The 71,590-nt window shown below is 38.4% G+C and overlaps 4 protein-coding genes across 5 annotated transcripts; 1 reads left to right on the top strand and 3 right to left on the bottom strand.

Moving 5' to 3' along the window:
* The first annotated feature begins 16,130 nt into the window (after window positions 1-16,130).
* LOC103435133 (uncharacterized) lies at window positions 16,131-28,024 on the top strand. 2 transcript variants are annotated; one of them, XM_029103080.2, is made up of 11 exons: window positions 16,131-16,303; window positions 16,728-16,880; window positions 16,984-17,042; window positions 17,193-17,258; window positions 17,390-17,497; window positions 25,776-25,842; window positions 26,246-26,330; window positions 26,495-26,655; window positions 26,898-26,999; window positions 27,303-27,525; window positions 27,631-28,024. In XM_029103080.2, exons 1-11 carry the CDS (start codon window positions 16,265-16,267, stop codon window positions 27,762-27,764), a joined length of 1,197 nt encoding a protein of 398 aa, XP_028958913.1. In that variant the 5' UTR covers window positions 16,131-16,264; the 3' UTR covers window positions 27,765-28,024. The 2 variants fall into 2 exon arrangements, with proteins under 2 accessions (XP_028958913.1, XP_008371745.3); XM_008373523.4 differs by having other exon boundaries at window positions 16,143-16,303; window positions 16,701-16,880.
* A 771-nt stretch (window positions 28,025-28,795) lies between these two features.
* On the bottom strand, window positions 28,796-30,822 carry LOC103435000 (uncharacterized). The gene is made up of 5 exons (XM_008373387.3): window positions 30,535-30,822; window positions 29,735-29,866; window positions 29,371-29,610; window positions 29,161-29,220; window positions 28,796-29,065 (listed from the first exon to the last, which is right to left on the bottom strand). The coding sequence occupies exons 1-5, from the start codon at window positions 30,646-30,648 to the stop codon at window positions 28,982-28,984; spliced, it is 630 nt and encodes a 209-aa protein (XP_008371609.2). The 5' UTR covers window positions 30,649-30,822; the 3' UTR covers window positions 28,796-28,981.
* Window positions 30,823-31,777: 955 nt separating this feature from the next.
* On the bottom strand, window positions 31,778-33,370 carry LOC103434999 (MATH domain and coiled-coil domain-containing protein At2g42475). Its single transcript, XM_008373386.4, has 4 exons — window positions 33,243-33,370; window positions 32,910-33,097; window positions 32,642-32,804; window positions 31,778-32,114 (listed from the first exon to the last, which is right to left on the bottom strand). The coding sequence occupies exons 1-4, from the start codon at window positions 33,318-33,320 to the stop codon at window positions 31,902-31,904; spliced, it is 642 nt and encodes a 213-aa protein (XP_008371608.2). The 5' UTR covers window positions 33,321-33,370; the 3' UTR covers window positions 31,778-31,901.
* Window positions 33,371-58,807: 25,437 nt separating this feature from the next.
* LOC103435152 (glucan endo-1,3-beta-glucosidase 11) lies at window positions 58,808-61,241 on the bottom strand. The gene is made up of 3 exons (XM_008373541.4): window positions 60,867-61,241; window positions 59,668-60,767; window positions 58,808-59,221 (listed from the first exon to the last, which is right to left on the bottom strand). The coding sequence occupies exons 1-3, from the start codon at window positions 60,931-60,933 to the stop codon at window positions 59,132-59,134; spliced, it is 1,257 nt and encodes a 418-aa protein (XP_008371763.2). The 5' UTR covers window positions 60,934-61,241; the 3' UTR covers window positions 58,808-59,131.
* Window positions 61,242-71,590: the final 10,349 nt, after the last annotated feature.

Here is a 71,590-nt window from a genome sequence, read left to right as displayed (position 1 = left end):
CAGGTTTACATATTAAGGCAGTCTTATCAGATTTTAGGCAAAAGTGTGAGTCGTCATGTGGTAGGTTTAGATAACTATCAGTACTATAATAAAACTCATCATTTAAGCAAGTGTAAAATTGTAATATCTGATTACTAAAAAAAGGGCATGATGCTAAAGGCCTTAGTTAATGAGAAGTTTGTAAATGAAATTCATGAAGCGAGAGGAGAGATGTAGAAGATCATAGTAATTAAAAAAAGTTTGAAATGGTGTGAGACACATTCCATATGGCCCTTGAAAGATGCCTCATTTGCATTATCCTTAAAGCCATTTTTTCATAAGCTAATTAAAAAAAAACAGACAACTAATTGACAGGAAAAAACAACTATTACTCCAAAATCAAAGAAATGACACTTCTTTTGCTAAAAAATCAGTTGGGTTCCCACATTATAAGGTCCCATGGATTCAAGGAGGCAAAGGTTCATATGCATTATTGGCTGATTATGTTGGTCTTTGTTGGGATTGATCATGATTTGAAATTGATAGAACCGTTTCACCACTTTCTGCTTTTGTAGATTAATTTTGTATTTTTGTTATCCATGAGTTACTTTTACATGTTTAAAATATTTGTAGTTCTACATTTACGTGTAGTGTTTGTTGATTAAAGTTGATGAATTAGATCGATCGTTTTAATTTTTGGTACTATTCATGACTTTGGCAGTGAGAGGTCCAAATACCCACACATATCATCCGGATTGGTTCGTTTGTGGAGCAAAGATTGGATGAGATGCAAAACTGGGGAATATAAGCAAGGTTATATTTCAAAATACTTATTTATTAGACTCTGCTTTGCAGATCCTCTAAGGTTTTTAGCATTTGCTATCTTTCTTAGAAATTAATGTCATAACATCGAGATTTATCTCACTGCATTTGACCTAAGCTAAATGATTGTCCAAACTTTTATTGTTTTGTACATCTTGTTTGCTAGTAATGATGGTTTAGCTGCTCATTTAAGTTGCATGTTTTGTTCGTTGTTATTTAGTATAACAAAGTAGCAATGCGTTAGTGCTTGTGAGTTCTCAATGCCGATTGAAAGTTTTGGTCCTTGAACAACACTGAAAATAGGTCCTTAACAATTTATTTTCATTTTCCCTTAGGTTTGGATTTCAAGAAGATGATTGCATTATCCACCAAGTTGGAAAAAAGAGGTGAAATCAGTTTTGCCTGGCTATATATAGAGATGCATGGATTGCTTAAGTTCTGTTGGATATATCAATTTTGCCTGGCTAAAGTACACGTTTTTTTTATGAGGAAATACTTGTATACTTTCATTAATGATATTCAACTTTAACTGTTTGGTTCATTCTAGCAGCTGAAGCCGTTGGTTTTCATTTTATGAAATTTTTAATCTTTTGTTTTGCTTAAATTTCAGTTTGTAGCCTGTTTTGATTTTTCAAATTTTTTTATTTTTTTAAATACAGCTTTTTAGGCACAATTTAAAAAAAGTGCCCGTCAGGTGGATGTTAGATTGTCTGACAAACTGTCAGAATGTGAGCACAAAAAGACATCTATTTGTGCTGAACTGTTTGAGCACTAAAAGTCATATTGTGCCCATTCATCAATGGTGACGCCCATAGAGGGCACATACAATATAATAGTAGCTGCATTGTTGCCATTGGTCTATAGGCACATATGTTGGTGCCCTTTGGCCTCAAAGGGCACAAATAATTTATTGTGTGCAGTGCCCATTTTTGTTGTAGTGACTCTAGTAGTTCACTTTCTGATATATGAATAACGTATGTTGCCCTTCAACTATTTTGTGGGAATCATGCGAGAAAGGTTTCTTTGACTTTTATTAAAAAATGAAGGGGGTTTTTGAACTTTAATTCTTGAAGAATATTAAAATTTAATAAAAATATGGTGTTAGATTGGATATTGGTTTTACTCATCTAATGTGTACTTAATTCAAATTTATATTATATTTTTATTTTAATAATTAATAGATATCTTATTTAATGTCATTACATTAAAATTTAAATTATTTATTATTATACACATTTTAATTCATTATATTTATTTTACTTCCTCTAATTAGTGTACCTAAACGTTCGTATAATAATATATTTTACTAAATTAGTGTACCGAAATATCCGTACCTAAATATATTGTAGTGAATTAGTAGCACATAAGAAAATATGCAAAAACATGTGTACCAAAAAATTTCATATCTAAATATATGATACTAAACTAGTATACCGAAATATCGGTACCTAAATATATTATAATAAACTATTGTACCTTAATGTTCGTACCTAAACATATTATACTAACTTAGTATACCGAAATGTTCATACCTAAATATATTGTAATGAATTAGTGGCACATAAGAAAATATGCAAAAACATGTGTTCGAATCTTTAAGAAAATATTTTCTTATATAAGATACTTACTGTAATGAGAATTAAAATTTATAATATTTTCATAAAATTTAATTTATGAACACCATAAAATTATAAACAAAAAAGAGAGACATTTAATATGCTAGCATTAAATAGAGTTTAGGTACTAAAATCAATTTTTAATCTTATATAAGACATGTTTCTAGACTTCATCTTATTTAAGGATTAAAATCTTGTTTTCTAAAAATAAAATTGAGAGAGAACTTTATTCTTCGTTTGAAAAAGAAAATAAATAAAAAAGTAGAAAAATATTAGAGAGAGCAACACTTGATCATATAGCACAAGTCGTTTAGCCAACAACTAGTTAACAAGTCGTTTAGTCAACAACTAGTTATTCAAATAAATTGAGGGTTTTTATGTCTATTTAAATGAAATTTTGGATATATTTGAAAGTTTTTATAAAAACTGATATTTTTGAAATTAAAGAGTAATTTTTTGCTATATTTGATAATTTCTCTTGAAAATGGGTGTCCAAAAAACTGGATGTCTAAAGACTACGGACTTGTTTGGATGTACTTTTAAAATGATTGAAAGCGCTTTTAAAGAAAATATTTTTGGATTCGAAAAGCACTTTATGTGATTTCTCCAAGAAGTATCAGTTATGTGCTTCTTTCAGGAAGCACTTTAACTGCTTTTCCAGGATTTACTAAGGATTGTTTCTAAAAATATTTTCACCAAAAGCGCTTTAAATCATTTTAAAAGCACATCAAAACGAACTCTATTATTAGGTGTAAATAGAATTTTTTGAAAAGGAATACCAATTCCTTATATAAAAAAATAAAAAAAAAGGTGAAACGATTATACTGAGTCCAAGTACCTAGTCTTGGGTTGGGCTAGTAAAGAGTATAATAAAAGTGAAATGAGTCATTAGTTTTGAGCCCAAGACCATAACGTATTACGAATTCCACTCTAGCCCATCATTGTTTATTGGACGAGGCCATCACTATTTTTACCTCACGATTTTCTGCCACTCTTTTTCTACCCAAAAGAAAAAGAAAAAAAAAAGTTGGTTTTACTTATCTTCTCGTTAAAACGATTAGATAATTTACAGTAATTCATCAATGAAAGGGTTTGGGTTCGAGATGTAGTGAGTTCGAGAAGAAGGTCTTATCCACCAATTAAGTTATCTTGTTATTTCAAATCCTTTAATTTTGTGTAATAATAAGTTAGTTAATGAGTTTGTTTGTCGATTTCTCCTTTTCCGAACTTGTAAGGAGCTGTCAATTTTTGTCATGAACTCTAATTTTGGACAATTATCTTTTTGAACTTTTATAATTGACCAATTTTCTCCATAAATTTTAATTTTAGCCTAAGACCCCTCCTAAACTTTTATAATTGGTTTTCTTCTTTGAACTTTTGTTTATAATTGCAAAAAGGTAATTTATCTCTAATGTGGACAACATATTGTTTTTTTGCTTTTTCTTCTCATCCGCTAGTTCACTCCATACACTTTTGTTTGAATAGTAGGGTTCAGGGGGATATCAAAGTTCATTGAAGAAATTGGTTAATTATAAAAGTTTAGGGGGTGATCAACTAAAATTAAAATTTATGGAAGAAATTGACTAATTATAAAAGTTCAGAGACCAAATTAAAATTTAAGGGTTGAGAAAGCAAACTCGTATGGTGATGTAGATTGATATATAGTATCTGTTGTTGAAATTTGCAATAAACATTAGAAGGGAACAAAATCATGGTTACAATGGGATAAAAACCAAACAAGAATCAAGTAGGAGATAAAATTGGTAAACTAATCATAACGGCAGGGAAAAAAAAAAACTATACTTACAAAAAATATTGATGATTGATTTTTTTTATTTTTAATAAACAATATTATCTACACTAAAGAAGGGGGTGAGCTGAGAACTTCACAATGGGCTATTAATAATGTGGTTTAAATTCACCTTTGGCGAGAATCGAATATAAGACATCTCACTTACAAATGAAAAGAAATATCACTAAACCGTAGTACTAAGGGGTGGTGTAATCAATTAGGATTTTAAGAGAGTTTCAGGGAAATTGAGAGAGTTTGAGAGAAAAAAATTGAATTCTCAGAGATTTTGAGTGAATTAATTATAACTTCATGAGAATTCGCATGAATTGTGAAAGAATTATTTACATGGGCTTTAGAGAATTTTAGAGAATTTGATCAACAATTTCCTTCCCTTTACAAGCCAAAATCAGTTTTGTTGATGCACAAAATCAGCGAAGACTTTGGTACAACAGAAAGTGTCAGGTTTTGTGACCTTCGCTTGGTTGCTTCGGTCACTAGTGAGGATAAGTACGTAAATGAATAGAGACAGAGAAGCAAACACAGGATGTACGTGGTTCACCCAGATTGGCTACGTCCACGGAGTAGAGGAGTTCTTATTAGTAGTGAAGGGCTTACACAAGTACAAAGGATCAAGCTCTCAATTTAGTGAGTTCTTGTGAATGATTTAACACAAATGGCATTAGGCAATATTGTGGGGGAATGACCCCTATTTATAGAAAAACTTGTAGCTTTGTCACATTGACATGTGTCATGTTATGATTGGTTCTTGATGTCGACACGTGCTGCGCTCTGATTGGCTTCTAATCTTGACACGTGTCGAGTAGTGATTGGCCTCCTGGTCGGAGGGGAACTCTTCTGGGTCCTTGACAGTATAGCGTTGGCCGGTGCTCGGTAGTTTCGGGATTGGTCAAGTATGGTACAAACAGTGCTCCCCTAAGTTCCCGAGTGAGGGAAACTCCTCGGTTGGGGACTTGCAAGATCCAATCCCTTGAGTAATCACGAAACTTCTAAGTACCGAAGTGTGGTCTGATCTTCATCTGCCCTTCTCTGGAAGTACCTTTCCTCCATCCGGGAATGGTGTATTTAGCTGATGTTGACGCACAAGGTAATGTATCAATTTCACTTGAAGCTTAGTTGTAGTTTCGGGCTTAGTCAAGTGTGATACAAACCCTATAGTAGGAGTCCCCCAAGTCGCCGAGCTAGGAGATCTGCCGAAAGAGGTGACAGACAAGATAAGCAGTCAAACTTCCAAGTAAGCAACCCAGGATCAGAGGTTTGACTTCGGCTTCCGGTTGATTGTTCTCCTTCTCTTTGTCTCTCATTCAACTGCCAGGATAAGGAGAAGCAAATGGATAAGAGATGATATGAGATACTTTTGCTTTTGAAGAAGTAACTTTCCACAGGCTTATTCTTGAACTGTGCTGGAGGGTTTTCTGGTGCCCTTCAGAGTATAAGGCCGACTCAAAAATTTGAGGGTCAAAACAAGTCCATCAAATCTAGAGTACGTTCGACCTTGATGATATGGGATACTTTTGCTGTTGACGGAATAATGAATGTGGTATGGAAAGGTGTCGTGCTGTAGTGATCTGTTTCAGCTCACCGTTGAACCTTCTGCTTCAATCTTTTGCATGGCAGAAGTGGTGTGCAACCTTTGCATTTAAATGGTCATTCAGAACATTCCTTCATAGTGACTCATCCATGCTTGGCAGCTTCAGTGTAAAGAGCCAATATCTGATCAACTGTCATGAGGTATTTGCCGGTGGAATTCGTGACCTTGACAGCAGTTGAGGATGAGTACTCGAGAGCAATGCTAAGTAAGCAACCAGGCAAAGGCTCCAGGCAGTCAGTTCCAAATTGGAGGTTTGATTTCAGGTTCCGACTGACTGCTCTCTTTCTCCTTGTCCTGCAGGTGTGGACAAGGACAAAGACAAAGATAGGGAGAAAGCATGATATGGGATACTCTTGCTTTCGACCCTGATGATATGAGATACTCTTGTTCTTGGTGTGGCTTATTTGCTGAGGTATTATCGGGGGGAAATAAAGCTGAGTATTTCGAGAGTTTATGTTGAGGGTGCCTTTTCGAATGCGAGAAAGAGTTGAGCATTTTTGCAGGTTTGCCTGTCCGTTGAGGAGGGAGGTCAATGTATATAGGGATTTCCCAATAACAAGTAGTAATGCTATTCCTTTACCCTTCTTGGTCACAGCAATGTAGTGGGAGTTGCCAGCTTCACGTGTTTTAATTTTGTCAGAGCACTTTGAAAAAGTGGTATGTGGTATCTGGAAAGCTGATATTACGTGTGAAGATTACAGACAAGCTTTATCTAAGGAAATCTGGCTCTCGAAGTTCTGAGAGTTGTGCCTCTTCGGTTTTCGAACAAGCAATCCCGTCGAGGATCTGAATCTCGAGATTCGGAAAGTGGTGCTACTCCGGTTTTTGAGAAAGTAATTATGTTGGGAGTCTTTTCTCGAATGTGAGTAAAGGTTGGACGTTCTTGCCAACCTGTCTTGCCGCAAAACACGGAGGTCGACACACATAGGGACTTTCCAGTTGTCAAGCAGTGGTGCTGTTCCTTTACCCTTATGGGTAATAGTAGGGTAGCTGGAACTTCGAAATTCTCGTGCCTAAACTTTGTCAGAGATCTTTGATAAAGTTATATGTGGTACCCGAGGAGTTGATGGTGCATATGGAGAGCGGTGATTGAACAGTAAGATTCACGTGCTTTCTACTTCACCAGAAATCTTCGACAGATTGCCCGTAATTTCCGCAAAGCTGAGTGTGCATGTGACAGGTGCTGACGAGGCTGAAAAAGCAGGTGCTTCTTCGATTTCTGAGATCGGCCCTCGTGGTCTCTAAGCAGCCCAGCTTTTGAGAAAGCAAACGCCTCTTCGATTTCTGAAGCTCCGTCGAGTGCAGATTTTTATAGAGGCTGGCATTAAGTTCCACAGCACACTTGAATCTCTACCAGTAGAAGCTCATTTCTTGCACTTCTAAGATCTTGATTTGTCTGACCTCTTCCCTCTTCAACACATTTGAAAATGTCTGGACCCTCCGACCGTCGTTTTGACCTGAACCTTGGAGAAGAGACAGCCACGCCTTCTCCAGACAACATATGGCGCCCATCCTTCATATCCCCTACTGGTCCTCTTACCGTTGGGGATTCTGTGATGAAGAATGATATGACCGCTGCAGTGGTGGCCAGGAACCTTCTCACTCCCAAAGATAACAGACTACTTTCCAAATGGTCTGATGAGTTGGCTGTTAAGGACTCTCTGGCTCTTAGTGTTCAGTGTGCAGGTTCTGTGTCTAATATGGCCCAACGCCTATTTGCTAGAACCCGCCAAGTTGAATCATTGGTTGCTGAAGTGATGAGTCTCAAACAGGAGATTAGAGGGCTCAAGCATGAGAATAAGCAGTTGCACCGGCTCGCCCATGACTATGCTACAAACATGAAGAGGAAGCTTGACCAGATGAAGGAATCTGATGGTAAGGTTTTACTTGATCATCAGCGGTTTGTGGGTTTGTTCCAAAGGCATTTATTGCCTTCGTCCTCTGGGGCTGTACCTGGTAATGAAGCTTCAAATGATGAAACTCCAATGCCTCCTCCTTCTGGGGTTTTGTCAAGTACTGAGGCTCCGGATAACCACCCTCCGGTGCTTTATCGTTCTGGGGCTCTACCAACTGCTGAGACTTCCCCTAAGAAACCTTTGTGAAGGCTCCCTTTTGTTTGTTTATTTTGACTCATGTATATGTACATATTTGTGGCTTATCGAAAATATTAATAAATAAGCTTTGCTTCATTTCAATATATTGTGTTAAATACACCAAAGCCTTCTTCATAAAGTTCTTTGAATTTTTGCTTTTGTTGAAACCTGTATTGTTGAAGCTTGAGGTAGTGTTCCCTTAATTTCCCGAGTGAGGAAAACTTCTCGGTTGGAGACTTGAAAAATCCAAGTCACTGAGTGGTTGTGAGACTGCCGAGTATTAAGGTGCAGTAGCATATGGTGGGAGTCCCCCAAGTCTTCAGGCGAAGAGAGTTGCCGAATGAGGTGTCTCGCTTGTTACTAATTTGTCAAAGTAACGAATCCTTGTTTCGATGTCACACATTCGCATATGCCTTATCTAAAAATATTTCCAACTTTTGTGTGTTTGATGCTGCATGCTATTGACTAGACAAGATCAAGTGCAATTAGTAGCTTTTCTCTCTTTTTCATCTTTTCTTTGGTGGAATTGCTTTTCGTTTCCACTAATCAGCCTGAGTGGATGCAAGATAACACCATTCTCTATAGCTCAGATCGCAAAGTCGTCTTCATGAAAGTTGTTCCTTATCTTGTGAACTACAACATCTCCAAATTTGAGATCCATCGGAGTAGTAAAACTCCAGAAATTCAGGTATGATGAGTAACTGTTCATCAATTTTCTGTTAACCCGTCAGACTTGTTGTGAGCTTCTAAACTCCATTTTTTCTTGTTCATCTCAACATACTTTCTTCATCGAAGTTGTTCCTCACCTTGTCAGCTACAACATATCCAAATTTGAGATCCATCGGAGCAGTACAAATCCAGAAATTCAGGTATGATGAGTGACTGTTCATCATTTTTCTGTCAACCTGTCAGACTTGTTGTGAGCTTCGAAACTCCATTTTCTCTTGTTCAGATCAACATACTTTCTTCATCGAAGTTGTTCCTTATCATCTCTTTCATGACATATCAAAAATTCAGAATGAACTAACGGTTAAATATTTCCAGATCTTCGAAACATCAAAGCAGTCTTTAAATTTGCGGGAATCCGACTGTTGTGTTTGGAGCCTCAACACTTTAATTTCCGTCGCTCAAACAGAAACGATTCCTTCTTGAAAGTTGTTCATCTGCTCAATAACTATAGGGTGTCCAAAATTCAGCTCCACTGGAGAAGAGCAAAGGTTGCAGAAATTTGATAGATGAAAGGAGGCGGAAGAGGAAGAGAGTGAAAGAGGTTGCTTGGGTTGGATTTCTAGTTAAACTTGGGATTTTGGCTTGTTGTTTGATTTATTATAATATGTTTGGGAACATATATAAGTGAATAAATAAGAAGGAAGATTTTGGGCCCTTGTGGGTGTAAAACAAAAAATGTTTATGTTTACCCAAGTGTTTTTGTACAAGTTCAAGGGCATCTTGGGTTTTGTGAACAAAATTTGGTTATTTGGAGCAAGGTTTTGTGTTGAAGCTTTCTAGGTGAAGCTTTGATGGTGAAGCTTTGATGGTGAAAGTATGTAGAGGGAGCTTTCTAGGTGAAGCTTTTTTAGGTGAAGCTGTGTAGGTGAAGCTTTTTAGGTGAAGCTTTTCGGGTGAAGTTTTTTGGGTGAAGCTTTGTGGGTGAAGCTTTTTAGGTGAAGCTTTGTGGGTGAAGCTTTTTTAGGTGAAGCTGTTTGGGTGAAGCTTTTTGGAGGTGAAGTTTTTTTTTTTTTTTTTTGGGTGAAGCTTTTTTAGGTGAAGCTTTTTGGGTGAAACTTTTTGGATGAAGCTTTTTGGGTGAAGTTTTGGAGGTGAAGCTTTTTGGGTGAAGCTTTGTGGGTGAAGCTTTTTAGGTGAAGCTTTGATGGGTGAAGCTTTTTTAGGTGAAACTGTTTGGGTGAAGCTTTTTGGAGGTGAAGTTTTTTTTTTTGGGTGAAGCTTTTTTAGGTGAAGCTTTTTGGGTGAAACTTTTTGGATGAAGCTTTTTGGGTGAAGTTTTGGAGGTGAAGCTTTTCGGGTGAAGCTTTTTGGATGAAGCTGTTTTTTTTTTTTTTTTTTTTTTTTTTTTGGCGCAAGTGTTCAGCTACACTGAGTGCCCTGAAAGCTTCAGCAAACATGATATTGACCGAAGCCCCTGTGTCTACGAGGATTCGTCGAACATCAAAGTTGGCTATGTGAGCCTCCACGATCAATGGGTCGTTATGAGGGTAGATGATGCCTCTTTCTTCCTCAGGGTAGAAACATATCGGATCCCAGTTAGGCTTTTGATACTTCCCTCCCCTGATGTCTTCCACGTGAAACACTTGGTGACCAGGCCTCAGAATTCGTTCACTGTTTTTCATGGCCCTATTGGAAGATTCAGATATGGGTGTGCCGCCGCTTATGGAATATATGACATTCACCTGGCGTTGGTTACGGTTATCCCTTTGAGGGTGAAGGAGGAATTGATCAATTTTTCCTTCTCGTGCCAAAGCTTCAATACGATCACGGAGGATGATACATTTCTCGCTATCATGGCCGTTATGCTCATGGTAGCAACACAACATGCCCGCGTTATTCGGGGGCGTGTAATCTGGGTGCCTCGGCTTTGGCTTTGGTATCAGGTGAGCTATGCTGGGGTAAATGGCCGCGCATGTGGCATTCAAGGGCGTGTATGTCTCATACCTTGGGGTAGGGGGTATCTTGACGCGGGTTTGACCCACTGCATTGACTGCCTGGGGGCGAGCGTTATTGTGGCGATACCCTTGGTTATCGGGATAGTGTCCCTTACTCTTTTTACTGGAAGGAGAGTGGTGAGGATGGAAATCCTTCCTCTTGCCTTGAAATTGATATGTCTGTTGATTCGGTGAAGCATTATGCAAGGCATGGGGAGGTGCCACTGCTGTTTGGAAAGTCGAGGTCTTCTCATTTAGGTGAGTCTGGCTTCCACCTCCCACTTGTTGATAAAGGATGGTTGTAGGGGTTTTCTCCTGTTATGTCTTTGCCTCGGCGGAGGCATGGTTATAAGCCTGCGCCATCACCTCTGAGTAAGTCTTCCAAGTATTGGCATTGATCATGTATTTAAAGAAACAATCACGTAGGCCTGCCGTGAAGGCTTTGAGGGCAGTCTTGTCGTCTGCCTCGGCACACCGGGAGTATTCATGGCTGAAGCGGCCAGCATACATACGTAATGACTCGTCTGGCTTCTGGCGGATAGTGTACAAGTCATCAATTTAGAGCTCCACCAGAGAGGGTGGAGGGGAAGAGAAGACATCGCTCTTCGTCGGTGTGCATCCGGTATGCCATGGTGGACTCAAAGAGGTTAAGGTGCTCAATCGGGTCCTCTTTTCCAGTATAAAGTTGCAAGCCAAGCTTTTGCTTTGTCTTTGCTTGAAGGGGGGTGTTGAGGATCCTCCTTGTAAGAGGGCCAGGCCTGGGTTGGTTCCAGTCAGGTATTTCAGCCTGACGTTCAGCCTTCAACTTGTTTACTTCCTCAAGAAGTTGTAGGACAAGGGGGTCCTGAGCAGAGTTATGTGTCACTGAAGCTTTCTTTCGTAAATCTCCATCTCCTCTTGGAATTAGGAAGGTTTGATAAAGGGCATGTGATTTTTCCCTGGACTCGCTGTACTGGCTTCCAGGGTATGTCTGTCGGAACACCTCTGAGTCCCCTGTACCCTCATGTCTCTCTAGGACTTGTTGCACCTTCCCCAAGTTGGTGGCCGGCTCGGGCCGTGGCAGGGGACCGAGTCTCTCAGAAATCCTTGGGTCATTGATCTTTGAGCTTATATGGATGGAATTCTCTCGACGTTGCTTCAGGAAATCCCGACAATCGCGAAAGACGGCTTTCGATCCTTCTGCCCCTTCAGCAAAGAGGTGTCTCCCTCCGCTTCTCATGGTTCGGGTCGAAGCAACTGGGTTAAGAGAAGCCTCATGTTGATTATCAAATCGAGGGGTAATTTGTTACCTATCAGGGATATCTATGTCGAATGCATGTGACCCTCCATGTTGGAGGGCACCCAGTTGATGGTTGACTTCCACGGGGGCAACAAGCTCGCGTGTCTGAGCTTGCCTAGCTTCGTGAAGTGTCTCGAAGAGCTTCTCATATTGCTCCTGGAGGACCTCATTCCTCATTGCTATCTTGTTGTTCTGAGCTTCCAACTCATCGATTTTAGCTTGAAGAAGAACTCGTTTTCCTTCATTCTTTCGTTGTTTCGCACTATGTGCAAGGGGGGTGTCATTCTGTGTGCTGTGGCTTCCTTCGCTTCCCATGCTGGAGAGGGATGCCTGATCAAAAGAAAGTGTACGAATGATAGAAACCAGCTTGACACAGCTGAAGAGAGTAGGAATAAGTGTCGTTTCCCACAGACGGCGCCAAATGTTGATGCACAAAATCAGCGAAGACTTTGGTACAACAGAAAGTGTCAGGTTTTGTGACCTTCGCTTGGTTGCTTCGGTCACTAGTGAGGATAAGTACGTAAATGAATAGAGACAGAGAAGCAAACACAGGATGTACGTGGTTCACCCAGATTGGCTACGTCCACGGAGTAGAGGAGTTCTTATTAGTAGTGAAGGGCTTACACAAGTACAAAGGATCAAGCTCTCAATTTAGTGAGTTCTTGTGAATGATTTAACACAAATGGCATTAGGCAATATTGTGGGGGAATGACCCCTATTTATAGAAAAACTTGTAGCTTTGTCACATTGACATGTGTCATGTTATGATTGGTTCTTGATGTCGACACGTGCTGCGCTCTGATTGGCTTCTAATCTTGACACGTGTCGAGTAGTGATTGGCCTCCTGGTCGGAGGGGAACTCTTCTGGGTCCTTGACAGTATAGCGTTGGCCGGTGCTCGGTAGTTTCGGGATTGGTCAAGTATGGTACAAACAAGTTTCATCCTACTAATACCAAATTACAATATACCAAGTTCACATCCAATGTTTTCAACTAGCTATCAAAGTGAAATTAAACATTGGCATCCAAAATCTTGAAAGTTAAGGCTTACAAAATAAACTAGCTATCAAAGTTTTTCAAACACAAATTGCATACTCCAATCCGTAAAAACAATTAATTATTTATTTCTCATCTTTGAATGATATCACTAACAACATATGTCCACATATCTGTAGCTATACCAGCTCTCCATGCATTAACAATCTGTCGTTGTTGTTCTTGAGTTTGATTACCTAGTTCGTCATCATTTTATTCATTTTTAGATTCATCATCTCCTGGTTCGATTGGAAATTCATCAGAATGACACTCCTTGCGAAGAAAGTTGTGCAACCCCTACACAAGCTATCAAGGTGAGTTCTGAATATTAGGACGATAGGTTAGAAGAATATTGGACATCATTGGACTTAAAAAAACAACATACAATTAAAATGCCTCACCTCTAAAATCTATGCCTTGCAACTCCAAATGAACTCCCTAGCTATAAGATAATAAAAGATTAATTAGGCTGTGTATATGATTATTTATTCACAACTAATTAGTATAAGTGAGCAAGAAACATTTTAAAAGAATAGAGAAAGTAGAAACTAAACAACTTTTGGAGTGACAAATTATTCCTATAGACATTGTTTTTAGAGGTGAGGAACCCAAATTCCATCTTCTTATTCAAGTTCCGCACCCATTTTGGAGGGGGTAGTCCACTAGTTTCGGTTTGATTTATGATACAATAGAGAATGCTAAGAAGTACGAGCCCAAGTACAGGCTGATTAGGAATGGACTAGATACAAAGGTTGAAAAATCAAGGAAACAACTTCACCCTACCATGTTTCGACTAAAGATTAGTGCTGGGCTTTGAGGCATGAAATAATTTTTTATTATTTAAAGATAAAAAGAAAAGGAAAAGAAAAAGAATGAGGTTGCAAGAGTGCTGCACTTGAAACGAAAAAGATTAGTGCTCCACTGATTATAGTTTTAGGCACGGGATGCAGATGGGAGACAACCTATACAAACTTGAATACCAAACAGTAAAATCAAACCCTAACCCAAAAGTAACATCTATACTGTATTCCTAATTAATCAAAGCAGAAACTCAATAACTTTTGGCTCCAAACTGTAAAATCAAGACTTGTATCTTCACAATATATATGAATTTCAAAAAGTTTGATGGTCAGAAAAACCCTAACCCTAACAAGAAAAAAAAACTTAACTCCAAAGTACCCAGAAAAACCCTAATCCTAGAACAACACTATCAAAACAAGAAAAGTCATGAAGCCTGAAGGAGAGAAAAAAGATAACATGTACAAGGTGAGAAATTTTTTACCTTGGAGCCCGATGTTTCTGGAGAGGAGAAGACGCTTTCTGGAGAAGAGAGCAGCATGCTCAAAATCTCTCAAAGTTTCTAGGGTTGAGGTGAGATTTGCCAAGCTCTTTGGTTTTTATACATATCACCTTGAAATCCTCCAAAATCCACCAAATCACAAATCCGTTCAAATCCAATTCATTTTCCAATACACCTAAACTTTTAGAGACTTTCAAAAGTTATGATTGAATACACCTAAATTTATAGGGAATTGTAAGAAGTCTTTAAGAATCTCAATTGAATACATCAAAACTTTTATAAAGTCTTTTAAATTCCCAATTGAATACCCCTAGAATTATTAATTCCCTGAAATTCTCTCAAAATCGTAATTGAATATATCCCCTAAATGATATATTAATGATTGGATTAAAAAGGAAAAAATGAATAAAAACGAGTGTATGGAGAAAGATTCACAACTTCTTCACTGGGCATTTTCTTCAATTTTATGTTGCATTTGAATTTTTTGTGCATTTGGAACCTAAACGTGTCAAAATGATTACCTGACAATGCCACGTTTGGTTTTATGGTACATTTGGATTTTCTATACTTTTGATTTCTTAGTACATTTAGAATCTAAACGTACCAAAGGGGTTACCTGACAATGGCACATTTGGTTTTATAGTACATTTGAATTTTCGGTACTTTTGATTTCTCGGTACATTTAGAATCTAAACGTACCAAAAGTCGGTACTTTTGTTCTCAAATGTACCATAAGTTTAAGTATAGTTTTTATGTATATATACGTAAAATTTTAATAAGTTAATGAAGTTTTCTTAAGAAAAGTATGTATTATGACTTTTTGTATTGAGACGTTTTTATTAGAAAGTTTTTTTTTAATACTCATAATGAGGAATTAGTTGAATTAATTTTTCTATCTTATTTATTTAAAAAAGTCATTTAATGTGTATTGATGAAATTAAATTCCTATATTATATGCAATTAGTTGCTAAGTTACCTTACGCTTCTATATAAATGCATTTAAATTAATGACATGAAAATTAAATAAAGAGTAAATTGTAGTTATGGTTCCTTAACTTTAACTCAATTTAAGTAACGGTCCCTCAACTAAAAATCCATTATCATTGGTCCCTCAACTCATCAAAACATGCAACTATGGTCCCTTAACTAAAAATCCATTACCATTGGTCCCTCAACTTTAATTCAACTGGAGAAATGGTCCCTTAACTTTAACCCAATTGTAGCAATGATCATTTCAACACAACTCGTTTTGACAAAATTTTTGACGTAATTGACGAAAAGGACCATAATTACACACTTTGATGAGTTGAGGGACCCTAATTATATAAATGGTTATTCCAACATAACTTATTTTGACGAAATTTTGACGAAATTGATGAAAAGGACTATAGATACACATTTTGATAAGTTGAGGGACCAATGGTAATGGATATTTAGTTGAGGGACCATTGCTCCAATTTGATTAAAGTTGAGGGACCATTGCTACAATTTACTCTTAAAAAAATAAAAAATTATTGAGGTAATAATTGGTTAAAGTACCTTAATTAAATCTTTAAAACGAATGTTTAATCATAAAACTATAAAAAAAAGTGTAGGGCATTGTAATTTTCTCATATTATTTTATGTTTTTTAAAGTTTACAACTACTATTATAATTTTAGATTATTTATGTTTCAAATCGTGTATGGTTAATCAATTCAAATTCAAGCATCGTTTCTCTTTTTATTTATCGATTTTACTTTCACAATGTCTAAAGTCAGAGTTTATAAGACCATTTAGCTTTTTTGTTAGACTGACACACTTAAAACCCCAAACCAAACCTTCCCAAAATCATTTCACCGAAAATAAAAATAAAAAAATGGCGAACTTTTCTCAATTTAATAATAATGAAAATTCAGAAATCTCACGTGCGTTTTGTTCTACATGGTGCTTTATTTTTTAGCTGTATAATAATTCACCAGAGTGACAGACCAGAGTGACAGAGGGACGCTGAGAGAGAGAGGGATAGAGAGATCTCCACAAGTCTATCCTTTTTCTCTTCTCTTCTCATTTTTCTCCGCTCCAGATTTGTTTGAGCAATGTCCGACGAGCCTGCTCCCACTCGCTGGTCCTTTCAGGTACTCACTCACCAATTCTCTTACCATTTTCTGTTTGTTTCCCGGGAAAATATTGGTTGATTGGATAATTGACTTTAAAAGTGTGAGACTTGAAGGAAACTATGATTAGAGTAGCTGTTACCTTTTTCTGGGTTGGAACTAGAAACTGAAGAAACCCAATTTCTATTTTTGTTTGTTTTGCTTGCTTCTGTTTTCTCTGCTCACAAATATGAGCGCACTGATCTCAAATTTTTTCTAATATAATTTTTGTTTTTGGATTAATTATATGCTTAGAGTTTAGTAGATTTGGATTAAATTTTGGTTGTTGAGATTGTGTAGTTGCGAATCTTGATCTGATGGGTAGGATTGAATCAAGAATTCGTGGACTTATCTCAGTTAAAATTATTTGTATTTTTAGGATTTTAAATTGTTTTATGATGCCAAGTTTGGTAGAAAGAAAGTGCCGGAGCCGCAGCAAAACGGACAGTCCACTGATGGAGCTGTGAGTAATGGGAGTAGTTCCGGCGTGACTGCGAATGGGAATGGTCATGTGAAGAGAACAGCTGACTTGGCCATCTATGAGCAATTTCAAAACCAGGTAAGTGGATTTCATCTTATCACGTGGTGTATTGGATTTGACTCATTGCATTGGACTTTGTAGAGTTGGATTCATTTGTTCTTCGATTTTGTCTGTTTTTCAGGGTAGGAGCTTGGCAACTCACTCAAATGGAGTCTTATCTGATCGGCATGATGAGATACCGTATGATTTCTTGCAACTTTTCTTATTGGATTTCTTGTATTAGCTATCATTAGTTAAGTAATGTTATGACGTTTTTACGTTTTTCGTATTAAATTTCATTGAAGAATGTTTCCTTAAGAACCTACTGACATTTTTTTGTGGACTGCACAGGCAGAAGTCCCTTTTACCTGCTTTTGAATCGGCAGAAATGCGTTCTTTAGGAGAGAGTTTATGCAGGTGATTTTACACGAATGACTTTACATGATGGAATACAAGTTACTGTTGTTGCATATATTTTTTCCGGTGGCCAAGGATGATTACAGTTGCACCCTGAAAGTTTTGTCATTTATTTATGATGTCTTGTGCAGGGATATAGTTCGTGGTAGTCCAGATGTTAAGTGGGAAAGCATCAAGGGATTAGAGAATGCCAAGCGTTTGCTCAAAGAAGCAGTGGTCATGCCAATCAAATATCCCAAGTACGTCTGGTTAATGAGCACCTCATGTACTTATTTTATACACAGTTACAGGTGTTTGTTCTTGCATTTTTATGGTACTCCTTTATTTTTTGTTCGTAAAGTTTCAAAGAATAAGATTGCTGCATTGCTAGTTGTCTACTAGTGAAGCATGGTCTCAGTTTACATTCCTTTTTTCTGTGAGATTGAAACCATATGAACTTAATATAATCGTGTTAATGCTACAACAACAACAACAACAAAGCCTTTTCCCACTAAGTGGGGTCGGCTATATGAATCCTAGAACGCCATTGCGCTCGGTTTTGTGTCATGTCCTCCGTTAGATCCAAGTACTCAAGTCTTTTCTTAGGGTCTCTTCCAAAGTTTTCCTAGGTCTTCCTCTACCCCTTCGGCCCTGAACCTCTGTCCCGTAGTCACATTTTCGAACCGGAGCGTCAGTAGGCCTTCTTTGCACATGTCCAAACCACCGGAACCGATTTTCTCTCATATTTCCTTCAATTTTGGCTACTCCTACTTTACCTCGGATAACCTCATTCCCAATCTTATCCTTTCTCGTGTGCCCATACATCCCACGAAGCATCCTCATCTCCGCTACACCCATTTTGTGTACGTTGATGCTTCACTGCCCAACATTCTGTGCCATACAACATCGCTGGCCTTATTGCCGTCCTATAAAATTTTCCCTTGAGCTTCAGTGGCCTACGACGGTCACACAACACGCCGGATGCACTCTTACACTTCATCCATCCAGCTTGTATTCTATGGTTGAGATCTCCATCTAATTCTCCGTTCTCTTGCAAGATAGATCCTAGGTAGCGAAAACGGTCACTTTTTGTGATCTTCGCTAGATTGCTCCGGTCATTAGTGTTGATAAGTATATAAATGGATAGAGATAGGAAAGCAAACACAAGATGTACGTGGTTCACCCAGATTGGCTACGTCCACGGAATAGAGGAGTTCTCATTAATTGTGAAGAGTTTACACAAAAGCAAACACAAGATGTACGTGGTTCACCCAGATTGGCTACGTCCACGGAATAGAGGAGTTCTCATTAATTTTGAAGGGTTTACACAAGTACATGGGTTCAAGCTCTCCTTTAGTGAGTACAAGTGAATGATTTAGTACAAATGACATTAGGAAATATTGTGGGAGAATGATCTCGTAGCCACGAAACTTCTAAGTACCGGAGTGTGGTATCGTCTTGACTTGCCTTATCTGTCTCATAGGTAGATGTGGCATCTTCTCTGGAAGTACTCGTCCTCCATCCAGGGGTGGTATCTATAACTGGTGGAGATGCACAAGGTAATGTATCAATTTCACTTGAAGCTTACTTGTAGTTTCATGTTTGGTCAAGCGCGATACAAACCATGTAGTAGGAGTCCCCCAAGTCGCCGAGCTAGGGGATCTGCTGAAAGAGGTGACAGACAAGGTAAGCAATCAGAGCTCTGGCTGATTGTTCACATTCTCCCTATCTTGCAGGCAGCATGAAGGATAAAGAGAAGAAAAATGAGGAGAGATGATATGGGATACTTTTGCTTTTGAAGAAGTAACTTTCCACAAGCTTATTCTTGAACTGGGCTGGAGGGTTTTCTGGTTTCCTCCAGAGTATAAGGCCGACTGAAGAATTTGAGGGTCAAAACAAGTCCATCAAATCTAGAGTATGTTCGACCCTGCTGATATAGGATACTTTTGCTTTTGACAGAGTAGTGGATGTATCGGCACGTGTGCTGTTACGCTTGTCTCCACATGCTTCCTTGTATCCTTCTCACTTGCCCTATTTGTTCCTCAGGCAGATGCGGTATCTTCCCTGGAAGCATAAGATGTTGAAGATGAGTACTCGAGAGCAATGCCAGGTAAGTAATCAGGTAAGGGGTTCCAGGCAGTCAGTTCCTGGCTGGAAGCTTGATTCCAAGTGCTGACTGATTGCTCTCTTTCTCCTTGTCTTGCAGGTAAGAACAAGGCCAAAGGAAAAGACAGGGAAAAAGCATGATATGGGATACTCTTGCTTTTAACCCTGATGATATGAGATATTCTTGCTCTAGTATAGCTTGTTTACAGAGGTATTATCGGGGGGAAAGAAAGCTGAATATTTCGAAAGGCTTCGTTGGGAGTGCCCTCTCAGATAAGAGAAAGGGTTGAGCATTTTTGCAGGTCTGCCTGTCCGTTAGGGATGGAGGTCGACATATATAGGAGTCTCCCTAACATCAAGTAATAATGCTATTCCTTTACCCTGCTTGGTTATAGCACGGTAGTGGGAGCTGCCAGCTTCACATGTTTTAACTCTGTCAGAGCACTTTGAAAAGTGGTCTGTGGTATCTGGAAAGCTGATGTTGCGTGTGAAGATTACAGACAAGCTTTATCCAAGGAGATCCAGCTCTTGAAGTTGGGAAAGTGGTGCCTCTTCGATTTTCGAACAAGCAATCCTGTCGGGGATCTGACTCTCGAGATTCGGAGAACGATGCCTCTTCGATTTTTGAGAAAGCAATCCTGCTGGGGGTCTGGCTCTCGAGATTCGGAGAGCGGTGTCTCTTCGATTTTTGAGAAAGTAATCATGTTGGGAGTCTGGCTCTCGAGATTCGGAGGGCGGTGCCTCTTCGATTTTGGAGCAAGCAATCTTGTTGGGAGTGTTTTCTCGAATGTGAGTAAAGGTTGGACGTGTTTGCTAGTCTACCTTGCCACGAAGCACAGAGGTTGACACACAGGGACTTTCCAATTATCCAGCAGTGGTACTGTTCCTTTACCCTCTCTTTGATTTTTGAAAAAGTAATCATGTTGGGAGTCTGGCTCTCGAGATTTGGAGGGCGGTGCCTCTTCGATTTTGGAGCAAGCAATCTTGTTGGCAGTGTTTTCTCGAATGTGAGTAAAGGTTGGGCATGTTTGCTAGTCTACCTTGCCACGAAGCACAAAGGTTGACACACAGGGACTTTCCAATTATCCAGCAGTGGTACTGTTCCTTTACCCTCTCTTCGATTTTTGAGAAAGTAATCATGTTGGGAGTCTGGCTCTCGAGATTCGGAAGGCGGTGCCTCTTCGATTTTGGAGCAAGCAATCTTGTTGGGAGTGTTTTCTCGAATGTGAGTACAGGTTGGGCATGTTTGCTAGTCTACCTTGCCACGAAGCACAGAGGTTGACACACCGGGACTTTCCAATTATCCAGAAGTGGTACTGTTCCTTTACCCTTGTGGGTAATAATATGGTAGCTAGACCTTCAAAATTTATGTGTTTAAACTTTGTTAGTCTTGTTTCTTTGCAATTCTTTTACCCTTCTTGGTCAGAGCGATGTAGTGGGAGCTGCAAGCTTCACGTGTCTCAACTTTGTCAGAGAACTTTGGCAAAGTTATCTGTGGTACCCATGAGCTACTGTTGCGTGTGGGAAGTGGGTGATTGAACAGTACGATTCATGTGCTTTCTACTTCGTCAGAAATCTTCGACAGAATGCCCATAATTTCCGCAAAGCTGAGTGTGCGTGTGACAGGTGCTGACAAGGCTGGAAAAGTAGGTGCCTCTTCGATTTCTGAGATCGGCCCTCGTGGTCTCTGAGCATCCCAGCTTTTGAGAAAGCAAGCCTCTTCGATTTCTGAGATCGGCCTTCGTGGTCTTTAAGCAGCCCAGCTTTTGAGAAAGCAAACGCCTCTTCGATTTCTGAGATCGACCCTCGTGGTCTCTGAGCAGCCCAGCTTTTGAGAAAGCAAACGCCTCTTCGATTTCTGAGCAGGCGCCTCTTCGATTTCTGAAGCTTCGTCGAGTGCAGATTTTTATAGGAGCTGACATTAAGTTCCAAAGCACACTTGAATATCCACCAGTAGAAGCTCCATTCTTGCACTTCTAAGATCTTGATTTGTCCGACCTCTTCTCTCTTCAACACCTTTGAAAATGTCTGGCCCCTCCGACCGTCGTTTTGACTTGAACCTTGTTGAAGAGGCAGCCCCGCCTTCTCCAGACAACATATGGCGCCCATCCTTCGTCTCCCCTACTGGTCCTCTTACCGTTGGGGATTTCGTGATGAAGAATGATATGACCGCTGCGGTAGTGGCCAGGAACCTTCTCACTCCCAAAGATAACAGACTACTTTCCAAACGGTCTGATGAGTTGGCTGTTAAGGATTCTCTGGCTCTCAGTGTTCAGTGTGCAGGTTCTGTGTCTAATATGGCCCAACGCCTATTTGCTCGAACCCGCCAAGTTGAATCATTGGCGGCTGAAGTGATGAGTCTCAAACAGGAGATTAGAGGGCTCAAGCATGAGAATAAACAGTTGCACCGGCTCGCACATGACTATGCTACAAACATGAAGAGGAAGCTTGACCAGATGAAGGAATCTGATGGTCAGGTTTTACTTGATCATCAGAGATTTGTGGGTTTGTTCCAAAGGCATTTATTGCCTTCGTCTTCTGGGGCTGTACCGCGTAATGAAGCTCCAAATGATCAACCTCTGATGCCTCCTCCTTCTAGGGTTTTGTCCAGTACTGAGGCTCCGAATGATCCTCCTTCGGTGCCTTCTCTTTCTGGGGCTCTACCGACTGCTGAGACTTCTCCTAAGCAACCTTTGTGAAGGCTCCCTCTTGTTTGTTTATTTTGACTCAAGTATATGTACATATTTGTAACTTATCGGGGATATCAATAAATAAGTTTTCCTTCATTTCAACGTATTGTGTTAAATACACCAAAGCCTTATTCGCTAAGTTCTTGAATTTTCTTTTGTTGAAGCTTGTATGTTGAAGCTTTGTGAGTTGAGCATATAGGTTGAGGTAATGTTCCCTTAATTTCCCGAGTGAGGAAAACTTCTTGGTTGGAGACTTAGAAAATCCAAGTCACTGAGTGGGATCGGCTATATGAATCTTAGAACGCCATTGTGTTCTGTCCTGTGTCATGTCCTCCGTTAGATCCAAGTACTCTAAGTCTTTTCTTAGGGTCTCTTCCAAAGTTTTCCTAGGTCTTCCTCTGCCCCTTCGGCCCTGAACCTCTGTCCCATAGTCGCATCTTCTAATCGGAGCGTCAGTAGGCCTTCTTTGCACATGTCCAAACCACCGTAACCGATTTTCTCTCATCTTTCCTTCAATTTCGGCTACTCCTACTTTACCCCGGATATCCTCATTCCTAATCTTATCCTTTCTCGTGTGCCCACACATCCAACGAAGCATCCTCATCTCCGCTACACCCATTTTGTGTACGTGTTGATGCTTCACCGCCCAACATTCTGTGCCATACAGCATCGCCGGCCTTATTGCCGTCCTATAAAATTTTCCCTTGAGCTTCAGTGGCATACGACGGTCACACAACACGCCGGATGCACTCTTCCACTTCATCCATCCAGCTTGTATTCTATGGTTGAGATCTCCATCTAATTCTCCATTCTTTTGCAAGATAGATCCTAGGTAACGAAAACGGTCGCTCTTTGGTATTTCTTGATCTCCGATCCTCACCCCTAACTCGTTTTGGCCTCCATTTGCACTGAACTTGCACTCCATATATTCTGTCTTTGATCGGCTTAGGCGAAGACCTTTAGATTCCAACACTTCTCTCCAAAGGTTAAGCTTTGCATTTACCCCTTCCTGAGTTTCATCTATCAACACTATATCGTTTGCGAAAAGCATACACCAAGGAATATCACCTTGAATATGTCCTGTTAACTCATCCATTACCAACGCAAAAAGGTAAGGACTTAAGGATGAGCCTTGATGTAATCCTACAGTTATGGGAAAGCTTTCGGTTTGTCCTTCATGAGTTCTTACGGCAGTCTTTGCTCCTTCATACATATCCTGTATAGCTTGGATATATGCTACTCGTACTCCTTTCTTCTCTAAAATCCTCCAAAGAATGTCTCTTGGGACCCTATCATACGCTTTTTCCAAATCTATAAAGACCATGTGTAAATCCTTTTTCCCATCTCTATATCTTTCCATCAATCTTCGTAAGAGATAGATTGCCTCCATGGTTGAGCGCCCTGGCATGAACCCGAATTGGTTGTCCGAAACCCGTGTCTCTTGCCTCAATCTATGCTCAATGACTCTCTCCCAGAGCTTCATTGTATGACTCATTAACTTAATACCCTTATAGTTCATGCAATTTTGTACATCGCCCTTATTCTTGTAGATAGGCACCAAAGTGCTCATTCGCCACTCATTCGGCATCTTCTTCGTTTTCAAAATCCTATTGAAAATGTTAGTGAGCCATGTTATACCTGTCTCTCCCAAAACTTTCCACACTTCGATTGGTATATCGTCTGGGCCTACTGCTTTTCTATGCTTCATCTTCTTCAAAGCTACACCCACTTCTTCCTTCCGGATTCTACGATAAAAAGAGTAGTTTCTACACTCTTCTGAGTTACTCAACTCCCCTAAAGAAGCACTCCTTTCATGTCCTTCATTGAAAAGATTATGAAAATAACTTTTCCATCTGTCTTTAACCGCGTTCTCTGTAGCAAGAACCTTTCCATCCTCATCCTTGATGCACCTCACTTGGTTTAGATCCCTTGTCTTCTTGTCCCTTGCTCTAGCTAGTTTATAGATATCCAACTCTCCTTCTTTGGTATCTAGTCGCTTATACATATCGTCATAAGCCGCTAACTTAGCTTCTCTCACAGCTTTCTTCGCCTCTTGCTTCGCTTTTCTATACCTTTCACCATTTTCATCGGTCCTATTCTTGTATAAGGCTTTACAACATTCCTTCTTAGCCTTCACCTTTGCTTGTACCTCCTCATTCCACCACCAAGATTCCTTTTGGTGTGGGGCAAAGCTCTTGGACTCTCCTAATACCTCTTTTGCTACTTTTCGGATACAACTAGCCATGGAATCCCACATTTGGTTAGCTTCCCCCTCTCTATCCCACACACACTGGGGGATTACTTTCTCTTTGAAAATGGCTTGTTTTTCTTCTTTTAGATTCCACCATCTAGTCCTTGGGCACTTCCAAGTCTTGTTCTTTTTTCTCACTCTTTTGATGTGTACATCCATCACCAACAAGCGATGTTGATTAGCCACGCTCTCTCCTGGTATAACTTTGCAATCCTTACAAGTTATACGATCCCCTTTCCTCATTAGAAGAAAATCTATTTGTGTTTTTGACGACCCACTCTTGTAGGTGATCACATGTTCTTCTCTCTTCTTAAAGAAGGTGTTGGCTAAGAAGAGATCATATGCCATTGCAAAATCCAAGATAGCTTTCCCATCCTCGTTTCTCTCCCCAAAACCATGGCCACCATGAAAACCTCCATAGTTGCCTGTCTCCCTGCCCACGTGTCCATTTAAATCTCCTCCTATAAATAACTTCTCTGTCTGAGCAATTCCTTGCACCAAGTCTCCAAGGTCTTCCCAAAATTTCTCGTACCCAACCCTACTTGAGGTGCGTACGCACTAATCACATTGATAAGTTCTTGTCCTATTACAATCTTGATTGCCATGATTCTATCTCCTACCCTCTTGACATCTACTACATCTTGTGTCAAGGTCTTGTCCACGATGATGCCAACACCGTTTCTCGTTCTATTTGTGCCCGAATACCATAGTTTAAACCCTGAGTTTTCTAGATCCTTTGCCTTACGACCAACCCACTTAGTTTCTTGTAGGCACATAATATTTATCCTTCTCCTCACCATAACTTCTACTACTTCCATAGATTTTCCCGTCAAGGTTCCTATATTCCACGTTCCTAAACGCATTTTGCTCTCTTGAACTCTACCCTTCTGTCCTAGCTTCTTCACCCTTCCCCGTCTAATAGGATCAAAGTACTTCTTTTGTGTGTCCCGTGTAAAGTTGATAGGAGCATATGCTCCCAAACAACTTTGAGTGGAGTCGTTCGAAAAGAAATTTCTATAGCCCCCTTGCTCATTTAACACTGCATCCAGGTGCCAATGGAGATACAGCGACCCTTGCTCACTTATCACTGTGCTCAGGCCACACAGCGCGCCATTTACGGGTGACGCCCTAGCTTTAGCGCGATTTCGTTCTGGATTCATTTTCATAAGGATTTGACGTGATCATGGAGTGCCGGCTGTCGACTACCTGACGCCCTCCCCCTCCTCCTTTATCCGGGCTTGGGACCGGCAATGTAAGATAAACTTACACGGCGGAGTTATCGTGTTAATGCTAAATTCTTTAAATTAATGGAGTACCAAATGTTGTTCTTAATGTTAAGCTAAATTAATCAATATATGCTAGAATATTTTGATACAGTTTCTTGCAGCTATTTGTCTGGAAATTTGGAATAAAATTTTAAAACAACCAGAATGAATGATGGCATGATGCAAAATCATTCCAATGTCAAACTGATCTTTCTATTTTCCGTAGGTACTTTACTGGACTTTTAACACCGTGGAAAGGTATTCTCCTTTTTGGACCTCCAGGGACGGGAAAGGTTTGTAATTCTTTCCAATCCTATTGATTGTTTATGTTTCTTTTTCCGTGCTTTCGTTATACAATATTTGCTCTTCTATTTGCTTACCCAAGAAAAGTTGTTATCCTTAATGCGTTTGTACCTTTCCTTGATGAAGTGTTCACGGTGGGGGTGGGGGATTGGGAGATGGGTTTGTAAAATTAACTTGTTAAAATCTGACTTTCATGGAACTTGGAGACCTTAGCTAGTTAGCTTGTCTTTGTTGTCCTAGAAAAGTACATGCTAAATTGTTCTCCATGCAATGAGTTCTTAAAACTTCCTCTGAAATGAAGATGAATTTCCAGATTCCATTTGATGCACAACCCCAGTTAATCTTTTACAATGATACTTTTGACAAAATTTAATTTAACATCTGATGTTGCAGACAATGCTTGCCAAGGCTGTTGCAACAGAGTGCAAGACCACATTTTTCAACATTTCAGCATCGTCCGTTGTCAGTAAATGGCGTGGTATGTTAGGTTGAACAATTTTCTGAAGGTCAAGCTTGTTTGTGGCTTATTTGTCATAAAATGGATGGGGAAGAATTTAGTAGGGTCCAAATGTGCCACCTTGTTTTTGAGCTTCCTATCCGTTTAATATTTCCTTGAATTTTAATGTTTGCATGATTTTTCAGGCGACTCAGAGAAGTTAGTGAAGGTGTTATTTGAGCTTGCTAGGCACCATGCACCATCAACTATATTTATTGATGAAATTGACGCAATTATCAGTCAACGTGGTGAAGGACGAAGTGAGCATGAAGCAAGTAGGCGTCTTAAGACAGAGCTACTCATACAGGTGATGTTTGTTTTTAAAGAGTGCTGCTTTCTTTGTGTTCTCTCCCATTATATGTTACTGTGTAGATCACAGAATCTTGTTTTCTGCTTCGTATCAGTTTATAACATTTGAAAACTATGTTAACACTGCTTAGAACTTTTAATTGTCTTGGTTCCAAGCATCAGACCCACTGTTGGATATTCCAATTTTGTACATGTCAACTGTGTTTGTTCAAAAATTGATTAGCTTGTATTAGATTGCAGATGGATGGTTTGACGAAGACAAGTGAACTTGTTTTTGTTTTGGCTGCAACAAATCTTCCCTGGGAACTGGATGCAGCCATGCTCCGGCGTCTTGAGAAGCGAGTATCCTTTTGAAACTAACCCAATTATATCCGTCAATTGTAACTAACTGTAATTGAATGCTTTTAGGCATGGATTCCAAGTCAACTGCATGGAAACCGTGGAAGTTGTAATTATTGGCATATCATCTTGGGGTTGATTATGGTATAGAACACGGGAATGTTCAACTACGGTATCACATCAATTTTCCCTTGTCTGCATTCTTTTCTAGCTAGGTATCAAAATACGGGGCAGTTTTATACATGATCAAGCATATTCTGCAACCAGCTATTTTATTCGAGTTTCCCATTAACCATGAAAATTTAGATTCTTGTGCCTCTGCCTGAACCAGAAGCAAGGAGAGCCATGTTTGAGGAGCTCCTGCCAGCACAGCCTGATGAGGAGAAGCTTCCTTATGATTTGTTGGTAGACAGGACGGAAGGATACTCAGGTTCGGATATTCGATTGGTGTGCAAGGAGGCTGCCATGCAGCCTTTGAGACGCGTAATGACATTCCTTGAAGACAAAGAGGAGACGGTTCCTGAGGATGGTATGTGACTCTAAAAAATAGTTGCTCTCGATATTTAACAAAAATTAGATGCATATAAGTTTAACATAAACTCTAACCCTGCAATTCTGATGTTTGTGGTTGCAGAACTGCCTAAGGTTGGACCGATCAAACCCGAAGATATTGAGACGGCTTTGAAGAACACAAGGCCGTCTGCTCATCTCCAAGCTCATCGTTACGAGAAGTTCAATGCTGATTACGGTAGTCAAATACTCCAATGACGGCACACAATCCACCGTCTCGTATGGTTAGATGTACTTTTCGTGGTTTCGGAGATCACCAGATTATCATTGCCTATTCCACATTTATAGGGTTCTGAGAAGGGTGATTCGCGTAAAACCGAAAAAAAAGTTTGCTTCTTTCAATTGAATTAGGTTATTTGTGTTGTATTTCTACGATTCTGATTTTTGTGATTCCGATTTGATGTAAGAACAGATGTCGGGATTGGCTTTAATCTTTCGAATTCAAATTTGTGCTCCCACATCGCAGCAAAGTTACAACTTCTTTTGCCTTGCTCCGTTCATGTTTTCCAGTATGGTATATTTTAGCTATGTTTGCCTTGGGCCGCGCCGGGGCGGCCTTTGGGAGGCAAGACGGTGAGAAAAACGCTTCTGCCCACCAGGAGTAAGCCTTAAACTCCCAGTGCGACTGAGGCATTTCACCTATCGAGAAGAAACTTATTATTTGAAACGCCTTGGCTTCCCCTTTTAAAATATTAGAATTGATTCATTTGAGCAAAGTTCATTTCTTCTTCTTACATGTTTTGTAGAGAGGATTTTTTTTTCCTTTTTTTCCGTCAAACGATAAATTTTACAAACAATAAATTTTAAGGAAAACTAACAAAAAGTTCAAAAAAACTTCTATTTTAACAAAAAACCATTTTTAAAGATATAGTGAATAATGTCATTTAAAGGTAAAAATATGATTTTTCGTTAAAAGTGACCAGTACCGAAAATGTTTTGTTAAAACTTCCTAAATTTTATTATATTAGATGTTACCGATAGGAATTAAACCCACATCGTCATGCAAGAACTCATCAATTTTCCACCACTGTGGTAAAGGTACCCTAAACCCTAACTCCAACATGCGAACCATCCACATATCATATACCTCAAAAACACCAAAACCCTAATGTCACAGTCGAACCATACCAAAATTTAGACCCTAAATTCCAGAATGCAATATTCCCACAAAAACACATCAGATCATCAACTAGGGCTACTCGGCGAGTTGCCATCACAAGCTGCTCTGATAAACTGAAATCCGTTCAATCTTTTATATAGAACTCTGGAAGAGCTACGTGCAACAGAGTTTCTTAACAACACAACGAACCATCCTACCGCGAAAGAACTCACTGAGCATTAAGATCATATAACCAAAAGAAAACTACTCAAAAACAATGACTCAGCTCCATATTAGTTGAAACCCCTTCGGTAGATCAGCCGGTTTTTCCAAGCCTTGCATCGGTCCACGCTTTGGCGATTGTTTGCTTCATCTCCGGATCCCCTTCTTCGTACATGTTCTACAAGTTCAGTTGCATACAATAATTAACAAAAGCAGAGCAGAAATATAGTATAACTTTTCATGTATGACAATGTACATGTTTGGTAACCTCACCTTCATCAAGTCCATGATTCCAGCCATGGGATCTTTCTCTTTATCCAGACTCGGCTTCAACTGCAAGACCAAAACGTTAAAACATTTAGTTCCCATTTCATCATTTGCCAAAGCATAAAACGGGGAAGTCCAAAAGATAGTATGAGTTCCCATTTCCGCCGTTCACCAAAGCATAAAACAGGAGAGTACAAAAGATACGATGAAATGTACCTTATCCTCCTTAAATTTCAAGTCCAACCAGTAATCCTTTGAAGTTTTAGCCAAATTGATAACAACCCTTGTAGGCTTAACCAGCACCTTACACTTCTCTGGATTAATCTCCTTGTTCAGCTTAGGCAAAGCGAACCTGTAATTCTTTCCTTCCACATCATGGAATTTGATGTCCAACGACATAGGCTTGATGTCAGCCTCTATCTTCTCCTGATCAACTCCTTCCAGAGAAACGTATATCTGCAAGAAAAGGAAAGGTGATCAAACCGACACAAGAAACACAGAAGAAACCTAAAATTAGCAATTGGAAAACACATGCCCAGTCTAAACCTAACGCAAAAACACAAGGGGAATACGTTCCCACCTTCACTTTATCATTATCCTGGTCCCAGCTGAACGACGAAAGCGTAGTGTAATGCAGAGCTGGGGTGGCAGTAGCAGTTGAAGCTGGAGTTGGGATTTGCAATGCAGGTGAAGGAACAGCCTCTTGTGACAACTGCAACGATCAAAAACTACATTAACTACCATATTCCCATAAGCAAACGTAGCAAGATTCCACATCTGGCCTAGAAATGGCGGGTTCGTACGATCCTAATATGGGCTCATCCCTTACAAGATACCTTAAAAATTTCATACTCTTTCAAGCATTACAACATCTCAAAATGCCAAAGCTAAGACAAAATTATGAAGTTGTTTTGAAATTAAAAAATTTGACAAGACGACATTCTAAACTAGTCTATACGGGGGATTCGAACTTGGGCACATAGCGCGGCCACATGCCAAATCAAACTTCAACAGCACAGATAAAAAAATCCATAGGCATAAATTATACTGAGCTCAAATTTTGAGAAATCGTGCTAAAACATTGTTCAGTACACCAAGTGTCCTGACATAATTGATTGTAAATTAATTTTTTTTTCTTCAAAGTTTCAAATCAATTGTCACTTCATACTAAATTCTAAAATAAATTACAACTTTTTCATAATTTCTTTTTGCGGGTCATGTAATAAAAACCAAATTTCACACAAAAAATTGGGGACATTACCAAAGCAATCATATTGTGGCAAAAATTTAGTTACCCAAGTTAGAGACATATAGAAATAGTATATCTTAAAAAGCAAATGCTGATTGCTAAATAAAAGAGTAGAGATACAAAAAAGGGACCTGCTTCTCTAAAGTGCGAATCTCAGAGGAAATGAGGTCGATAACCCGGGGTCGTTTCGCGATGCTCTGAAGGTGGCGGAGCTCCTCCACATCCAGCGCCACTTCCTCCGCCATTTTCTTGCTTTGGTTTGCTAGTTCCTTCTCCAGAGAAACGGACTGTAAAATTTTATAAGGGTTCTTATGTTTTGGGAGTTACAGAAAATGCTAGAAGCTTGGGGAGGGAGTTGGGAGGGGCAGATCGGGAAATTTGTTTTTCCAAGAAGGTTCTGGACTCGACGTTTGATTTGCTGATGATGTGAGGGTTTTACACGTGGATGATTGTTAGGGCTTGTAATTTGGGCTTTGGTAATGAGCTGCTTGTGAACAAAATGACCCAACAGTGATTCTGTGAAGCCCATGGGCCGACAATCCCGATTTTTTATGAGAGAATTTAGCAATGTCACGTAAATTTGTCAATTTTTTTAATGATTTGTCATTTCAACTTTTAATTTAGTTATGAGTATCCCAAATTGTTTAACACATGTCAAATCTCCATTTTTGTGTGTGTATAATGCTATTCGGACCATCTAATGTTTGTCGAATATGGAATGACAAGTAAATTCAATAATCCAAATATGAATCGAATCCGATAATCTGATTATAAATGAATCTTGATATAAATTAAGGCTGACGTGATGTAATTATAAACCTAAAAATGACTAAAGCCTGACAAACCGAAATTGAAAGTTGGGAAAATCGGAATAAGACCATAAATGAAAAATTTTCCATTCTTTCTTGATTGATCGGGGACAAGGTGATTTGAATTATACCTCTTTGCAGTGGCGGAGCCAGTATGGGGTCATTGGTTGTCCTTGACTCTAATAACTTTAAAAACTCTATGTATATGTGCTTGTATATTGTATTTGATCCCAACAAACAACTAAGGCAAACTAAATTACGACCTCATCGTCCTACTTCTTTTATTTTCTTCTATCATATTTGTCTTCATTTTCTCTCTTCTTGTATGAAATGTTTTAGTTGAAAAGCCTTGAAAGTCTTCAATATTACTCCACAGTATCCTACATCCACCATCGACAAGCCTATACAAATAATAGTAGTCGTCGACATATGTTGACATAAAATTTCGGTATTGTTGGCAGGAATTCGCAGGTGCCTACTGGGTGTTCGACGAAATGACCCAATGAAGCTTTTTGGTTGATATTATGACTCCATTATTTGAAAATCCTGGTTACGCTCTTCGAACTTTGAAAAGAGAATGAAAGAAAACTCTCTTTCTTCTTTTGCAAATAGCATTATAATTTGCAAACTATCAGAACTTACTATATACATGATGAAATCACAATCACAATACTGGCACTGCAAGCATATCATAATTGGCAATTTGTGTCTTGTTTGTGTTTAGTGATAAAATCCTGAAACTGCTTTTGCAATTGAGCTTTTGTTTGGTAATTAGAAGCCAACTTTCTGTCTAGTTCCTCCTTCATAGCTAAAAGCTCACACTTCCTCTTCTCAGCTGCAGCTATCTCACCATTACTCGTGCATCTCTCACTCCCTTGGAATTTGACAAAGCTCGATTGAATCTGAGACAAAGATCAAACATCTCGTCTTAAATTAAAACTCTTCATGATCAAACTGATGAAATCACATTGCCAAAGTTTATAAGAGGGAAAATCTTGTCATTGCGCCTGGAAATGACTACTCTACTACTAAAGATATGAACTTAAAAATGAAAACTATCGTCAGTCGTGTGAGAATAAGTGTTTTATCATTAAAAATGTGAAGTTATAAATGAAATTTCCATCGGTCACGTAAGAAAATAAGTGTTGTACCATTCGAGTTTTCTCGGTATTCAAATTCTTCATTTGCATCTAGAGCTATAAGACTCTTTGGATATGCTTTTAAAATAACTAAAAGTGATTTTAAATAAAATGTTTTTGAGTTTCAAAAGCATTAAGTACTTTTTTCCAAAAAATATTAGATATGTGCTTCTTTCAGGAAGCATTTTAAGTGTTTTTCAAGGATTTACTAGCATTTTTACTAAAGATTGCTACCAAAAATATTTTCAATCATTTTAAAAATACATTCAAACGAGCTCATAATCTTTTACCTCATTGATGCCATTCTTCAAAATTTGAACTTCCATTTGACATTCCAAAGCAAATATCTCCACATTTTGCTTGAACTCCTCCATTTCAAATCCCTTCAACCCATAGAATCTCTTCTTCTCCTTCTCCAGCTCCTCAAGCTCCTCCACCTCACTCTTCAAAACCCTAAAATTATCCCCATTTCAATTTCAATTCCAATCCCAATATTAACCTAATTAATTAATCAAGCAACCAAAAATTTAATCAATTGAGAAATTAATAAGCTAGTACCTCAATCGATGCGAATCGGATTGATATTTCTCGTCGAGGCGATCGATCTCGGACCTGAGTGCCCAGATCTTGAAGCTTTGCGATGCGATCTTTTGATCGAGCGCTAAGCACCTCTGCTCCGTGGCCCTCATGCTTGCGAGCTTCATCTCCAACACCTGAGACTTGTTCGTTTGCGCTTCTTTCTCCGCCTGCAACCAAAGCAAGAATAAGTGAGACTCCACGGCCATCTGTTTGGCAGGTGAGAAAGTGGAAAAATTGACGAAATTAAAAAATTTAATTCTTTTTTCTCAGCAACCAAACATGATTTAAGAAGGTTAGGGTTTGTGATGTGACCTGAAGAAGAGAGAGGCGCTGGTTGCGGGTATGCTCCATGTGTTCGAGTCGTTCCCGGAACGCGGCGGAAAGCGCCATCGCGATTTGCAGAGGGAGAGAAGGCGCAAAGAATTGTGGTTCTGTTTGTGAAGGTCAACGGAATTTTGAACTTTGGGGAATATATATGGTGGCAGCTTGGAATACGTGGTCAAATGCGATTGGGTGCAAAGAGCGTGACATCCAATTAACTCTTTCCTAATTGGAATCGATTCGAAGCCCAAGAATAAAAAAATCTGAACAACTCATTTTAAATTGGGTAAAAGATTGTTTATTACCCTTATGTTTTGTGGTTTTCAATATTTAGTACATCAATTTTTTTTCGTCTTAGATTCATACCTAAAATGTACATTTTGGAACAGTCTCATACATCTATTAGTCAAACTGTTAAATATGCCGTTAATTGTGACGTGGCGCCCATGTGAACAATGACTGGGCGCCACGTGTCATCCACGTTTTTTTTCTTTCCTTCTTTCTTCTTTTTCCTCCGACTACAACTTTTTTTTTTCTTCCTCCTCCTTCCTTCCTCCTTCCTTCCTCCTTCTTCCTTCCCATTCTTCTCCTTCTTCCTTCTTCTTCCTTCTCCTCCTCCTTCTTCTTCTTCTTCCTCCGAATCTGGGGAAGTTATTTTTTTTCTTCTTTCTTCTTCTTCCTCCGATTGCAACTTTTTTTTTTCTTCCTCCTTCTTCCTTCTTCTTCCTTCTTCGAATCTGGGGAAGATGAAGGTTTTTTGTTTGTTTTTGTTTTTGAGGAAGATGAAGAAGAAGGAAGAAGGAAGAAGGAGAAGAAGGGGAAGGAAGAAGGAGAAGAAGAAGGAGGAAGAAGAAGAAAGAAGAAAAAAAAAGTTGCAGTCGGAGGAAGAAGAAGAAGGAGGAAGAAGGAGGAAGAAGAAGAAAGAAGAAAGAAAGAAAAAAAAAACCTTCATCTTCCCTAGATTCGGAGGAAGAAGAAGGAAGAAGGAGAAGAAGGGGAAGGAAAAAGGAGGAAAGAAGAAGGAGAAGAAGGAGAAGAAGGAGAAGAAGAAGGAGGAAGTAAAAAAAAAAGAAAAAACGAATCTGCAACCCAGATTCAGAGGAAGAATAAGAAGAAGAAGAAGAAGGAAGAAGGAGGAAGAAAAAAAAAACAAAAACTTCCCCAGATTTGGAGGAAGAAGGAGAAGAAGGGGAAGAAAGAAGGAGGAAGGAAGAAGGAGGAGGAGGAAGAAAAAAAAAAAAAAGGTTGCAGTCGGAGGAAGAAGAAGAAGGAAGAAGAAGAAAGAAGAAAAGAAAAAAAAAATTGGATGACACGTGGCGCACAGTCATTGTCCACATGGGTGCCATGTCACAATTAACGGCATATTTAACAGTTTGACTAACGGATGTATGAGCGTGTCCCAAAATTTACACTTTAGGTATGAATCTGAGACGAAAAAAAACTTGTTGTACTAAATGTTGAAAACCACGAAATATGAGGGTAGTAAACAGTTAGTTACCCTTTTAAATTTTATGGTTTTTTGGCCTATTTCATTAGCCCACTTCATACAAGCCAAAAGTTAAGATTTTTCTCTTCGATGGCTCAGACCTCTGATACTTGACCTCCATCATAGAGATTTGCAAGGAATCTTAATTCTTGTAATTGTACCTAAATTGTTTGCTTAAGTATAAAAAACTGTGGCAGTTGTGTTCACTTCGTGGTGAAATCCTTTGTCCATTTAATTGTGGTTGACGTATTTCGACTATAATTGTTATAATCAAATTGTTTATTTTCTTAAGCGTTTTTTAAAGATTATCTTTGTAAAAAATCACTTAAATTGATGCTTGTTCAATCGTTTATGTAAGATAAACAACGATTTTGTTAACAATTGACATTCTTATAATGAACCAAACATCTGTTTAAATAGATTTTTCTAAAGAATTAAGTTTATTGTCAAACTTCCATCTTTCTATCCAAATACATACTACATCAATTCAAGAACACAAACAAATACATGATATCCTACCTCCGATATAGAATATACTTGAGCATGCAATTATTTTCACCCATCTCAGCACAATAATACACAGAAAATTTCAGATCTGACAAATATTCGACGCAGAATAAATGAAGCTTAACATCAATCACTGAACATGATGATATAGAACCCAGTTAGTTCTACTGTTGATTATGTTTTTAAAGGCAGATATGGCGATTCCATAGTTTCGTAGCAGTGCCGATTGGGAGTGATCACGATAAAGGAAGCTCCAGAGGTTAGAGAGGATGATTCGAAATAATCTGAAATTGTGTTTGTCATTCATGTAGTTCGTGTTAGACCTAGAAAGTGGGTCAGGTTCGTCAGGTTTGTGTAATTTTCGTATCATACTAGTCATTGGTGACCCGATAATGACCTGACTCGTTACAGGTGGTCTCATTTCGTGTTAGGTTAACGAGCCATGCAAGAAATTATCATGCTTAATGTTTAGACCTGGCAAACGGGTCGTTTTGGTATCGCTTATGTGTTAATATTTGTTATCTTAATGAGTTTTTGACGCGTGACTCGATAACGACTAGACTTGTTAACATGTTTTTATTGAGTGACCCGATAACAACCCAACTAGTTAATGGTTGACTCAGAACTTGTTATTTTTGTGCCGTTTCGCGTTAGGGTAAAGGGTCATACAAGAAAATGCCAGATCTAATCGTGTTGATATAAATGCTTATAAGCAAGTTCTTTTCATTCATTTCGCATGCAAAAAATTTCTATAACTACCACCTCCTATCTTTCTAATTCGGCACCGCCTGTTTAAATTTGTTTTAATACAGCCAATTTCCCAATATTTTTATAGGGAGTGTGTTCTCCTCAATTTAATTTGTTGTGTCCATGTTACCATTTACTAATCGACTTTTGCTAACCTGTTAGTGATGAGGTAACAATTAGGACAAACCGCCCATTGAATCTAATTGTCAAAAGAAAATCATACTTTGAATTTAAAACTGTTATTCCTCAAACTCTCCTCACTTTCTCCAAATGCTGACACGGTTATCATCTTACATATAAAAGTTCATACAGTTTTCAAAGGAAGATCCTACTGCACATGCATGAAGAACTTTGCAGATCTTGAGAGCTTTCTTAGTGAGAAAGGATTTGAGAATTATTAAACAATATTGACTTGCATTGCTAGATATACATTGGCAGTATGGGAGGAGGGGTTCCCAATGTTCGTGCTTTGCGTTGTATTTGAACATTCCAATCAGTTTGTATGAATTGTGACTCAAAAAATAGACAGTTTGAATAGTTGAAAATTGAAATAAAATGAGAGCGAATCTCACAAACAAACATAGAGATCCCTCTTCTAAATTAAGATGCCTTTTATATGATAATCTATTACCATTTAAAGAAATATATGCAAATTAACTTCCAAAACTAAATGTTGGTGTATGGTATGTAATCTTCATGCACTTTTCTTTCCTCAACCATGTAAAGACACACATAATTCACCTTTGTTGCGAGTCTTGTGACTTGATCGTAAACAGTTTCTCTCCTTATGTTTAGTTGTTTACTATTGATGTTAATTGCATCTGACAAAGCAAACTGCCGAGAAGTGAAAACTTCCACGTGAAAGAGGATGCCTTTGAATTTGATGGCCTAACTAAAATATAAGAGGAATTGAAGCCAATTTATGAAAGCATTTTCCAAAATTATATATGTACCTTTTAAAGGTATCATTAAACAAGTAATTACGGTGTAATATGGATCATGATCCCCTTAAACATGGAATATGAAGCTAATCAACCTATCATTGTGCGCTTATTAAAATCTACCACAATCATATAGGACAATTGCCATCGACCCTTGGCAACAAAAGCTGGCGTTGTAGCACTATATTACTTTGCATATGTAATAAACTACATTTTATCACTAGCTTTTCATAAGGGATAAAAAGCATGGAGCTTCATGTATATGTTAATTGTTAAGTGAGCCACTGTCGATTTTTAATGCAAATGAATCGTATAATGTATTAATAATGGATATATATATATATATATGCATTTAGCGGATAATGTCGTGCCTAGTGAGTGATGAGGCCTTAACATGTGCTTTGGTATAAGTCTGTTGTGTATGCTGTATTTGTGATAAATTTGTATCAGAATGCTTGTGCTAGTGTGTGCGCTTGTGGCAGTCAATTAGGAGATTATAATCATTGCTTGTTTGTGCGAATTATTTCCATATCCGATATTTGGTCACTGAATATTGTACTCATTTGACAACTCTTGTAACTGTTATTGTTAATGTTAGTTGTTGATGCACAAAATCAGTGAGGACTTTGGTATAACAGAAAGTGTTAAGTTTGTGACTTTCGCTAGATTGCTCCGGTCACTAGTATGGATAAGTATGTAAATGGATAGAGATAGGGAAACAAACACAAGATGTACGTGGTTCACCCAGAGTTGCTACGTCCACGGAGTAGAGGAGTTCTCATTAATTGTGAAGGGTTTACACAAGTACATAGGTTCAAGCTCTCATTTAGTGAGTACAAGTGAATGATTTAGTACAAATGACATTAGGAAATATTGTGAGAGAATGATCTCTATTTATAGAAGAGAGTTTCTAGTTTTATTCTGACATTGACACGTGTCATGTTATGATTGGCTTCTGATGTTGACACGTGTCGCGCTATGATTGGCTTCTGATGTCGACACATGTTGCGCTGTGATTGGCCTCCTGGTTGGAGGGAAACTCTTCTGGGTCATTGACGGTATAACGTTGACCGGTGCTTAGTAGTTTCGGGATTGGTCAAGTATGGTACTTCACGTGCTCCCCTAAGTTCTCGAGTGAGGGAAGCTCATCGGTTGGGGACTTGCAAGATCCAAGCTATTGAGTAATCACGAAATTTCTAAGTACCGAAGTGTGGTATCATTTTCACTTGCCTTATCTATCTCATATGTAGATATTTTCTCTAGAAGTACTTTACCTCCATCCAGGGATAGTATCTTTAACCGATGAAGATGCACAAGGTAATGTATCAATTTCACTTGAAGCTTACTTGTAGTTTCGGGCTTGGTCAAGTGCGATACAAACCCTATAGTAGGAGTCCCCCAAGTCGCCGAGCTAGGAGATTTGCCGAAGGAGGTAACAGACAAGGTAAGCAATCAGACTTCCAAGCAAGCAACCTGGATCGGAGATTCGACTTCGGCTTCCGGTTGATTGTTCTCATTCTCCTTGTGTCGTAAATAGCACCAATGATAAGGAGAAGCAAATGGAGAAGAGATTATATGAGATACTTTTGCTTTTGAAGAAGTAACTTTCTACAGGCTTATTCTTGAATTGGGCTAGAGGGTTTTCTGGTTTCCTCTATAGTATAAGGTCGACTTAAGAATTTGAGGGTCAAAACAAGTCCATCAAATCTAGAGTACGTTCGACCTTGATGATATGGGATACTTTTGCTTTTGACAAAGTAGTGGATGTATGGGCATGTGTTCTATTACGCTTGTCTCCACATGCTTCCTTGTATCCTTCTCACTTGCGTTATATGTTCCTCAGGCAGATGTGGTATATTCTTTAGAAGCATAAGATGTCGAAGATGAGTACTCGAGAGCAATGCCATGTAAGTAATCAGGCAAGGGGTTCCAAGCATTCAGCTCCTGACTAGAAGCTTGATTCCAAGTGCTGATTGATTGCTTTCTTTCTCATTGTCTTGCAGGTAAGAACAATGCCAAAGGAAAAGAGAGGGAAAAAGCATGATATGAGATACTCTTGCTTTTAACCCTGATGATATGAGATACTCTTGCTCTAGTGTGGCTTGTTTGCATAGGTATTATCGGGAGAAAAAGAAGCTGAGTATTTCGAGAGACTCTGCTAAGAGTGCCCTCTCGGATGTGAAGAAAAGTTGAGCATTTTTTTTATTTGCAGGTTTGCCTGGCTGTGAAGGATGGAGGTCGACATATATAGGAGTCTCCCTAACAACAAGTAGTAGTGTTATTCTTTTACCCTTCTTGGTCATAGCAATGTAGTGGGAGCTGCAAGCTTCACGTGTTTTAACTTTATCAGAGCACTTTGAAAAAATGGTCTGTGGTATCTGGAAAGTTGATGTTGCGTGTGAAGATTGCAGATAAACTTTATCCAAGGAAATCTGGCTCTCGAAGTTCGGAGAGCGGTGCCTCTTCGGTTTTCGACCAAGCAATCCTGTTGGGGATCTGGCTTTCGAGATTCAGAAAACTGTGCCTCTTCGATTTTTGAGAAAATAATCTTGTTGGGAGTATGGCTCTCGAGATTCGGAGGGCGGTGCTTCTTCGATTTTTGAGCACGTCTGGCTCTCTAGATTCGAAGAGCGGTGCTTCTTCAATTTTTGAGAAAGCAATCATGTTGGGAGTCTGACACTTGAGATTCGGAGAGCAGTGTCTCTTCGATTTTTGAGAAAGTAATCCTGTTGGGAGTCTGGTTCTCGAGATTCGAAGGGCATGTCTCTTCAATTTTTAAGTAAGCAATCCTGTTGGGAGTCTAACTCTTGAGATTCGGAGAGCAGTGTCTTTTCGATTGTTTAGAAAGTAATCATGTTGGGAGTCTGGCTTTCGAGATTTGGAGGGCGGTGCCTCTTCGATTTTTGAGCAAGCAATCTTGTTGGGAGTGTTTTCTCGAATGTGAGTAAAGGTTGGGCATTTTTGCCAGTCTGCCTTGCCACGGAGCACGGAGGTTGACACACATTGGGACTTTCTAGTTATCAAGCAGTGACGCTGTTTCTTTACCCTTGTGGGTAATAATAAGGTAGCTGGACCTTCAAAATTTATGTGTCTAAACTTTGTCAGAGATCTTTGGCAAAGTTATATGTGGTACCCGATGAACTGATGTTGCGTGTGGAAAGTGGTGCCTCTTCGGAATCCGAAGAGTGGTGCATCTTCGATTTTTGAACCAACGACCATGTTGCCCTTTCTTTTATAAGGGCACCAATTGTGTGCAAGAAGTATTTTCAGAGTTATTGTTTGTAGAAATTTTTCCTTTACTTAAGAGATTTATTGTACCTCATTTCTCCTTCATCATTTCTAAGAATGTCTGTCCCATCCGACTGTCGTTTTGACTTGAACTTTGGTGAAGAGGTAGCCATGCCTTCTCAAGATAACGTATGACGCCCATCCTTCTTATCCCCTACTGGTCCTCTTACCGTTGGGGACTCTGTGATGAAGAATGATATGACCGATGCGGTGGTGGCCAGAAACCTTCTCACTCCCAAAGATAACAGACTACTTTCCAAACGGTCTGATGAATTGGCTGTTAAGGATTCTCTGGCTCTTAGTGCTCAGTGTGCAGGTTCTGTGTCTAATATGGTCCAACGCCTATTTGCTCGAACTTGCCAAGTTGAATCATTGGCGGCTGAAGTGATAAGTCTCAAACAGAAGATCAGGGGGCTCAAGCATGAGAATAAACAGTTGCACAGGCTTGCACATGACTATGCTACAAACATGAAGATGAAGCTTGACCAGCTGCAGGAATATGATGGTCAGATTTTGCTTGATCATCAGAGGTTTGTGGGTTTATTCCAAAGACATTTATTGTCTTCGTCTTCTGGGGCTGTACCGCGTAATGAAGCTCCGAATGATCAACCTTCGGTGCCTCCTCCTTCTGGGGTTCTGCCCAGTACTAATGCTCCGAATGATCACCCTCTGGTGCCTACTCTTTCTGGGGCTCTGCCTACTGTTGAGACTTCTCATGAGCAACCTTTGTGAAGGCTCCATCTTGTTTGTTTATTTTGATTCATGTATATGTACATATTTGTAACTCATCGGAGATATCAATAAACAAGATTTGCTTCATTTCAACGTATTGTGTTAAATACACCAAGGTCTTCTTCACTAAGTTCTTTGAATTTTTTATTTTGTTGAAGCTTGTATGTTGAACCTTTGAAAGTGAAGCATGTATATTGAGGTAGTGCTTCCTTAATTTCCCGAGTGAGAAAAACTTTTCGGTTGGAGACTTGAAAAATTCAAGTCATTGAGTGGTCGTGAGACTTCTGAGTATTAAGGTGCAGTAGCATATGGTAGGTGTCCCCCAAGTCTCCGGTCGAGGGAGTTGACGAATGAGGCATTTCCTTTCTAAGTGGTAGCCTAAAAATCCTCTTTCATATATATTTGTTATGAAAGTTGTTAAGCCCAAAGAAGGTGAGGCCTAGGCAATTTTTATTTTTATTTTTCGAATTTTCGAATTTTTTTATATATATTTTTAAAGCTTTGTAGGTGAATCTTTGGTGTTAAAGCTTTGTAGGTGAAGCTTTGAAGTTGAAGCTTTGTTGGGTACCATGAATTGATTTTGCTTCATACTATCTTGATCAAGATAATGTGAAGCTTTTGTAGGTGAAACTTTTGTGTTGAAGCTTTATAGGTGAAGCTTTTGTGGGTGAAGCTTTTGTGGGTAAAGTTTTTGTGGGTGAAGTTTTTGTAGGTGAAGCTTTTGTGAGTCAAGCTTTTGTGGGTCAAGCTTTTGTGTTGAAGCTTTTGTAGGTGAAGTTTTGGAGTTGAAATTTTTGTTGGGTACCATGAATTGATTTGCTTCACACTATCTTAATCAAGATAGTGTGAAGCTTTTGAGAATTAGTAGTTGTCCTCCATTGATGAAGCTTTTGTTGGTGAAGCTTTAAAGTTGAAGCTTTTGTTGGTGAAGCTTTTATGGGTGAAGCTTTTGTTGGGTATCATGAATTAATTTTGCTTAACATTATCTTGATCAAGATAGTGTGAAACTTTTGAGAATTTGTAGTTGCCATCCATTGATGAAGCTCTTGTTGGCACCATAAATTGATTTTGCTTCACACTGTCTTGATCAAAAGTGTGTGAAACTTTTGAGAATTATGGTTGAACTCCTTTGATGAAGCTCTTGTTGGCACTATAAATTGGTTTTGCTTCACACTGTCTTGATCAAGAGTGTGTGAAGCTTTTGAGAATTGTGGTTGCCCTCCATTGATGAAGCTCTTGTTGGCACCATAAATTGGTTTTGCTTCACACTGTCTTAATCAAGAGTGTGTGAAGCTTTTGAGAATTGTGGTTGAACTTCTTTGATGAAGCTCTTGTTGGCACCATAAATTGGTTTTGCTTCACACTATCTTGATCAAGAGTGTGTGAAGTTTTTGAGAATTGTGGTTGCCCTCCATTGATGAAGCTCTTGTTGGCACCATAAATTGGTTTTGCTTCACACTGTCTTGATCAAGAGTGTGCGAAGCTTTTAAGAATTGTGGTTGAACTCGTTTGATGAAGCTCTTGTTGGTACTATAAATTGGTTTTGCTTCACACTGTCTTGATCAAGAATGTGTGAAGCTTTCTACGAGTTGTAGTGTTTGCATTGTTACAGAGGGGAAATGTTTGAAGCAGCTGCAAGAGGGCTGAATAGCTTGATTTTCATATGCCATGCACTGAAGTTGTTGTTGGCTTGCAATAAAACTTTGTTGGTGACTATAACTCTTGTTGAGCATAAGTGCTCCCCTAGTTAAGTTGTCAAGCTTGAGGGTTTTTTATTATTTGTGAATGCTAGGAGTTCATATGTACGAGTTGTACCACTCGTCTTCTGGTAGATGGAATGAATTGTGTGTTGCTTTCATCACTTGGTTGGTGGTACAAAGGTGAGTTCTTTCATCACCTTTCATTATATTTCATCACCTGGTTGGTGGCACATGATGAGTTCATTCTTCCCCTGGTTGGTGGCATGAATGGCAAGTTGCCAAATGATATTAGAGTATGAGTTGTACATTTCATCACCTGGTTGGTGGCATGAAGATTAGTTCCTTCTTCACTTGGTTGGTGGCATGAGTGGCAAGTTGTCAAATGATATTAGAGTACGGGTTGTACATTTCATCACCTGGTTGGTGGCATGAAGATTAGTTCATTCTTCACATTTAATCACCTGGTTGGTGAAAATAAGGGTAAGGTGTCTAGGCACATTGTAGGAAGTGTCGAATGACACAAAATATGTTGAACCCTTTCGAAGCACAGTTGGTTTATGTATGAATGTGTTAGAATGTATGATTGATTGAACGAATATACTGTGAAGCTGTTCGTTTATTTGTATAGTCTTGTTGACATATACTTAGATTTTTTTCATGTTGGAAGCATTCATGTTGAAGCTTTGAACCCGAGTGTTTCATTGCTAGGAATGTAAGAGGATTAAGACCAAGTTGCCTAAATCACCTCTTTATTGAATTCATGCCAAATAGTCTTCGTTACATAGGATGCCGAACGGCTGAAGCTTAACACTTGTACAATGTAAGTTTACTTGTAATAGTTATTCAAGTGATTAGTGTTCCATGGATGGCCAATGGTCTTGCCATCGGAGCTTCTAAGCTTGTAGGAGCCAGGGCGACTGATGCCAACAACTTCAAACGGTCCATCCCAATTTGGTTCCTTCACTCGGGACTCTGTCGCAGAGTCATCTTTTCTTCAATACCCAGTCCCCCACTTTGAAAGAACGAGGTTTGACCCTTGAGTCATAGTAGTTGGAGATGCGCTGCTTGTAGGCGACATTCTTCAAGTGAGCCTGGTTTCTGTGTTCCTCGACTAGATTTAAGTTGAGGGTAAGTTGTTTGTCATTTTCGCTTTGCACGTAGTTCTGGACTCGGAAAGTTGCTTGCTCAAGCTTAATTGGGATAACTACCTCTCTACCAAAGGCAAGTGAGAATGAGGTTTCTCCTGTTGATGTCGGATACGAAGTGCGGTATGACCAAATAACTTGAGGTACAAATTCTGGCCAACAACCTTTGGCCTTATCCAAGCTGGGCTTCAAAGTTCGCTTGATTATTTTATTGATAGCTTCAACTTGTCCATTAGACTGGGGATGAGCTAGGGAGGCAAAACATAAGTTGATGTTGAACTTAAAACAGAACATCCTGAACTTATTGTTGTCGAACTGTCGCCCGTTGTCAGTGACTATTGCATTGGGAATGCCGAATCTACAAATGATGTTCTTCCATACAAAGTCTTTTATTTTTGCCTCAGTAATGGTTGCCAAGGGTTCTACTTCGGTCCACTTTATGAAGTAGTCAACTGCAACGATTGCTTAGTGAACTTTGCCCTTCCCTGCAGGCATTGGGCCGATCAAATTAAGTCCCTATTGGGCGAAGGGCCAAGGGCTGATCATAGGAGTGAGCGGCTCGAGAGAGGAGTGAGGAATAATTACGTAGCGTTGACACTTATCACATGAGCGGGATATTCTGATGGCATCTTGGTTGAGTGTTGGCCAGTAATATCCATGGCGAAAAGCCTCGTGTGCTAGGGATCGAGATCCAACATGATCTGTGCAGACTCTTTCATGTATTTCCCAAATGACAGTTTCCGCCTCTACGGGCGTAAGGCATCTTAGGTATGGTAGGTTAAAACCCCACTTGAAGAGTTGGTCATTAATTATCGAGTAAGGGGTAATCTTGTATCGAATTTTCTTAGCTTGGACTTTGTTATTTGGAAGGGTGCCATGAGTAAGGAATCTATAAATCGAGGTAATCCAACTATCCCCCTGTTGTAAGTTGCATACTTCTGCAGCCATGGTGCTTGGTGCTGCCAACAATTTGACCTGAATTTTTCTCCCAATCTTGTCTTCCACCGCTGAGGCTAGGCGAGCCAAAGCATCTGCATGATTGTTTGCCGCTCGAGGAATTTAGGTGATCTGGTAGTGGAAGTGCTTGAGCAATAATTGTGTTTGTGCCAGATATGCTGCCATGGAGATATCCTTAACGTCAAAGTTGTTGGTGACCTGGTTAACCACCAATTGGGAGTCACTGAAGATGTCAATTCGTTTAACCCCAAGGTGTTTGGCCAAACGTAAGCCTGCTAGGAGGGCTTCATATTCGGCTTCATTGTTCGACGCCTTGAATTTGAAACGAATAGCATACTCCATTGCCACTTTATCAGGGGTCGTAAGGACTAGTCCTGCTTCACAACCCTGTTGGTTGGACGAGCCATCAACATATAGGCTCCATGCTGGGGCTGTTTGTTCTGTTTTCTGAGCTTCCGAGGGTAATGAAACCACTTCTTTAGGCATAGAAACAATGTTAACAGGATATGTGAAGTCGGTGATGAAGTCTGCCACTGCTTGGCCCTTCTCAGCTGGCTTTGGTTGGTAGGAGATGTCAAACTCACCCAATGCTATCGCCCATTTGATCATTCGCCCGGAAATGTCAGGACTTTGGAGTATTTGTCGAAGATGATGATTGGTAAGCACGATGATGGAGTGTGCTTGGAAGTAAGGACGAAGTTTTTGAGCAGACATAACCAATGCTAGAGCCAATTTCTCAATGTTGGAGTATCGTGTCTCCGCATCTTGTAAGGCCTTACTAGCGTAGTAGACAAGTCGTTCGACATTACCATCATTTCGAATGAGAACGGAACTTATTGCTGAAGCCGATACCGACAGATAGATAATGAGAGTGTTACCAACCTCAGGTTTGAAGAGCAGATGGGCTTTACTCATGTAGTCTTTGAGGTTCTTGAATGCCTCAGCACATTCATCAGTCCATGTAATGTACTTCTTGCTTCCCTTAAGTGCTTTGAAGAAAGTAGCACATCTGTCTGTGGCCTTGGAGATGAACCTAGTTAAGGCTGCCACCTTACCAGTAAGGTTTTGGATGTCTTTTGAAGTTACCGGTTCCTTCATGTCAATGATTGCTTTGATCTTCTCGGGATTAGCCTCAATGCCTCGTTGGCTTATCATGAAGCCTAAGAATTTGCCAGAGCATATGCCGAAGGCACATTTGTTGGGGTTCAACTTCATTCGATATCTCTTCAGAATGGTGAAAGTTTCAGATAAGTTGGTGCTGTGTTGGTTAGCATGTTTGCTCTTGACTAGCATATCATGCTCTTCCCAATCTGTTCGGCGAACATTGAATTGACCAATCTCTGATAAGTCGTTCCTACATTCTTTAGGCCGAAGTGCATGACTTTATAGCAATATAGTCCCCTTTCAGTAGTGAAGGCTGTGTGTTATTGGTCCGAAGGGTTTGTGAGGATTTGGTTGTATACTGAGTAAGCATCCATGAAGCTCAAGAGTTCATACCCTGCTGTAGAGTCTATAAGTTTGTCTATGAGAGGAAGATGAAAGCTATCCTTCAGGCATCCTTTGTTTAGGTCGGTGTAATCGACACACATTCTCCACAAGACCTTTTGGAGCAGGAGACTTTCCTTGGTCGGATTCTTCTTAACAAGGACAACATTTGCTACCCACGTTGGATAATTGACTTCGCAGACGAAGCTTATGCCTTTGAGTTTTTCAACTTCTGCCTTTATTGCCTTGCACCGTTCAGCGTCATATGATCTTCGCTTATGTCTCACTAGCTTGGTTTGGGGGTCAATACTTAAGCGATGACAGATGATATCGGGAGAGATGCCTGGCATGTCCTCGTATGACCAGGCGAAGACCTCAGTGTTCTCTTGCAAAAAAGAGATCAATGCCAACCGAATGGGTGGTGACAAGGTGGTGCTAATCTTTACCATGCGATCTGGATAATCTTTTGAGATAAAGACATTCTCCAACTCTTCAGTGGGTTGCGCTTGCTGGGTGAAAGAGTCATCTCGAGGATCGTCGGGTTGATTGTTGCCACCGTGAAAATCTAAGTTGGCTTCGTCTGAGCTAGTCTTTATGACTTGGTTATGTATAGAAAGGGTTTTCTTGGGCACAGGCAGGTGTTGTTGCTTAACCGAAATGTTGTAACATGATCGTGCACTAAGTTGTTCTCCTCTGATGTAACCATTGCCATAGGGGGTTGAAAATTTCATCAACAACATATGTGTGGATACCATGGCCTTGAGATTATTGATGCATGTGCATCCCAAGATGACATTGTATGCCATTGGGCAATCAACTATCAGGAAGTTAGTGGCAAGGAAGAAAATATCGGTAATATCGGAAATATCGGTAGTCCGAAAACACGGAAATATCGATGGAAATATCGGTAAAATATCGATATCGATAAAAATTACATGGAAACCACGGAAATTGTAAGAAAAACTTGAAAATTTTTATTGAAACTTTGTAGGATGTTTATTTAGTCAATTATCTATTAGTTTATCACAAAAAATTGGAAAGAAATGCATTGCATGATGGATTTAACATTATCAAGTTGATTATATAGCGAGCTGACAAACATTGTGAGTGTAGAAAATATGTAGTAATTAATGAAAGAAGTCTAAACACACCACAATCATTTATATATAATGAATTAGTACAATATTTTACACTTTAGTACCACATAGAGTTTCTATGAGGTTCAAATTTTTCACTATCTTCATCATCTCTACGTGTAGAATGAGTGTATTGTGAAGAGTAGTTATCAAATGATAAATCCCCAAAATAGTTTTGCATGTAATTGTTAACATGCCACCCATATGGATTCGTGATTGGTTGAGGTTGTCCATAAGAAAAATCATTTGAAGATTGAGTCTGGGATTGTTTCCATGAGTCGCTTGATTCCATCCCAACAGGAATGGGATATGGAGGGTAGGGAAATGGTTGGTTATGAGTATAACCATAGTTACTACTTCCCAATCCAACAGAGTCTAAAGTTCTAGATAACGAGTCATCTTCTTGACTTGACAAAAATCCCCTTGCCTCTTTCTCTGCGAGTATAGTCCTTCCCTATGGCACCAATTCCTGGTCATGCCCGCCTACTGCCATGGTCATCATCCTGTGTTGCATGCGTGAAGTTTGCCTCAGCAGTGAAGGAGCTCATATATCCGGGAGGTGGTGATCCATAATAGTTTCCATATCCACCACCACTACCTCCAACTCCACTATGTCCTTCATCATTCCCACCTTCGGTGGTAGGTGAGTCTCCTGATCTTGTACTAGAGATATCATTAGTATCAGCACGATGTTGTGGTTGTGTAGGATTGGAAGAAGATAGAATTCCAGTGTTTCTTGGTCTTGGGCGCAAAAGTTCTTCCAAAGAGTCAGAGCTGCTAGATCCCACCTCCTCCTCTAATACTCTTTCTACATTTATCCCTTCATTACGTGCTTCTTCAGCAACTCTATGAGCTGGGTTGCCTTCATCATCATCTAGATGAAGAGGTCTAATTCATTGAAAAAGTTGGCTACCCTCTGTATCATCATCTTCACCAACAATATCAAACACATTTAGTGGGTCCCCACGGTCGACATGATCTATTTCTGCTTCCTTATCTCGAATTTGAAGCTTCATGTTGTAATAGCAATAAACTAATTTTTCCAAGCTACTATGAGCCAACTTATTTCTTTGCTTTGTGTGTATGAGTGTAAATGTGCTCCAATTTCTTTCACAAACAGATGAGGAAGTTGTTTGTGATAATACTTTGATTGCTAACTTTCTCACAGTTGGTGCATCGGTCCCATACATGATCCACCATTCAGCTACAATGAAAAACAATGTTGATAAGCCTAATAACTCAAACAAATTCTATTATAAACTTATAGTGAAATATGTTTATACTCACTAGGAGACATATTTGTTCGAGCAGCAACTGATGTTGGTTCTCCAAAAGTTCTTCTTGCATCTTTAAACCATATTAGCTGAATTCAATAAATCGTGTTAGTTTAATCCAACAAAGTAATTATTATAATTTAAGTAATTGTCTACCTCATTTCCAAATTGGCCAACTACTGGTGATGCAGAGTCTAATTTAGAGTATACATTATGTACAACACGTATAAGGTTACCATCATCTCCAACACCGGGTCTGTATTGGTATCGGGGATTCAAATAATATGCTGTTCAAAGAAACACATACTCTAATAAGAGAAATAATACTTATGCAACTAAAGAAACGAATTGCAAAATTATGACATAATTTATACCTGCTGCATGCAAATCGTGGTATAATGTTTTATACCATCGGTCTTCAATTATCTTTATGACCCACCTTGCACCATGTTTTCTTTCCAATTCATCCTTCACTACACGCATCAACTCATATACTGCCCCCATAGTAGGATACACCTTTATGTCAACGATCCGTAAAACTTTGTAAAGAGGCTCAAACACTTGGCACACATGTTCTGATTGAGTCCAAAAAGCATGATCAAGCACTATACTTTCCACCATACGACCTGTATTTGAGCGGCTCAAATTGTGGTTGGCCCAATCGTCACTAGTGAATAGTTGCTTCAACCCTGCTTTCTTCTTGAGTATGCTGTCTAATGCAATATAGTTGGTGGCGAATCGAGTGGTAGCTGGACGAATAATTTCTCCTTTGCAAAATTCACGCATCTTTGCCAACAACCAACCGTGATTGTAAATATAATTTGTGATCGTTCTAGCTCTTTTGACCACAGTAGCAACATTCTCTCTCTTCCCCATTGCCTCAAACATGAGATCAATACAATGTGCTGCACATGATGTCCAAAACACATTATGATGCTTCATTAACTTTTTTCCAGCTTTGACAAATGCAGAACCGTTGTCGGTCACGACTTGGACAACATTATGCTCTCCCACCTCCATGATTACATCCCTCAATAATTTGTAAATATACTTGTAATTCTTTATATGGTCTGAAGCATCAACAAACTTCAAAAAAATTGTCTTTCCCTTGGAGTATACCATGAAGTTGATGATAGACAATCTGGTCGGGCCGGTCCATCCGTCACACATGATTGTGCAACCATTAGTTTCTCACTTTGACCTCAACTTGTTAACATACTCGCCAATGTCTTTATACTCCATATCCAAATATTTGTTTCTTATCTCATAGGGAGTGGGAGGTTGTACTCCAACACCGGCCTGTTGACATCCCACTACCATATTTTTGAAATGATGTGATGATGCCTTCGCAGCAGGGACATTTTCATAGATAAAGAACTTGCTAATTAGACGCCCCATTCCCTCCTTCACATTACCTCCAGTGAAATAACTCCAAACACTCTTTTGACGTGCTTTGGATGACTTATATAAACTTGGGGCTATTGGTGGTGTTGGTTGTGATTCTCTAAGACTGCCTCCCCGTCTCATTTGTGCACCACCACTTGTCCCGGAACCTTGTCCTCTATTAGGAATTTTATGAAGATGTTCTCTTTCCCATGCTGACTGTTTGGAGGCACGTAATGCTTGTTTCAAACTGCGTCGTTCTTCAGGTCCCATGTCATCATCACATTCGTCCTCATCGTCATCATCATCACTATCAAGCTCTTGGCCATAGACTTCTCCCCATAGCCCAGCTCGAATATTTTCCATTCCCTGTGTTATCTTTTCATTCTGCTGTTTTTTATTTTTTAATAATGTGCTGATGAATGCCTTCACTTCTGGGGGGACATTATCGCATCGTTGGACATTTTTTGCTGGATCTAATCCACTAAGATGGTACTTAAGTCGTGTCACTTCGCCACTCTTCATTACCCGACCACAATATTTGCAAATTGTGCCATGTTTGTTTCCGTCTATTGGGTATCCATGTTCCCAAGCTGGATCACGTTTAGTAGCTCCACTGGACATCGTATAAGTACCTACATTTATTTTTCATGAAAATTAGACAAATATTTTTTGGCCAAAAAATATAGTAGTGATGACGGTTATATAAGAGAACCTAAATAATAAAGTTATTCTACAGAAGAATTAAATATGAAGTAAAGAAAATGATTGTAAAAATTTAAGTAATTAAAAAAATAATATGGAATAATAAAACCTAATATTAATGAATAATAATCCAATTTGATAAAAAAATAATCCTAATATAAATGATGAATAATATTCATTTTTGATAATAATCCTAATATAAATAATCCTACTATAAATGATGATAATTATGTTTCATGAAAATAATCCTAATATAAAACATAGTGATGAATAATATTCCTTTTTGATAATAATCCAATTTAATAATAATCCACTTTAATAATAATCCAATTTAATGAATAATCCAATTTGATAATAAAAAAAACCTAATATTAATGAATAAAAATCCTATTTGATAAAAAAATAATCCTAATATAAAACATAGTGATGAATAATAATCCAATTTGATAATAATCCAATTTAATAATAATCCAATTTAATGAATAGTCCAATTTGATAATAAGCCAATTTAATGAATAATCCAATTATCTTAAAAATAATCCTAATATAAAACATAGTGATGAATAATAATCCAAATTGATAATAATCCAATTTAATAATAATCCAATTTAATGAATAGTCCAATTTGATAATAAGCCAATTTAATGAATATTCCAATTTAATGAATAATAATCCAATTTGATAATAATCTAATTTAATGAATAATAATCCAATTTGATAATAAAAAAACCTAATATTAATGAATAATTATCCTATTTGATAATAAAACCTAATATTAATAAAATAATAAATAACATTAAACATATTAAAATTATCCTAGGGAATAATTATACAACATTACTTAATTACTTAAAAAAATTAACATGTAATTGTTAACATTACCGAACTACTTACAAAAATTAACATGCAAGTATTAATTACTTAAAAAAAATTAACATACGAGTCCACACAAATTTATTTGTTGTTGTATAAATTACAATAATATAAATATAAGTTTGTATACTTACCTTAAATATTGAACCCTTTGTGTTCAAGCTTTGGAATTGAGCTGGAATGGCTTTGAAAATGGTAAGGGAAATAAAATAATAAATAACATTAAACATATTAAAATAATCCTAGGGAATAATTATACAACATTACTTAATTACTTAAAAAAAATTAACATGTAATTGTTAACATTAATTAATTACTTACAAAAACTAACATGCAAGTATTAATTACTTAAAAAAATTAACATGTAATTGTTAACATTACTTAATTACTTACAAAAACTAACATGCAAGTATTAATTACTTAAAAAATTAACATGTAATTGTTAACATTACTTAATTACTTACAAAAACTAACATGCAAGTATTAATTACTTAAAAAATTAACATGTAATTGTTAACATTACTTAATTACTTACAAAAACTAACATGCAAGTATTAATTACTTAAAAAAATTAACATACAAGTTCACACAAATTTTTTTGTTGTTGTATAAATTATAAGAATATAAATATAAGTTTGTAAACTTACTTTAAATATGGAACCCTTTGTGTTCAAGCTCTGGAATGAATTTGAAAGGGGTAAGGGAAATAAAATAATCGAAAAGGCTCTGAATGGCTATGATACTCGACCTCTTGAAAGAATGCAGCTTTGAAAGAATATCACAATGGCTCTGATACTCCACCTTTTAAAACAATATCGCCACACGGTTTTGAATGAAACCACCATCCATGGTCTGAAAAGAATACAAATTATAATTGTAAAAGTGAGTCTGTCAAATTGTCAAAATAATTGTAAAACTTGTCGGGAATACTGAGTGAGTCTGTCAAATTGTCAAAATAATTGTAAAACTTGTCAGGAATATTAAGTCAGTCATGTGTCCTCCTGACAGGAGGAACCCACACATACACACACAAATGACACTTGGCATGCAACCACACACGCACACAACGCACGTACACAAACATCACACACGCAGACCACGACCTCAGTCTCTCTCTCTCGATCCTTCTCAATCTCTCTTCTCCCTTCTCTCTCCCACACACACACATACATAGAGATCTCCGATCTCTCTTCTCCCTTCTCCCAAACACACACACACACACACACAGAGATCTCCGATCTCTCTTCTCCCTTCTCCCAAACACACACACACACATAGATCTCTCGATCTCTCTTCTCCATTCTCCGATCTCTCTTCTCCCTTCTCCGATCTCTCTTCTCCCTTCTCCCACACACACACACACACACAGAGATCTCTCGATCTCTCTTCTCCCTTCCCCTACACACACACCACAGCATTCTGCTCTTCAGTCCGACAATCTCGAATCCCTCTCGATATCTGGGTGTCGTCGCTGTTGATCGTGGCTCTGGCGAAGTCGGAGTTAGCTCAGTCGTCTGTGGCGGTGCGCCGCTGAACAAGTTTTCAGGTGAGATTCCATTGAAACCCTAAACCCTAAACCGACATCACATATGTTGAATCGTTTATTACCTCTTGCATGCGTGAAATTTGAAGTTTATATGTGAATTTGAAGTTAAAAATTGTGTTTTTGCAAGGTTTTTGGGACGAAATCGGCTCGGGAATAGGCACACCGTCTCTGGCGTTCTTCTCCGACGTTCGGCTCGGAGTCCGATTGCACCGTTCAAAAAAATGTCACGATATTTCCAAAATATCGCGATATTATCGATATTATCGATAATATCGCGATATTTGGCCGAAAACCATTCGGATACCAATTAAAATATCCATGTCCCGAAAAACCGATAATATCGGCGATATTTCGCCGATATTATCGGCATTTTCTTCCATGGTTAGTGGTAATGGTAGTTGTGTAAGGGTCTGTACCAATGGTGAAAGGTAAGTGTATGCTTCCCAAAGGTTGCACGATATCATCGGAGAAGCTTATCAGAGGGGAAATCAAGCGATCGAGCAAGTGTTCAGCTACATTAAGTGCCCTGAAAGCTTCAGCAAACATGATATTGATCGAAGCCCCATTAGCTATGTGAGCTTCCACGATCAGTAGGTCGTTGTGAGGGTAGATGATACATCTTTCTTCCTCAGGGTAAAAACATATTGGATCCCAGTTAGGCTTTTGATGCTTGCCTCCCCTGATGTTTTCCACATGAAACATTTGGTGGCCAGACCTTAAAGCTCGTTCACTATTTTTCATGGCCCTGTTGGAAGATTTAGATATGGGTGTGCCACCGCTTATGGAATATATCACATTTACCTGTCGTTGGTTACGGTTACCCTTTGGAGGGTGAATGAGGAATTAATCAATTTTTCTTTCACGTGCCAAAGTTTCAATATGATCACGAAGGGTGATACGCTTCTCGCAGTCATGGCCGTTATACTCGTGGTAGCAGCAAAACGTGCCCGTGTTTTTCGTAGACTTGTAATTCGGGTGCCTCGGCTTTGGCTTCGGTGTCAGGTATGCTATGCTAGGGTAAATGGCCACGCATGTGGCGTTCAAAGGTGTGTATGTCTCATACCTCGGGGTAAGGGCTGTCCTGACATGTGCTTGACCCACTGTGTTGACTGCCTGAGGTCGGGGATTATCGTGGTGATACCCTTGGTTATCGCAGTAGTGTCCCTTACTACTTTTACTAAAATGAGACCTGTGAGGATGGAAATCTTTCATTTTGCCCTGAGATTGATATGTCTGTTGACTTGGCAAAGTATTAAGTAAGGCAGAAGGAGGCACCGCTGCCGTTTGGAAGGTCGAGGTCTTCTCATTGGTTGGATCTGGCTTCCACTCCCTACTTGCTGATAAGGGTGGCTGTTGGGGGTTTCCTTTGATATGTCATTGCCTCAGTGGAGGCATAGTTGTAAGTCTGTGCCATCACCTCAAAGTAAGTCTTCTAAGTGTTAGCATTGATCATGTACTTGAAGAAACAATCACGTAGGCCTGCCGTGAAGGCCTTGATGGTGGTATTGTCATCTGCCTCAGCGCAGCGAGAATACTCATGGCTGAAGCGACCGGCATACTCTCGTAGTGACTCGTCCGGCTTCTGGCGAATAGTGTACAAGTCATCTGCAGAATGCAAGCGATCGGTCTGGAAAATGTGTTGAGAAACAAATAGTTTCATCAATTCCTCAAATGAGTCTATCGTCTCAGGTGGAAGACGACAAATTATTCAACTCTTGTTCCGCCAAGGATCATATATAATATACAAAAGTGGTACCATATATTCCGTGTCAGATCATTGTGTCGACAGAATCATTCCTAAGAATTACGGTGGTCCATATATACAGCCGCAGCATGCATCCTGCTCTTTCGGCTTGCTAATAATTTCTCATACCAAATCTCATTCCCGAGGCCCCCATGACTGAAAAACAACCTACAACGTGACCTTTCCAAACCATGCAATATAGTAAATCATGGATATATATATAGATATATATAAGAGAGATGCTAGAGTGACTATGAAAAGTGAGATTTTTTATTAATTTTTTGTCACCTTATGTTTTTAATACAATTTTTAATAATATTAGTACGTAAATTGACATCAAATTATGAAGTAACAGAGAGTTCATAGATAGTCATTTTTCGAGAGTCTTCTTAGCATTTCTTATATATATATATATATATATATATATATATATATATATATATATATTAAAGTTCTAAAAGACACTAGGCACTAGTCGGGCGCCGGGCTGGGGACTAACGCCTAGGCGGCTAGGTGGGGGCCTAGGGAGATTAGGCGGATTTAAGTAAATTTATTATATATCATATAAATAAGTGCCTTCTTATACTTTAAAAAATATATAATTGTATTGGAATACATAAATTGTCAAATAAAATGACATATAAACTATAAAGTATTAGAACATATTGCCAAACTTGGGGAATAAGCATATTGTGAGCGTTCATCCAAGTATTCAACAAGTCTCTTACATTTTATTTAGCAAAATGAAAATTATAGAAATTCTTTCTAAGTGAGAGTCGAGATCTAGGTAGGTACCTAGGTGGGTTAGGCAGATGCCTAAGCAGGTCTAAGCGCCCTTTATTAATTTTCAAACGATTAAGGATTAATAAAAAAGGTGGCCAGCCGCCTAACGTCAATGATCCTACATTTCAATCAACAAGTTTCATCATCCCTTGTATATAGCTTGTGTACATATATATATATATATATGTATGTATGTATGTGTGTGTGTATTATTAATTTTCAAACGATTAAGGATTAATAAAAAAGGTGGCCAGCCGCCTAACGTCAATGATCCTACATTTCAATCAACAAGTTTCATCATCCCTTGTATATAGCTTGTGTACATATATATATATATATATGTGTGTGTGTGTGTGTGTGTGTGTATTATTAATTTTCAAACGATTAAGGATTAATAAAAAAGGTGGCCAGCCGCCTAACGTCAATGATCCTACATTTCAATCAACAAGTTTCATCATCCCTTGTATATAGCTTGTGTATGTATGTATATATATATATATATATATATATATATATATATGTATGTGTGTGTGTATTATATAGGGGAGAGATGAGAATCAATGACCCTACATTTCAATCAACAAGTTTCATCATCCCTTGTATATAGCTTGTGTACACACACACACACACACACACATATATAGCTCTGGATTTATGTGCCTTCCGAATCTATAAGGTTAAGGTATTAAGAAGAAGAAGACAATTAACAAGATAGAATGAAATGACACCATATAATATGTTTGACAGATAAAGCTTGTATGTCTGATACATTGGACAGAAACCTAAGCATGTCAAAGAAAATGGACAAAGACACACACACATATATATATATATATGACATAAACATATCAAATCATATAAAACTAGGAATTAAGGCATCAAATCAAATGACCCAGCTCAAATGTTAGTCCCAATTAAGCAAGGGGAACATGTTGCATGTCATCCGGTATATATAAACATATCAAATCATATAAAACTAGGAATTAAGGCATCAAATCAAATGCCCCAGCTCGAATGTTTGAGTCCCAATTAAACAAGGGGAACATGTTGCATGTCATCACCGGATGTACATTCATTATATTCCCACCTATGTGAGTATATAGCACTCGTCACGTGATCGTAACTTTTGTATCTTACCAAGTGCAAATCCTCGTAGTATGTCATTCATCATGTGTGTGGAGAAAAGCTTCCCCCTCCCAAAAAAATTTCATCGTGGGTGCTTTAGGCTTTTGACCTTGACCTAAGGTGTTAATTGTTTTTGCATGTGTATTTTCGTCTAAGAACAAGAAAGAAGAAATTTGCATACACAATGTGATCACCTAGAGTAGTATTCCCATATTGGTATATCATTCATCATGTGATCACCTAGAGCAATATCTGGCAGTGAAAATATAGGCTGATTTAATTTGTCTTAAGCCAAAAAGGCCAGCAAAACGCCGAGCTACACAACAATTTTCTGCAGAAGTCTAGGCAATTTGATAATTAATTAACTTCCAGTTAAAAGGGTTAAAAAACACTTAACAACTAAATTTCTTTTTTCTTTTATGTTTTAATTTAAAAAATTAAAATTGAGAATTCTTAGTGGGGGATGTGAAAATTTGTTGGAGTGCATGTGCAGCACGTTCGCTGACGTTAAGAGGAAGACCATCCTCATCAGGATGAACTAAGGCCAAACAAAAGCTAGCAAAAGCTCCTTTGCGAAAAGGAATTGGCAAGGCAATGACTAATGCTGACGGTTATTAACTTTGTGATAGGCCATGGAGAATAAAGCTAGCTTTGGCCGCCCAAATTGTGTGCTTCTTCAGGATAATAAAAAGAGCCAAACAAGGCCTTTCCCTTTTTTACACTCTACGGTTTCATTATCTCATTTTTATACATGAACTTTATGTGTCATATTTGATTTTTTAGGTGGATAAAAAGGGATAGCCATGGAGAGAATTAAAGCAAATTTGAGAAATACATATATATATATATATATATATATATATATGCAGGAACAGTTATGGATTCCACGTAACAAAGGAAGGAGCTTTTCCTTGCAACCAATCAGAAGGGACATATCTATTCAACGATATATTTGTACTAACGAGTGAGAGGAATAAACTAGTTTCTGTTGGAAATTTTGAGTAGAAATTTTATTGTCCCACATTAGTTACTACCAAAAGGTTTCCTTACTTTATATAAGACTTTGTCCCTTATAGAAAGTGATTGGAGTGATGGACCTTGAAGAATAAAATTGGGCTCACCCTTAGGGTTGGGCTTTAATGTGTGCTAATTAATTGATAATTAATATATATTAATGATCAAAAGATGGGCCTTGAGCTCGGGCTCTAATAATTAAATTCTTTAATTAATTATTTTCGAATTTAATTAATTATTTTTAATTAATTTTGAATTTAATTAATTAATTAATTAATTATTATTATTTTTATCAACATACTCATCCTTTCAGATAAAGTCTGTGAAGAGTGATGAAAGAATGCAGAGAGCAAAGCACCCCTTTAGAGAAGATGTCTCCCAACAGACACATCTCTTTTTCATACCTGTTGCGAACATGCATATACCTACTATATATACATCCATCTGCATGGCATTTAGGATACAGAAAATCAACATACTTCTTTTACAATCACAAATATCCTTTTTGAGAGAACCACACAAAAATTCGCAAGAAGTCAAGTTTTTCGATGCTGGAATTCTGACTTGATCGTTGAATCCTGGTGAAGTAGACGTCCATAGAACTACAAAGCACTGAGTAGGGACGAAATTTTTGTTTCAAGGACATTGCGGTACGCAAGTCTCGATCTTCAATTTGTTTGTTTAATATTATTTCATTGTTCATACACTATTAATTAGTTGTTCGCATTTATTATTTATTTTTATCACAGATTGTTGACATATTTATCCAACAGTTTCAAACTCGTCATTCACGAGATTCGAACATAAACTTCTCACTTACAAATGAATAGGAATTCCACTAGATCGTAGTACTAAATAACATTTTTTTTTAATACAAGGTTTATTGAGAGAGGAATAAGACTAGAACAGAGGACCCTGAGTACATGAGTAAAATGTTTTAGGGTTTTTTACTTCGAGTGCATGAGTAAATATAAATGCTCTTAAATACTTGAACCAAGTGATTGTATATATTCTATTTTTTCTCCAGCAACAACACAATAATGTACAGACATATTTTTGTTAAGATATAATGACATTGAAATTAAATTGAGGAATAATTGTTTTTACAATATGATGATCCTGAGGACTTTGTCACAGTTACTAAACTCAAATAATGGCCTTGAGTCTTCTCTAACAGAATACTAACTAAGCTGCTGCATGACAACTCAATGTCGATGAAGGTCATGGCCTAATGTAGTAGTCTTGTTTGTGAAGAATATAAGCTTTCGAATTTAATCCTTTTTCACATAAACTAGCTCCCCCCATTTGCTTAAAATGGTCTTCCCATAAAAACATGGAAGGTCAGCATGCAAACAGAAATCCAGCACACCCAGCTTTGATGATATTCCATGGTTGCTGCCTGTTTCAAAATAAATTCCATTAATTATTAGAGAGAAAAATTATATAAAGAAATAAAACAAAAGAAGCAGATCACAAATTATCCAAATTTAGCATTTTAATTTACTAGTCCGGCAGACATTTAAAGGACAAACTGATTGTCAGCTAAAAAGGATCGATGCACAGATATGCTATCGATCCATGTTCAAATATCGATACAATATTGATGCGTATGCAGCGTATCTAATCTATTATTTAATAAGGAGCTGGCGCCATGCACATAGAATTTATGTTTAATGTGCTTATGTAGAAAATGGTCTTGTTGCATTAGTATATGCATACACAACTTTCTGTTACACTATTGCCTTTTGGCCTGTTTATTTACTATTTTTCTCTCATGATGAATCATATGTTAAAGAAAAGAAAAGAATTCCGAGGAAAGTGAGAGAGAGCCTATGGTTTTTTTACCTTTGTAGCAGAGGAAAAAACATCAGAAATGGGAGCTGATGAGGTTGTTGATGACGATGATGATGACGACGATGATGATGAAGTTGGTGATCTACTAGTTGATTTGGCAGACAATCCAACATTGTAAGCCATAGTCCCATCCGGATGAAATAGTCCGTAGTTCCTTTCGGACGTCGGTCCGGGCTTCATATTCTCATTGAACAAAGCAAACACATAGACCTCCAGCCTCATTTTAGGCCTCAGAGGAGTGCCTTCATTTTCGAGCTGCCTCCTCAACAGATTCCTGTTGTAAATGGCAGCATTCTGTAGCGTTGCACCAATTTCGTTCGAGTCCCCACTGGATGGCCAGCCCGTTTCCGAAATCCTGACCTCAATACCATTGAACCCTAACCTAGCCATAGCATAAATGGCTGCATCTACTTGTGCATACAACATGTTGTCATAGTGTAGCTTGGTGAAAGGGTCAACCATCCCTTGGTTGGGGTTAAATAGTACATAGTCCAAAGAGACTCTGTTTGGATCACCCTTGTATGCAAAATATGGATAGGCATTGATCCAAAAAGGTGCCGTTGTGCTTTGCAAGAACTGTAACATTTGTGTCATGACCGGAGCCACCTCGGGTTTGAAACTTCCGGCCGAAGGCGGGTAGGATTCTTCGAGGACCGCCAGAGAACAAGGGGTGGAGACTTTAATGTAGGAATCAAGGCCTAGCTGAGCTAGTGCCGTTTGGATGCTGATCATGGCCGGGACAAGATTGGATAATAGTACTGTTGTGTCATCATCGGTGAAGACCTCGTTGCCTACGGCAATGCTGGTGATTTTGGTGGCTGGGAAATAAGGCTTGATGTGGGAGCTAACCCATTGGAAGGCTGCTTGAGGGTTCATCAACTGGCCTAACACGGCGTTTTCGATGGTCACCATTAGCTCGACGCCGGAATTGGCAAATGCCGTGAGGATTTGAGGATTCGTGTCGTAGATTCGCGCTTTCGTTACCTTGAGGGAGCTCAAGAGGTCCAGGACTTTCTCTGGCTGAAGTAAATTGTTGCCAAGTTGGCCATAGTTGATGCCAAGTGATGTAGTTCCTTGTAGGAAACCAATATCTGCGAGGAAAAAAAATCATTAGAATTTGGTGATCAAACATGAACAACTTTGAAAAAATAAACACACAAAAAAAATATGAAGAAAAATAAAAAGGGTACCTGAGAAACTTAGAGAAAATACAAGAAAAATCTTGAAAATGGCAATTCTGCTGAAAAATGTGGCCATCTAGAGAGAGAAATATGTGTGTGTGAGAGAGAGAATGAAGAACTGGGAAGAGAGAGAGAGAGAGAGTAGAGATAGAGCTGTTATTTTTTGTGTAGGGAGAAGGAGAAGGAGAAGGAGAGAATTCCTTTCTTTTCTTGGCTGAAAATTTTGGGGTTTTTTGGTTATAGGTTTCCCTTGCCAATGTTGTCTTTGGTTTGGCTCTTTACCCTCTCGACTGGTTTTTAAATGACTTGTGGGATGATTCTATTTTTTTTCTGACTCGATGGTTTTCAGGTTTCTTTTGGAATGGCAGGCTTCCAACCCACGCCAAGTGCCTATTATATACTTCCTATGACTAAAATATCCCGGACACTTTCTTCCAATAAAGGCAAAGGGAAATCCCACTAAGTCGGTTGAACTTTTTTGAACAAAATGTCGATTAAACTTAAATATGCAATTAGAGATCACCAATTTGGTGAACCGATCGAACGATGAGAATATGATAACAAGAACCAAAGTTTGTTCGAAGACAAGAGTCTCAAGAATTGGAATCTACCATAATGAGAAATCTCTTGCTAGAATTTGATATGAGAAATCCCATACCACCTTAGGTGGCATTTGATGTAGACAACCACATCATTTGAATTAATCAGATTTTCAAATTTAGTTCATTATTTAATAAACTAATAATTAAGAAAAACTAGTTAATTAAAGTATTATTGTGGTATACGAGGAGTATTTCTCCTTCATTTCCTTGGGTTTTGCAAAATTTTCAAATGATATAGATGTCCACATCAGATGCCACATAAGATGGTATAAAAATGTGGTATAAAAACATGGTATGAATAACATTACTCGAAAAGAAAACTGATAGAGGATGGAGGGTTTGCTTTTCCGCCTCTAATTCTATCGTTTATAATTTATTGCACAGTTTTAGCATTTATTACAAAATCTTAAGACAACATTATCCTCATCAAATATTGATAAATGTTGTGAACTTTCCTAGTTTAAGTGTGATTGTGTAAATCTTAAATTAGATTTGATTCTAGTTATTCTTTCCTATATGGACTTATATTCCTTGGGGATGAAGGATTTCTTCTCCTTTTACTACTATAAATAAAGGCACTACGTAGGGGGATAACATATCCTCAATACACAATTCCCTTACGATTCTACAAACACATCTCTCTCCTCTCTCTAGCCTTGCCGCCAACCCCCTTCTCCTTGTTAGATAAAATGGTCTACAACACGTTATCAACACGCTCCTACCACTGCGCTTAGGAATCTGACGTTGAAGATTTTTTTGCATCAAACCAGTTCATTCATATTATCACACAGTCAGGTTCTTTCAAAACAACGGTTTTTATCTCGATATTTCTGCAGCCCTGATAGCATGAACATTCATCATAATGCATGACTCAACTTTACGTTTTTCGAATTTTAGATTCTACATAAATTATGTATGCAGTATATGCATAATTGTTGAATTGTGTGAATTTGATATTTGCCATGAATTGCATCAAATATATGTACATGCATTAAAATTATTAAATTGAATATGCAATGAATTGAATTGAAAAAAAAAAAGAATAAGAAAAGAACATTGAAATCACCATCTAGGTTCTTCAAACTCGTGACCCTAAGCAACCACATCGCCTAAGGCGAGACCACGACATTGCCGTGTAATATTCTGCTTAAATCCGACTTGGTGTCGTGGTTTTTGATCCAATATCATTGAAATTCCTGAAAATTTTCATCGAATTTGGGTGAGATTCCAGTTTGAATGTCTTATGTTTCTTTTTTCCCCCGATGTCAAGGTACTCCCTCCATCCCTATGAACTTGCTCACCGTTGAACCCATGACCTTGCACCGAGAAATTTCTTCCAAAACACGGCCGCATGCAACAACGGCGCCAGCCTTCGTCCCTGGTGACTGTACCCAGCTCTAGATGGGGTGTTCTTCGTTGAAACCATAAGCCAAATATTTGGGCTGGCCTTCTCGGCCCGTAGAAAAAGAAGATTTTTTTTTTCTTCTAGAACGGGCTCGCAGATGCGACCCAATACCTAGCTCGACCTAACACCGGCCTGAAGGGCTATGATGTCCCAGCGATGTGTGCCACACCAGATCCCAGCCCCGCTAATGTATCTGTGTTCCCCCGTGTCGCATCACACATGATCCGGCCCCAGTTTGGGCTTGGCTCCTTTTGTGCAGCTGGTTTACTATATTGGGCATGTAGCCCATTATGAAAATTCGGGCCTGATCAACCTATGCCTACTCAAGCCTAATTTCTGGGCTTGGCTGCATATTTTGGACCCCGAGTTTCATTCCCTAATTATTTTAGGCCCAATGTGTTATATATTTTTTCACCCACACTTTAAATTTGGCCTGAAGTCTAAATAATTAATTCAATTATAATTATAGACATGAAGTTCTATTTGCATATTTTCTTGTTGCATATTTCTGTATATATATGTGTTTGTTTGTAGGTACTATAAACCTGAGGTTCATAAAATTTTCTCGACAAAATTAATTGAATGGATTTAAGTTTTTGAACTTTTATGCATGTGACTGGTTCAATTAATTTTATTCTAGGAATGACTAGTGTAGAAGTTAGTTTTCTGACAGATAATGCAACCATGCACACCATTTTGCGTGAACACATCTATTTCACTAACTTTATACCTAAGAATGCACCTCTGACAACCCTCTCAGGCCCATCTAACTTGATTGAAGGATACGGTAAGGCACGTATTATGTTGTCCAATGGTACAATCTTGACCATTGATGAGACTCTTTATTCTCTACATTCCAGAAGAACGTTGTTGAGTTTTAAGGACATTAGAGATAACAATTACCACGCTAAAACCCATGTAGAAAACAAAGTTGAATTTTTGTGCATAACTTCCTACGAATATGGCCAGAAACGTATTCTAGAGAAGATTTAGCGTATCCCGAGTGGTTTGTATACTATGACCATACGTCCCATTAAAAGCCACTATGTGATTAGCCCAACCTTTGGGACCGCGCACGAAATTACACTTTGGCATGATCGTTTAGGATATTCTAGACGAATAGCGATGCGTTGTATACTCAAATCATCACATGTGCATCCACTAACCTGAAGTTTAGGTTTGATTCAAGGAATCGCATGTCAAACATGTTATATGGGAAAACTTATTACTAAGCCTTCTACAAGATTCGTTCAAATTCTCCCATTTTTCTACAACGGATTCAAGGGGACATTTATGGATCGATTCACCCTCCATGCGGACCATTTAGATATTTTATGGTTTTGGTTGACACTTCCACATGTTGGTCACATGTGTGCTTGTTGTCCACAAGGAACGCTGCATTTTCCAAACTATTGGCTCAGGTTATCCAGTTCAGGGCTTACCACCCTGATTATTCGATTGGATAATGCTATAGAATTAACATCTAAAACTTTTGATGACTATTACATGTCGGGTAGGGTTGAAGTTGAACATCCAGTACTCAATGTTCAAACCCAGAATGGCCTGGCAGAGACATTTATTAAGTGATTACAAATGATTTCTCGATCATTGATCATACGTACCAAGCTTTCGATCGCTGCTTGGGGCCATGCAATATTGCACATAGCCATGTTGGTCTACCTAAGGCCTGTTGCGACCCAACCATATAGCGCCCTTCAGTTGGTTATCGGATATGAACCCGACATATTGCACCAACGCTTTTTTTGTTGTGCGGTCTATGTGCTGATTTTGCCACCCTTACGTACAAAAATGGGGTCTCAGCAAATGATGAGAGTCTATGTCGGATATGATTCTTCTTCAATTATTTGTTACTTAGAATTTTTGACAGGCGATCTGTTTACCACTCATTTCATGGATTGTCACTTCTATGAGACAGTATTCCCGTCGTTAAGGGGAGATAAAAACGTCAACGTTCCTGAAGAATGACGTGAATTATCGTGGACAACTCCCATTTTATCTCATTTAGATCCCCGCACCGCTCAATTTGAAACTAAATGACAGTGCTTAGTAGATCTCCAGAGCATAACTCAGAGCATGCCAGATGCTTTCACCGATCTAGTACGCATGACAAAATCACATATTCCAGCTGCGAATGTACCTGCAAAGATGGATGTACCAAATGTATGACAGATTTTCCTCTTGGAGGCCCGGGACGCCAATCTTGGTGATCCACGTACATTAGCGGCTAGCCAATCATCTGCCCTTACACAAAAGCTTGGCAAACCTCTTGGTTCAAAGGATTCACACCCTCGGAAGAATAAACCCACGACACAGGCTTCTAAAGAGCCTACCGTGAATCCAACTGTCGTTTACTTATTCTATCTAACTCATGAGAAAATTCTAGATTACGGAAGCGTCATTGAAGAGACGAATCCTCCTTCTGAGAATAGTGAGATTTCAATCTATCATGCTAGCTTAGATGATGTGTGGTGTAGAAATGAGATGATCGTCAATGATACAGTAGCTATTGAGATCATGTTAAGCAATGACGTTGAACTTCGTTTAATTGATGAATGTTGACGTAGAACTGATTGATCAAACTGGAAACAAGCAATCCAAGTCGAACTTGATTTGCTTGCGAAACATAAGGTGTTTGGACCTGTAGCTTTTACTTCTTCACATGTGAAACCGTTGGCTACAAATGGGTTTTCGTTCGGAAGCATAATAAGAAGAACGAAATTATGCGTTACAAATCTTATCTTGTTGCACAAGACTTCTCACAACGCCCCGGGATTGACTATGACGAAACTTATTCACCTGTTATGGATGTGATTACTTTTCGCTACCTTATCAGTTTGGTAGTTTCTGAAAAAACTGAGTATGCAATTGATGGACGTAGTAACTGCATATCTCTATAGGGATCTTGATACGAATATCTATATGAAAGTTTCCAAATGACTTACATTGACTGGATCAAATATTTTCAAACCCCAGAACACGCTCTCAATTCGGCTAAAGTGTTCACTTTACGGTTTAAAACAATTCAGAAGAATGTGGTATAACTGTCTTAGTGAGTATTTTACTAGTCAGGGATATGTGAACAATGACTATACCTTGTGTGTTCATTAAGAAGTCGCATTTCGGTTTTGTGATAGTTGCAATACATGTCAATGACATGAACCTTATCGAACTCCTGAAGAGCTCGCGAGAACTGTCGCGCACCTGAAGTCATAATTTGAGATGAAAGATCTAGGTAAGACTCGATAATGTCTCGGTCTCAAGATAGAGCACTGTTCAGATGGAATCCTAGTACATCAAATGAACTACACCTAGAAGATGTTGCGCCGCTTTAATGAGGATAAATCGAAGCCTTTGAGTACTCCTATGGTCGTTTGATCGTTAGATGCAAAACGAGATCCATTCCGTTTGAATGAGAATGATAAATAAATTTTGAAGCATGAAGTTCCTTATCTAAGTACAATAGGCGCTTTATTGTACTTAGCTCAATGTACTAGACCCGATATCTCATTCGCTGTTAATCTTTTGGCAAGATATAGTAAAGCACCAACACGCAGACACTGGACTGTTGTGAAATACATTTTCCGTTACCTTAAGGGTACTACAAATTTGGGCTTATTCTATCCCTACGGATCCTCGAGTGATGTCGCACCCTCTGTTTCTCGAGTCGATTCTCGCCTTGTTACTTATCTGATCCGCACAAGGCATGTTCTCAAATGGGTTATGTCTTTATTGTTGGAGGCACCGCAATCTCTTGAAGGTCAACTAAACAGACCTTAGTTGCCCCTTCGTCTAACCATGCTGAAATTCTCGTCTTACATGAAGCAACTCGGGAATGCTTTTGGTTAAGAGGAGTAGTGGGCCATATTCGAAGCTCCTGCGATCTCTACCCCACTGCATATGTCCATGCGACGATCTTTGAAGACAACACATCATGCATTGAACAGCTCAAGAAAGGTTACATCAAAGGAGACAACACCAAGCACATTGCGCCGAAGTTCTTTTTTTCACATTAACAATAAGAGCATCAGAAGATTGAAGTCACACAAATCCGTTCACAAGACAATCTGGCCGACCTCTTCACCAAATCACTACTGAATGTGACGTTTTAGAAGCTTATTCAAGGAATTGGTATGCGTAAACTCTCTAAGTTGTAACATTACTATTTCTCTTAGGAATTGTGTCAAACTTAGGGGGAGTATCCTAAAGAATACTTGCTTGATCTTAATGTACTTTTTTTCCCTACGATTAGGAACATTTTTCCCACTGGGTTTGTTGCTGCCTAACTAGGTTTTAACGAGGCACCCACATTGGGTTGATCATATCCTTGATGACATCCCATAGACGTTTATTTTGACTTTGTGTTTCTCACGTGTTTTTCCTTAGACTGTGGATTTTGTCCATACTCGAGTTTTTGCCATAGCCTTAGGGTTTTTTTAGAGAGACTTACTACTTTATGCAAGTTCATACCTTATTGAGAATAAGCGTTGTTCCTTATAATCAGTGCCGACAAGTCAACTTTCACAACTTCTTCATGATGTTGGATCTATCTTGAGCATTTACACACTCAAAGGGGAGTGTTGTGAACTTTCCTAGTTTAAGTGTGATTGTGTAAATTCTATATTAGATTTGATTCTAGTTATTATTTCCTATATGGACTTGTATTCCTTGGAGATGAAGGATTTCTTCTCTCCTTTTACTATTATAAATAAAGACATTACGTACGAGGGATAACATATCCTCAATACACAATTCCCCTATGATTCTACAAACACATATCTCCTCTCTCTCTACCCTTGCCGCCGGCCCCCTTCTCCTTGTCTACAACAAAAAACCAATTATTGTCCACAATAACTCTTTCTACTCAATTTTGTTTTCTTTTAAATTTCATCCTCTATCAAGAAATAAAATACTAATTTTAATTTGTCTCTTTATTTCATGTTTACTTTTTCATCTTTACCAAATATGGTAATAGGAAAATATATTTCCCACTCCCTGGGAAAAGGCATGGAAAACTAGACAAATATGGAGTGTTAGAGTATATTTATTGATCAATAAATAGATCTGAGTTGGACATCCAATTGCTTGGATTTCACTTATCTGGATGATGTGTGTGTGTGTATCTATATATATCAAAATGTATTAAATATAAGCCCAAAGAGGAGAAGTTACCAGAAATTCATTTTCGTGCACCAAAGACACCCTAAAGTAACAAAGACGGGAAAACTTTCTTAAAGTCTATAAACCCAAATTTGAGGCACCTAAATGAAAATGCCTTTATCATACAGTAGATCGAACCTCCTCTTTCATGTTGGTTTTGTAATCTTGTTAAATTGCATGATTTGTACACATCTTTGATATACTATTTAAGTTGTTTGTTAATGAACAACGATGATTTGTTAAAAAAAAAAAATCTCAAAGTTGAGTTTTGAATTTTTGCAACTGCATGCTTGTACGTTGAAACTAACATATATATTTAATTAGGTGAAAACAAATCTTTTGCGCTGGACCTTGTAAAACTGCATATAAGGATACGCATAAACTCTCACTGCAAATTTATCATTAATTTGTTAGAAGGATGAAAAAGGATAAAAATTTGTATTGATAATGTCAATATATATAGCATATCGACGCGTTTTGCTATTTACCATTTATTGATGGCTGCCCTTTGAAGAAAATGTAGGGACAATAATTTTTTTCCGCGTACACTAGATTTTTTTTTTTTTGAACAAACGATGTTATTTACATTAAAGGGAGGGAGTGTGTTTAACCTTACAATAGGCTAGCAATAATGTGGTTCAAATTCACCTTTGGCGAGAATCGAACCTAAAACATCTCACTTACAAGTAAAGAGGACTACCACTAAACCGTAATACTAAGTGGTTCCACGTACACTAGTTAAAGTTAAAGTATTGGCTCATAGTTAAAGCTATCAAAACAACCCAAGTGAGTCCACCTTCTACACCCTGGCAGACATGAAATGTATTGGCTTATGAATCATATTTACCTTTTCCTTTCTCTTCCTGTTCTTTGCAGGTATTTGTTGCAGGTAAGCATATTAGGGGTAAATAAAAGGAGAAAAGAAAGGGAAAGAGAATCCTACGTTTTACTTTTTAAGAATATTCAAGAATCCAGAGAACTATGTTTTACTTAGTTGGAACCATTTTCTTTTCTTTCGAATCTCGTGTGTTCCCATTTTTACGACAATTAATCTACTTGATAATCTAAAACTACATTAATAAAATCTTCTTTGTCAACCAAAAGATGATGAAAAAACATATTTGTCTTCTATCACAACAAAAAAAATTAAGGACAGTAACGTAATTTCACAGATCAAAATTTTTTTTTTTTAAAAAACTTCACCTACATGTAAGTTTATCATTTCTAATTTAAAATAAAAAACAACCTCTCTCTCTCCTCACTCCCAAGTTCTCTCCCACTCCCTTCCTCTCTCCTTCAATTTTAACATCCAAAGCAAAAAATTTAACACTTTGTGTTGACATATACTAGTAAATTGTAACGAAAAGGTAACAATAAAATCTGGCCCTAGACGGAAAAACATTAACCATGCATGCATGGTGGAATTGTTGGTCGAGTAGGATATATAAGGGAACCCTAAATTTAATTACTTTTGAGAGCGAAGAAGACAAACAAGGAGTACATGTAATATTATTCGCTCTTATATTTAACAAGAAAAATCGAAAGCAAAATTTACGTGATTAGGCCAGACATAGACGTCTTACAAAGGGTCAGCCAAAATTTGATTAGTGGGTAAGGGTTGAATCTTATATAATACGTGGGAATGATGGAGACCAAATGAGTGTCGTCCTACGTAGCTATGTTTTTTTTTTTTTTTGCCTTACTTTACCAGGTAGTTGCATAAATTCATGTAAAGTTCTTGTCATCTGATCGACTGACTCGAAATACACCAATTTAGACCGTCAAATTTTTTAGGGTTCTTAATTCTTATAATCTACACGTGCAGAAATAGGAGCTAAGTTTGTCCATGAAGATAGTAAAGGAGAAAGAAACTTCGATCATATGTGTGTAGTTGTTCATTTTTTAAATTAATGATTAAATTCTGATTAGGGTTCTTGTTAGGACAGCAACCACGAAGCTTAATTTGATCAAGTTAATTAAGAAAATTAGATACGGTAGGAAAGAATCACAGCTTGCCAACGGCGGAGATTAATGTACTGGTTGGTTAGGTATTTGATATGTATAGCAATAGATATCAAATAATATGCCTTTCACATGCATAGTACTGATACAATCCTTTGCCTATACATTTGTTTGACATTTTTCTTGTATTCAAAACGGAGTGTTTTTTATTCAGATCCATAAATTTAGTGGCTACAAAACTCAAAATTAATTACCACCAAATCAACCTATCAACCGAGTCGAGTAGCCAAAAATTACAATATTCTGGTGTTGTATATTCAAAGTTTAGATTTGTTTATTATGTAGGCATTTTAAATGTTTGAACGCGGTACAAATTTAGGGGTGTTATTTTGCAGTACTATTTTATGTATTTCTTGAGCATTTATCAAATATAGCAAAAAATTAACCCTTAATTTCAAAAATGTCATTTTTTATAAAATCTTTCAAATATATCCAAAATTTCACCTAAATAGACACAAATACCATCAAATTTAACAATCAAATAAATTAAAGGCCTTTTAGCCAAAATGATTCGTGACATTGATATAACTCCTTAATCTGGTCTTTAACCATTAGTGATAATCAATAGTAGTGCTCTTGAATTTGTCTGTCATGAATCATTTTAGTTTTTATTTGAATTTGTCCATCGTGATCATTTTAGTTTTTTTCGTGAAAAATCTCTTAATTGCTCTGTAAGTGTGATGATGTGGTGCCAAGTGGGTGTCACAAATACAATCATATAACGACATGTGGATTAACTTTAAAAACTATTTTTATATTTAAAACTAAAAATGATATTGTAGACATCGAAATTTCGGTAAATAAATGTTGACCGATAAATCAAAGTGTCAACGCTCATGTATTACATAAATTTTACACGTAGCGTGTGACTCAACGAAAATTGAAATGAGTTGGAAAAGTCATCAAATAGGACACGTGTCAACACCTGGCAGAAACGACTTATTTCATCCGGGATATTATATTCAAAATTAGGCCTTGGAAAATTCTATAAATATAAGCCCATTTCATTCATTTAAGAGGAATTCATATGACACCTTGAAGCTCTGAAGCTCTGAAACTCCGAAGCTCTCAAGCATCCAAGTTCCCGAAGAATCAAGAAAGCCTTCTTCGTTCTTCGTTCATCGTTCTTCCAAGATCAAGCCCCGGCGGCCCTTGGATCAACAATCATCCACCAATTCAAGATCAAGCCCCGACGGCCCTTGAAGAAAGTGTTCTTCGTTCATCGTTCTTCCAAGATCAAGCCCCGACGCCCCTTGAAGAAAGCACCATCGTTTATCATCCGTTCATCCAAGATCAAGCCCCAACGGCCCTTGGATCAACAACGTCGACAAATCCACACATCCAACCGTTCTGCAAGATCAAGCCCAAAAGCCCTTAGAGATCCGTTCATCACTGTTCTTCAAAGATCAAGCCCAAAAGCCCCTTTGAAGATCCGCTCAAATCCACCTTCAAGATCAAGTCCACGGCCCTTGAAGAACGTTCATCCTTAGATCAAGCCCAACGGCCCTTTGGATCAATCGCACATC

This window comes from Malus domestica, chromosome 05 (genome assembly GCF_042453785.1).
Source record: "Malus domestica chromosome 05, GDT2T_hap1".
In the NCBI taxonomy this organism is placed as follows: domain Eukaryota; kingdom Viridiplantae; phylum Streptophyta; class Magnoliopsida; order Rosales; family Rosaceae; genus Malus; species Malus domestica.
This window is presented reverse-complemented; position numbering and strand designations above follow the sequence as displayed.

What these genes read in the sequence shown, in the direction of transcription:
- LOC103435133 (XM_008373523.4), top strand. Translation starts at nt 16,265, where the DNA reads ATGTCCGACGAGCCTGCTCCCACTCGCTGGTCCTTTCAG. An exon ending in TTAGGAGAGAGTTTATGCAG is followed by an intron (nt 17,259 to 17,389) that starts GTGATTTTACAC and finishes TGTCTTGTGCAG; the next exon opens with GGATATAGTTCGTGGTAGTC. An exon ending in AGACAGAGCTACTCATACAG is followed by an intron (nt 26,656 to 26,897) that starts GTGATGTTTGTT and finishes ATTAGATTGCAG; the next exon opens with ATGGATGGTTTGACGAAGAC.
- LOC103435000 (XM_008373387.3), bottom strand. Translation starts at nt 30,648, where the DNA reads ATGGCGGAGGAAGTGGCGCTGGATGTGGAGGAGCTCCGCCACCTTCAG. An exon ending in AGGATAATGATAAAGTGAAG is followed by an intron (nt 29,611 to 29,734) that starts GTGGGAACGTAT and finishes CTTTTCTTGCAG; the next exon opens with ATATACGTTTCTCTGGAAGG. An exon ending in GAATCATGGACTTGATGAAG is followed by an intron (nt 29,066 to 29,160) that starts GTGAGGTTACCA and finishes CTGAACTTGTAG; the next exon opens with AACATGTACGAAGAAGGGGA.
- LOC103434999 (XM_008373386.4), bottom strand. Translation starts at nt 33,320, where the DNA reads ATGGCGCTTTCCGCCGCGTTCCGGGAACGACTCGAACACATGGAGCAT. An exon ending in AGCGCCTCTCTCTTCTTCAG is followed by an intron (nt 33,098 to 33,242) that starts GTCACATCACAA and finishes CTTTGGTTGCAG; the next exon opens with GCGGAGAAAGAAGCGCAAAC. An exon ending in TGAAGAATGGCATCAATGAG is followed by an intron (nt 32,115 to 32,641) that starts GTAAAAGATTAT and finishes TCTTTGTCTCAG; the next exon opens with ATTCAATCGAGCTTTGTCAA.
- LOC103435152 (XM_008373541.4), bottom strand. Translation starts at nt 60,933, where the DNA reads ATGGCCACATTTTTCAGCAGAATTGCCATTTTCAAGATTTTTCTTGTA. An exon ending in ATTTTCTCTAAGTTTCTCAG is followed by an intron (nt 60,768 to 60,866) that starts GTACCCTTTTTA and finishes TTTTCCTCGCAG; the next exon opens with ATATTGGTTTCCTACAAGGA. An exon ending in TTTTTTCCTCTGCTACAAAG is followed by an intron (nt 59,222 to 59,667) that starts GTAAAAAAACCA and finishes ATTTTGAAACAG; the next exon opens with GCAGCAACCATGGAATATCA.